This window comes from Glycine max, chromosome 5 (genome assembly GCF_000004515.6).
Source record: "Glycine max cultivar Williams 82 chromosome 5, Glycine_max_v4.0, whole genome shotgun sequence".
NCBI classification, from domain to species: Eukaryota; Viridiplantae; Streptophyta; class Magnoliopsida; order Fabales; family Fabaceae; genus Glycine; species Glycine max.
The window spans coordinates 41648433-41720521 of NC_038241.2; the positions used below are offsets into that span (position 1 = coordinate 41648433).

Below are 72089 nucleotides of genomic sequence, written 5' to 3' on the forward strand. Positions count from 1 at the left end.
AAAAATATTTTTATAAAAAATAGTAAAAATTAAAATTAATATTGTTAAAAATAAGAATTAATGTGAAAATAAAATTATTTTTGTAATTGCTAGTTAAAAAAATTCCTTTTCTCAAATCAAGAGTGTATTGATCATTTATTCAATTTAAAATATATTATGATGTTAATTTATTAAAGTTAAAAAATATCTACAAGTTTATCTATTCACTTTAAAAGAATTTTTAACTTGGTTTAAAAGCTGCATGTAAATACAATTTAAAATGCTTAGTTTGAAAGCGATCTAAATTGAGGTGCCCCGGCCCCCACCGACCTTTATCTTGTTTGCATGAATTGAGGACAACTAGATTTCGTACACAAAGCTGTTGCTTTCAAATATTGATTAATTTGAATGCTGCTTTAAATTGGGTGGATGGGAAAAAGGGAGAAAATGTTTGATGACAATGGGCTGTTTTCTGAAACATTCAGAAGCCCTGACATTCATTTTATTTCTGCTTTTGTTTTTGTTATGTTAGGTGTCACGCCTCTCTCTATTTCCAAATTTATGCTATTATTAACAAAGAAAATTAAAAAGCATGGTCTAAAAGACAAGTGGAAAACATCTAGAGCATGGTTTTTGTATTAAATTAATTTAATTAACAGTGTTGGTATGCAACTTTTTGCACGATCTGTGGGTCAAAGTGGTATGGCTTCAGTTTCCCAGTATGTCCAAGATGAATTGAAAGCTTTGTCGGAGAATACCATCCAGGGCCTGCTTCATTTTTAGTTTTTACCGAAAAGGTTTTTTAATATTTGTTTTTTCTATTACTAATTAAAATTTATTAAAAATATAAGATTATTTAAATCTCACTTCCTAATTAATAAGTTCCCACTTTATTATTTTGTTACTTCTATGATTGAAGTAGTTTTACTTGTGGTGCAAAGATTGAAGATTTCATTAAAAATGCATAGTGGTCAAAGTACAAATGTGAGGACATCCGCACTCTTAATTGTAGGAAAATTAGTGTTATAATAACTCAACTGTTGAAAGGGTTGAAAAGAAAGACTTTACGAAGAAATGACATTATTAGAGGAATTCCGATTTCACTATCTGTGGTTGATGTGATCATGATAAAGAAAAGAATACAAATATAATCAACATCAACATATCTTATAATAAGATAGACAATCAACTAAATCAACTCATGAGGCTTGATTCGACTACATATAATTCGACTCATGCATTAGCTTGATATTATTTTCATTTCATGTATTTGATTATTTAATTAATTTCATGTTATTTTTTATTTTATGAAATAAATAAATAAAAAATAATTATAATTTAAATCAAATCAAGCTATCAAATTGAATTGAGTTGCTTTGTAAGCTTAAATACAATCGAGTTTGAATTTAAAAAGAAAGTTCATCAAACTCCAATCAAGCCAGCGTCTTTTCTTTTTTGTCCTTATAAATTCATTTTTCTAAAAAAAAAAATCTTTCCAACAATATCATATATTATTCCTTAACAAATCTAAGGAGGTTAACTCAATTGGTAAAGTAGAATGCGTAAATTATTTTAAATTTCTATCACGATTTTTTATTTTTATGGATAAAAAAACATTATTGATCAATAAAGTATTCCAATATCACAAAACATTAAAGATGGAATAAAATTAACAATAATAACAAACTTATATTTTCCTTTTCGATCAATTGGTTTTGGTAGGCCAACAAATTTAAAAAAGATGGGGTGGGTGACCTTCTTTGGTCTGAGTTTGGATAGCTACGAGATACAATTGTTTAGCTCAACTGAGTTGGCAGATTGATCGTATAATTATTGTTATATTATATTATGTTATTGTTATTACTATTATTATTATTATTATTATTATTATTATTATTATTATTTTACTGGAAAAAAGTTACAATTTGGAAAACACAATGGGCTTTTGTATTCAGTTGATTAGCGCTTGCGTAAAAAATGGCGAGTCTCTAAAATAATTTCTCTAGCATAATACTCTTATTTTTGCGAGTAAATCTATCACTAAAGTATGCATTGAATTCAGCCAGAAAAATGACGGACCAAGTCATTCTTGCTGCGACGATTCCATCCCATGCATGCATGGGTCATTTAAACTTAAGTATAGGACAGGGATAGATACACGAGCACTAGAAACATTATGGAAATTGATCTCACAATATGGATTAAACTGATATCACTCTACATCCCCCTCAAGGGAAAACAGGGCAATAGATCCAAATAAATCGAGTTTTTTCTGCCCAAGTTCCAAATAAATTGATGACTATTGAAAATTCTGCAGCTACTTGTGGATTGTAAATAGTGTTTCCCGACACAAACGATATTTCCTCTTTTCTTTTTTGGAAAGAAAAATCTCCAACAAGGAAAAAGATGCAAGAAAGCTTGCTAAGCTGGGTACAGCAATGAAAACACAGCTCCAGTTCGGTTTATTCATTCTCCCACAGTCAAACCAAACCCAAATTTGTAGTCCTTTTTCCTGTGGTCAAGCTGCAATTAATACATACGAAAACCATGTCAGGGCAAAAATGCAAAAGCCGATCAAAACCTAACTCAACATCCCCCACCAAACTAGATTTTCATCCCTACTCAAATAAAAAGAGCAGTGGAAAAGCAAAAAGAAAAATGCCTGACCTCTGCAGAAAGAATAAAATTCAGACCCATATTTAACCGCTCCTCCAAAAAAGCAGCGACACAGCCATTGGAATCAATCTTTCCCCTAAGGCGGCACTACAGTAACCAAGATAAGATGTGCATCATTATTATCAAAGTTCAGAAGCAGGATTTTAAATGGCTATGCATTCGCTAATCCAAAATAACCACATAGTAATCCACATGACTTCTTGTAATGAACACATGTTTTACTTTGTGATCCTAATCGCCTTCAACGAGGGGAGAGCATCCACACTTTTTTTCTTTCAATTTCTTATCCCTTCCGATTGAAGGTAATCAGGGGTAGGTCAGTTAATTTTTCAGCATATTCTCAAAATTCAGCTCATCTTTTTCCTTTCCTTGTAACATAAAATAGTACTAAATCCCCATTACCATGAAAAAAATACGCAAAAAACTTTGGGCTCATTAAAATAGCCCAAGGATAAACACGCTGTTCCTCAGTTCTTCCAAAGAAAAAGCTATTTTGCATATCGTCAAAATATTTGTATCAATTGAAATTTGAAAAATTAGCTGTTCTAAACACCACACGTGTACTAGAAAACATTAATAGTTCAAGACTGTAGCTATTTCTCTAATTTTCACCCATAGCAGACACCCAAAAATGCAGGTCCATGTTACCAGATAAAAATTTATAATGCAAAATTGTTGATCAGTTCAAAACCAGTAAATTAATTCCGAAGACAAGATTTAAGGAATATTCAAACACTAAAGAAGGTATGGATTTGGCTCTATAGTACATATTTAAAGATGAGAAAAAGTAAGGACTAAAGATAGTATCAAAAGATGAGTAAAATTATGATGTGGCAAGTTACACATTTAGTGCACTACCTACTGCTACTGGCCACCTGTTCCAGTGGTATTTTTGTCTCCCGTCCATTGGTGAATGAAGTGAGCATACATTAAGTTTGGAAGTTTTGATGGTATTAATATGTCTGAAATTAAATAGAGGTGAACAACGAGAGATGTGAAACTTGAAAAGGTATCTAGATGTGATGCAGGGGTTGATAATTGTCATTTATTCCTCCCAATGCACTGATATAGATGAACAAGAAAGCATTATTATAACCAATGGACAAAAAGGACAGAAATATATGCCTAACTGGTCCACATTCCTGTCGTATTAGTTCCAAATTCCAATGCATGATTGAATTCCTGAAAGAAAGAGAAAACTACCTGTCTAAGGATGTAGTCATAACCAAAGCTAGCTGTGACATCTCTTGACAAGTAGTTGCACATAAACTCAGATGCTAGAGAAACCTGAAAGGAACATTTTGTATAAGAAATAAAAAGTTCAATTGAAAACAACATATATATCTATAATGTCATTATCAACTCACCTTCTCAGATACCTTCTGAACATAGCTTAGAAGAACCATTCCAGTGCTAGCAACTTGCCCTGTAGCAACCTGGATGTAGGTGAGCAAATTGAAAGACTTCAGTAGTAATCAAAAAGGGAAAAGGAATCACTGAAAAAAAGAATAAGATAAAACAGCGTAAGCAATGGTTGACAAGTGGACAAATTAAAAACATACTATATCCTCTTAATATTTTGTGCACATGTATATCCAGGTAGGTTAGGAAAAAAAAATTATTATAATTGGTGGGTAAAGCAGCAAAATAGTACCAGGCAGAACGGTCCCGCCAATATCAATACAGAAATCAATAGATAAATAAACAAATATGAAAGATTAATAGGAAATATAAGAGGGAGGGATCAAGGGTGGGCCATGCGATCAATAATGTATGAAGGGGTAAGTCTTAAGCCATCATACCGACTTATCAGTGTTGTAGCGAGCAGCATAACCAATACCAGACTTCCGATGCTGACCAGCCCAAAATACCTCCCCACCCAATGATAAATGCTGTGTCACACTCTGCAGAAAGACGATGTTTTCAGTAATAATTTAGATGAGCTCACATACATCCATCAATTCTACCACATCAAATAGCAGGCTATTAAGGGAAATCAAGAGTACTGCTCAGCATTTGTTTAGAAGAATAATAACAATCAGTCAATTAAACTAAAGAAACAAATAGATGGGCTAACTTCCACAACTGTCAAATATTAATAGTAATCAGTGTTTAAAATCCGGGATAGCGGCACAGAGTGGCCGACCCCAAAAACTCTACCAGGACAGCTGCTACTCTGAAATTTGTTACAACTATTTTAATTTACCATATCATGCTTTAAACAAAAAATCACAAACAAAAAGTGAAGTTAACCTGGACTCAAATAGATAAACAAGAAAAATACAAGAGAAAAAACACTTTGAAATTTTTTTGGGCCCATTGGCTCAATACCCCCAACCCTAACCATTTGTTTTGTTTACTATAAACCTAAGACCCCAGCAGCTAAGCACTGCCTCCCCCTTCCAAGAAGATTTGATTGCAAATGGAGAAGAGCAAAATGCAGACAGCTTCACACAAAGAGAAGACAGTAACCGCAGATGGAGAAGGGGCTGTGGCTACAAAATAGCAAAAGGGAAGAGGTGCAGCACTCATGCAGGCAGTGCTATCAAGTGCAATTCCTGCTATTCCAACTGCAAAAGCATCCGCAAAAATCAACTTCTCCACTACGGCTGCCCCTATAGCAGCCAGGGACTGGTCTGACACAATAGTGGTGCTATTTAAAACCCAGATATCTACAATTTAAAACTAATATGGCATTAAGAAGTCACTAAACATAAACCACCTCCCCCCATCTCCCAAAAAAAAATTTGATCAGCAAAACTATTTCCAAGCAAGCAAATAGTGTCCACAGGAACTGAATGAAATTAAATCTCTAAACCAGAAGCACCTAGTTAAGGAAATGCCGATGCACTTTATTAATAGAAAATGCTGATGACAGATTGCCTTTCACACACAGTAGTCAATAGCAGATAGTGGCGCAGAGCGCCCGCCCACTGCTCAAATCTGTGGCACTACAGGTCAAATCTGCTCTGCATTGGAAAGTAGAGCTACTATGTAACGGCGAGATAGTGGCATGATCATGCACACTTTAAAACTATGCTTTCACACAACCTCAAATAAGCCAAAACCAATCAATCAGCACAATAAATGAATATTTATTTACCTAAAAGGTAGCAACAGTAAGATATATTTCCCATCAGGCACATGTAGCCAAACTATTATTCATTTAAAAATATCATTAACGATCAATTATCTATCTTATTAGAGTAGAGTTTTACTATGTAATCTGGCTATGTGTAACCACTGTACTTTTAAAGTTGTTAGTTAGGCTGTCAGTTGTTTGACAGCTGTATACAACTGACAGAACCTAACTGACAACTGTAAAAGTACAGTGATTAAACATAATCATATTATAGAGTAAAACTCTACTCTAATATATCTCAAATATATCCTTTCTTTATGAAGGGATTCTACACAATATATATATATATATAGCACTTTTACTTGAATATATCTCAAAGATTACTTGAATTAATGAATAATGATAATGCTTCAATAAACGAATACACTTCAGAGCAACTTATCAAAATCTTGACTTGACGGCATAAGACAATACACTTCACAACAGATCATTCAAATGATAAACTACAGCATACGACAACACCACAATGTATCTGCCAGATAAAAAAAAAAGTACTGCAATATGCATGCAGATTCCATACCTGAATATAACTTGCTCCTAGCAAGGCTCCATTACCAAGTTGAAATTGTGTCCTATAGTCTTTTCCCTGAAAAATATAACATAATGAAATTATAAAACAGGAATAAGACTTGAAGATTGTTCATATGGATAGTAAGTGAAACTTCCATTAAGAAACTCCAATGCAATATACGTCTAACAAAATTCAAAATTTAATAGAAAGAACATGCAAAAACATGACTAGGAGATGGGTGAGGCATTGCATGGTGTAGTCGAGAAATAGTAAGGTAGCTGACCTTGTAATCAAAGTTGATCATCGCATGAGACATATGCGGCTCATTTGTGAGCTGTACATGCAGACAAGAAAACAGAACATTATGATGAGTAAAAGAGACAAGAAACAAAACAGAAATAAGCATGGCAATAGAGGCATAAGGGGACACCATAAACCAAATACTGCACAAATAAATAGAATGGACATTCCACGGCACTTCTACACTTACTTTTTCTGGTACCAATAAGTTGTAAGTGGTACCACTCGAAAGTAGAAACCACAAAACAGTACAAGTTTTTTTTTTTCGTAATAGAGTCCAAAATATATATACTAACTAATCAAAGAAGTAGCAGAAGAAGAAAGGGTGTGAAACATAAGAAAATGATAGGCACTCAGGCAACATTACTCATAATGGACACACATATACATACCTGAGCATTGGCTTTAAAAGTGAGATTTTCGGACAAATCACACTTGACTCTGGCATTGAGCCTCCCATCAGTCAAAATTCTGCCCCAGAGCAACAACTGCAGAAAAGCATCATCATCAATAAAAAAACACAAACTGAAAGGCCATTTGAATGAAGTCCAAGTTACCCTAGGGTGATCAATGAAGGTTGAGCCAAACTCATAGTGAGCAGTTGGAATCTTAATTGTCTCCGTGGACTGAGAAGGAACCTCAGTAGGTCCCATCAACACGCTGATCAGACAACAACAACAAGATCAGCAAATTAATAATAAATGAACTTTACACAATCGAATTTCATAAATTAAAAAATAGAAAGAAAACATAAAGGTACCTGTGATTGAGGGAGAACTTCTGATTGAGCATCTTGGTGAAATCAAAACGCATGCCCTCAAAAAGATCTGGCTTCAAAGACACTGTCCAAAAAGAAAGGAATTTAAACGTGAGATAGTCGTAGTGCAAGTTGGAAATGGAAGCGATTGAAGGAAGAGGTTACTGACTCATAGCTTCGCGATGGAGCTCTTCGAAGGGAATCGGACATGGAAGGTTCAAGTAATCGACCTTGGTGTCGGCGGCGGCGGCGGCGGCGGCGGCAGGAGGGGGAGGAATGGGGGTCGCCATTGATGATGAGAAGAGAGAAGAGGAACGCGAATCAAATCTGAAAAATGTGGACTTCTAAAACCCCTTCTCAACAACCCTTCCACCACTGCTAAAACCCTAGTTTACTTTCCTTCTATGCTTATACGCACCTTCCTTGCGCCTCAAACGTTGACCCGACCCGTTTTACAAACTTGCCAAACGGGTTTCACCGTTTACCCGAATAACTCCCCCATCCACTTTACCGAATACATATTTTAGAATTTAGATGTTGGTATTCGCTTTTGAAAATACCTAGTTTTCAATTAATTAATTAGTCGTATTTGATGAAAAATAATTTTTAAAATACACATTTACAAAAATTAAAAGGGTACTATAAGACATGTGACATACATGTACGTAGACAGAGTTACATTGGATTGAGGGGTGACTTTGAGAAAAAATATAAGTATGTATATAGTGTTGTTATCTTTTGTCCCTTCTTTTATAATTTAAACCTGTTGTTTTTATTTTTCAACTGTTGTCAATTTTTTTATTTTTTATTGGCTAATATTTTGTTCTCTTTTCTACTCACCTAGTTCTCTTACACTTTATTCAACTGCACATTTCGTTTCTCCCGTGTTTTATTTTCGCAGTATGATAATCATGATTTTAAATTATTGTACGTAATCGTAAAAAAAAATTTACAATTCATGATTTTAAATTACTTTTTATGAGTATGACGTTTTAGTCTCTCTTTTTTATTATCTCGAAACAATTTACTTTTCTAGAAATTTAAATTATATTAACAGTTTCTTCAATTTTACTTTTATTTAGTAACTCATTATTAGTAGTGCAAACATCAAATAAAAACGTTTTACTATAAATATAGTAATATGTTACATCTATTAAATATTTATTAATCATATACATTAACCTTAAACATCAATAATTATGAAAAGGAGATGGCGTACTGATATAATTAGTAATTTCAATATTAGAATCGTCACTTAATAACATATTAATCCATATACATTATTTACTTATTACCTGTTGTGTCCACTCAAGAGTTTTTTTTTTGTAAGTGTTATTTAAAGTGACCGACTTCAATTCCTGAAATGGGTCATGTAACTTAAAAATTGATTTTCTGAGTTGTGTTTGACTTATCAAATTTCTAAGAAAGACCATCAAAGTTTGAGACTGGGATTAGACAACTAAGAGAAGTAAAGAAAAATTACTAAGTGAAAAACGTTGAAAAAATCTGAGATCACATAATACAACAATTATTAGCAATGGTTGAAGTCACTTAAACAATTATGTACTATACTTACCAGTTACAATCAGAAATCTACAAAAATAAAGACTTATGTGGTCATTTTTTCTTGGCTGAAATACATTTGCACAAAATTGTTGTAAGACATACATTCCGAATATCAGTTACGGCTACTAGTTCAAAAAGTCAATTCACATTTCTACCATTATTCTTCAATTCGTCCTTTTACATTTCTTGCAATTTTATTACCGTATTTATTCTTCTCCTGTGTCTTTTATTTTATTTTAGTTCCTTTTCCTTTTTTGATTTAACATTTTAAAAATAGTCTTCAGATTTGAAGATAAATAATAGTCTATAAGATGTTCAACTTCTAAATTATAGTGCATCTTAATTCTAATATCGATTAATCTTGGAATTCGACTTACAATCAATTTATTTAATGCTCAGCAAGTTGAAAGCACAACGTTGTTGATTTATCGACAAGAAATGCGCTAGTTGATTTGAATTGAAACAGACCAACATACCAGCATGCTTAACAATAATGTTAAAAAATGCATTAGTTTGATACAAACCCTAAATCACTCATTACAACCTCCATAATATCGCAAAAGGCTTAAATAAAAACTGGCCCTTGATATTCTTTGGACACAAAAACGAAAAAGGAGAGAAGATTGATGTACTTAGTGAGCAAAGTTGCATTGGGATATTTGAGAAACTGGGGTAGGTTTCACAAGGAGATGTTGGCAAAGTAAAGACGATTCACAGACCAAGGTTGTTTGTTTATTCTTTTGCTCTTATTAGGTCAAAGAGGTGTTACGTATTGTTCATTCTTCTACTCCTAGTTAGGCATGCCCTTTGAAAATCTAACAGGAAAACAAATCCCTGACAACCATTGTTCTGAACATCCTCCTCGCACAAACAACATGACAATAATAAAAGCACCACCATTGCGATGTATAATTGATCCCAATTCAAATTATAAAATCCTATATAATCGCACAATCAAGCGCGATTATCGCAATAGAAGCAGCAATCCAAACACTAACAAGATAAAAGCAGCATTCAAGCAATTATATTTAATAACGACATAACTTAAACTTAACCATTATATAACTGTATTCAGAATTCGATTGATCTTAACTCAGCGCAGAACCAATAAAACAGAGAAAGTACTTTAACAACTTATGATGAATAGCTTAAAAAAAAAGGAGGAAATCAACGGTAGGACTTCTGAAACCTGGCGCGAGCACCGCGACCACCGAACTTCTTGGGCTCGCAGCGGCGGGGATCGGCGACGAGGAGGGTGCGGTCGTACCTGACGAGGATGTCCTTGATCTCCTTCTTGGACTGCTCGTCGACGTACTTCTGGTAGTAAGCGACGAGAGCCTTGGCTATGCTCTGCCTGATGGCGTATATCTGGGAGGTGTGACCGCCGCCCTTCACGCGGATGCGCATGTCCACGCCGGCGAAGCGGTGGCGACCGAGGAGGAGGATTGGCTCGAAGGCCTTGAAGCGGAGGATCTCCGGCTCCACCAGCTCGATCGGGCAGCCGTTGATCTTAATGAGGCCTCGGCCGCGCTTGCAGTAGGTCACTGCCACCGCCGTCTTCTTCCGCCCGAAGCACTGCACTTGCTCGATTGCTGCTGGTGCTGCCCCTCCTGGTATTGCACTTGAAAAAATCACCGCCATTTTCGCCACTCACTAAAACCTAGGGTTTCGTCTCTCACTGCCTGCCTATCCAATTCTCTCTTGTCTCGCGCTATATATATTCCACCCACCAATTAGGGTTTTTGAGATTGCTAAAATTCCCACATTGCCCCCTCCTAATTATAAATAAATAAAATAACCCTGTAGAGCACAGTATTAATCCTTTTACGGTCTGAAAAGGCAATAAATACTTTTAATGAACTTAATCATGTTTGTATGTTTGAAAGGAATAATGGATTAATACAAGATAAAATATATAAACAAAACAATTTGTACATTACATAGAAGCCTCTCACAAATAGAAAACAAACAATTTGCCTTTTAAATAAAATAAACATTGCAATCACCGTCCCATAGCACATGCTTGTTATGAGGACAAGGTTTAATGTTTGAAGGCCGAAAATCATAACAAATAGCTTGATAGAGGCAAACCTGAGTCTCTCTCTGATACTAAATGATAAATTTTGTACATTACAAAAAGCATGACAGTATATTTAATTTTATTATCTCGTCCCATAATTCAACAACATATGAATGAGAGCACTCATAGTTTCAATTGCAAACAATATTTCTAGCCTTTAATACACTCACTTTACATGAAATGAGTATTGTTTTGATGCTAGGGACTCTATGATTGTTTATATAAGATTTCATCCATCATAAAACTGATCCCACCATTTCAGAATGCAAAATAATTGTATAATTAAAACTAAAATATTGTTATTACCTGATTTAATTAAGTCAAGTGATTGAGAAAGCATAAAAAGTGGGTGAAAAAAATTAAAACCAATATTCAAAATCAAAACTAACAAGGGGAATCGTGTTTCTTATACCAAGAATCTATGTCTATGTTTTTCTACAATATGTTCAAACTCTATTACTATTGCCTCCTCTTCCTCTTCCATAGTTCTTAATACCTTCCCCTGCATTGATCGTGATCCCATAATCCTCTCCAGTAGGTGCTAAACTGTTTTGCCTCTCATTATAAAACCATCGAGAAAACTTAATTCATAGTAGGCATGGGATCCATCAAAAGGATCTGCGATTGAGTTGTGTAGGAAAACTCAAAATTGAAGTCTTTGGTACCATAACAGAAATTATGAAGAAGATAATAAAGATAAAAGGAATGTGAATATTCATGAGGTTTAGTATACATGTACTATTAGGGAGCTGAAAATAAAATGTGAGTGTGGCCTGGTCAAAAAACCAACTTTGCCACCACTAGTAGTTCCCAAGCAAATAGGAATTAGACATCTGATAATGCACAATGTTGGAAAGGAGCCTCTTTAGAGGAAACAAAATGACATGGTTAAGTATCATGATATCAATATTTATTCTCTTAAACTTTCACTCCATAATAAGTGGTAAAGTAATTACAAAGAATCTATTCTGCGCCATGGTACCTTGGTATGACACCAACAATAGGATTTAACTTTCTTGAATTTGGGCCATATAAGTCCATAACCCCATTATTCTTAAAACATTTACAGTTTTGCAGGCTTTCTGTCTCTTTCGAGAGCCGATTGTGTTCCCTCGTAATTATAGCCCCGACAGTACCAAAGACCAAAGCCGACACACATAGTGACAAGAAACACTTCTTGGGACTCCATTTTTAAGGCTATTCCCACCTTCTCATCTCATATACGTATATGTAAAAAACAAGAAAAAGATGCAGAGGAGGTTCCGGCGAGTTTGCACTTGTCTAAAAGAGCGCAGCTGCATGAGCTATGCAAAGATTGCTTCAGCGAGTGGCTTCTCTGACATCAACCTTATCATCATAAAAGCAACAGCCCCAGATGACTTGCCTCTGCATGAAAAATACATACAACACCTCTTGAAACTCTTCTCCATCTCTCCATCTACGTGCCACTCCTTTGCCATCAGCTTCACTCGCCGATTTGGGACCACGCGTTGCTGGCGTGTTGCACTCAAGTGTCTCATTCTTCTGCACCGCTTGCTTCGTTCTGTCCCTGGAAACAGCTCTCTCTGGACTGAACTCTTATGGACACGTTCCAATGCCTTGATTTCTCTCTACCCTTGCCATTTCAAGGATGACTCCTCCTCGTGTCCGGTTTCCTACACCAACTTTGTCATATCCTACGCACGCCTTCTGGATGAAGCCCTTAACTGTGTTGCTCTGGATTGCACCAATTTGGAAGACCAAGATTTGGAGCAAAATGAAGAAGCCATGGATGAAACTTTTCGAGAGAAAATGAAGGAAATGGGTCAAGTGCTTGAAATGTTACCGCAACTGCAGAGCCTTATAGATAGGGTGATGGAGTGTTACCCTGTGGGAGTGGCAGCGCGAAGTTTCATTGTGCAGGTTGCCATGAAACTCATAATTCGTGACAGCTTCGTTTGCTACACAAAGTTCAGAAGAGAAATAGTGACGGTTTTGGACAATCTACTTGAGATGCCGTACAGGAACTGCATAGCTGCTTTCAATATATACAAGAAAGCAGCAGCGCAAACAAATGAGCTTTATGAGTTCTATGAGTGGTGCAAGGCAAAGGGTCTGTGTGGTATGTACGAGTACCCTTTGGTGGAGCCAATTCCATACATACAAATCAAGGCTTTGGAAAGTTTTCTGAGTGGCATGTGGCAGTTAACGGAGTCTTCAACGTCGCCAACTACCAGTACCAGCCCTTCATCTTCTGGGGATTCTCCTTCAAATTTCTCTCAAGGACAAATAGTGATGAGAAGAGACGTTGTTAACATCAAGGGTGAAGAGGAGAAGCCTTTGATTGAACTAGAATTGGAAGAAGATAATGGGGATGTTAGTTGGGAAACACTGTTGGAAACCTCCATTAGTTTTAGTCATGCTTATCAGAGGGACTTGGGCAGCTTGTTCAATCATCGGGGATGGGAAGGTGGATTTCATATCGAACAACATGGCTTTGATGCGAACGAAGGGCACGATCACGAGCGTGCAGATGCCACATGGAACATGGCAGTCAACAAAAATACTACTGCTAATAACCCATTCTCCGAGCCTTATTAAAGTTCCCTTCCAATTTAATTACAGTTTCATTATCATTGAATTTCCCTTTTGTGTTGTTTTTTGTAAGTGAGGAGGTCGTCTTAATGATAGACTCATAAACTATTGCATTTGTTAACCTAGTTTGATAATTTCGTCTATTAACAAACGAATGCATAAATATAGATAACATATATTAGCATTACGAATTGAATGTGTTCACAAAATTTCAGAGGTTAAAATTCCGGAGCTTGGTTTTCATAACCAACCAGTACACGCGCTTGATCCAATCCGCAAGTATAACACCCAATATCCATAGAATAACATTCAGGAGCCGGACGGCATATACTTCGTTCAACAATTGAGAATGGACAGGATTCATCCCTAATGGCAAGGATGCAATCACGGGTGCCGCCAACTTCTCCATGAAAGACCACCAAAACATTTGCACGAATCTACAAAATTTATGTTTCCTAGGTATTGCTATTGATGTAAATGAAAGTTCAAACGAAATAATCGGATTTTTCAGAGTATATTTGATCATCAGCTATCCAGAATATACAACACTATATACAAGTGTATAAGAATTTTCATAACTTCTTCATGCTGACTTTAGAAAGAAGACTAATAATTTGAACTGCTGAAATTTGGCACAAGTTGCCAGAAAAATGAGGGGGCTGACAGTTAAAAGTGTTGTGAACCCACCACCTCAACTCACGCAAAAAGTTAGCATTATAGCACGTGCATGAAACGGACACAACCTTCAAAAAAGTTTACTGGTGAAATCCCCTTTTGATTTGTTACTTCCGGTGCCTTCGCTTCTGATCAGCTCTTTGTCTCTTCTCATCCTCCCATTCACGGTCATACAAGCTAATATTCAATTAAGGACACAGCATTGAACCAATGGAAACATCCATCCCAAAAAAAAATCATTTTAACTGAAGTAACGCAAAAATTCTAGGATTTTACATTAACTCACCTTTTCTGGTCATGAAAAAGTAAACGAACACCAGGCAATCCGTACAGGCATTAATATCATACAATATCGTGCATCTTTGAGCAACTCATCTATCAAGGGTTCTCTATATGCAGCTTCTTTCAAGGAATGATATTAATAGGTAGTAAACAAAAAAATATGCAGATGAGGCACAGAAATAAACAATCAAGTGGTGCTCCACCAGAAGATATATCGAAAGACAGGTAGTACAAATAAATATATATGCATTATGCAATTAAGGATACGGATCTGAATCACGGCGATTCAACTTGCTGGCCGCCTCTTTACCGTGAATCCTGAGACTTGATTCATCTATGTAACTTGGATGCTGCATGATGGGTCCCTTTCTGTCTCCTCTGTCCCTTCCATCATATGCCAGCGGCATGCCAGTACCAGCGGAAGAAGGTGGATGGGCCACTGCAGAGTACTCGCCAGGTTCATCAGTTGGTAAATGCTCCCTCTTGAGTTTACGTCTCTTGGATGCGGCATTTAAGTCCAACTCTTCCTTTAGAATGTTTGCTTTCTCTCTTTCCCGCTCCCTCTCTTCCACCTGCACAAAAGATTAGAAAGACCACGTAACATTATAGCTAAAGATAGCCATATCTTCTGTCATCTATCCAGTCTATTCAAAAACAAAGAGGCTAATATTTGTTGAGAAGCACAATGTATAAATTAAATAGACACAATAAAATATTCAGCCGAATGAGAAAAACCAAAACCTGAATCCTATACGCCATTGCAAGAAATTTAAGTACGTAATACTGCAATAGTATAAATTAGTAAGAAAATCAAACCACGGGATGCAATCTTACATTCTGATATTCTATACACTTACGGTCATTAAACTACTAAAACTGTAACAATAAAACCCTGATAATGTCTTTCATAATATGTTAATATTTTTCATTTATTGCACTTTCAGCTGAGTGATAGTTAACATATTACCCATCAAGGCATCAACGGAGACAGTTCTTCAGAGAAATCCATGATTGTTAAAAACAAGACAGCCTGTCAATTGGTACCAAATTGACTTAACAACTATTATAATGTCCACACTAGTCTATAGGGCTATGCAACATGCATAATACTATGTTTGGTCCTAACTACCACAAAGCACGCATCCTTAATTCCTTAGTAGCAGAGTGAAAAAATCGATACCCAATAATGATCCATACCTTAATTTCCTCACGTTTTCGATCTCGAAAATCGTCTTCTTTTCGGCGTTTGGCATCATCCTGAGAAACCACAGTCTCTTCAGACCATCTCCGTTCTTTTTCTTCATGCCTTGGAGAAAGTCTTTGAGAGTGCCTTGTAGCTCCATACCTTCTATCAACATCTTCATCACGCCTACCAGCTCCTACAGATTGAGGAACCACATTAGGAGGTAAAGGGGGAGGTGGAGGCAAGCTTTGCCCATGGAAGCGATCATCACCATGAGATTTTTCTGCTGATGCATCATTGTATCGTAATTTATTTCTATCATCCTTGTTTCTTTCATCCTTGGCTTTCTCAGGGAGTCTATTAAAACTCCTATCACTACCCCTCTCTTGCATTCTCTCAACAGATCGTTCTCTTCCATATCTTTCAATTGACCTATCCCTAGGTTTTTCTGCAACAAAGTCATCACCACGAGACTTATCCAGACGGTCCATTCTTTCCCTGTGATCCCTTTCATATCTTTCGTTGCCTTTGTCTTTTGTCCTTTCCAATGGCTTATCACTTGCCCTGTACAGACCATGTTCCTCTGGTCCCAATTTGTCATCAGCAAATCGAGGATCCATCATCTTCTCTCTTTCAGAGAATCTGAGTTCAGTTTCAAAATCTCTTAGCTCCACATCCCCTTTCCGTCGTTTACCTAGTCTGTCAGGTTCTTCAACAGAACTAGCTCTCTTCTGAACTCTATCATTAGACTTTGAAGTAACTACTGTGTTTTCATGCCTAGGGGAATGAACTATGCGAGAGGAGGATCCTCTTGGATTGTCAGTAATATCATTTCCATCATCCTTCACCATAGAAGCCCTAATATCAGAAGACTTGGCAACTCCAACCTCTGCCTTGGATTCATTACCAGGACCATCCAATGAAATCTTGACTGGTGGATTTGAACCTTTTGTAGAACCTGAAATGGTGTTACCATTTGAAGAAGGTACATTGGTAGTTCCAGTGTGTCTTCCCTCCAATGCATGGGTTTGTAGATCCTTGTCGCTGCTCAAGGAACCAGAAGTTCTAGCAACAGGTTTTCCAGATCTACCATCCTCTTTTACAGGATCTTGTTTTGAGGGCTTTGCAAGTGAACTAGCAGGAACTGAACGTTTTGCTGAAGTTCTTAACTGAAAACAGGAGAACCAAATTATGAATAAATTATAAAAATGAAAAGCAATAATAATATTGAAGATTAGAAGACAAAAGATTATAATTTTAGCAGGGGGGGAAACAACACTCTAATGCAACCATAAGAAAGATATGCTCTAAAGTAATTAACCCTTGTCAGGCAGGTGTCCCACCGAGCTGAATGCAAGACAACCTGCATAGGAGTACAGGCAGCCGTACCTAGAGAAGAGCAGAAGTTGGAATTTTGTGTTATTCCTTATAATTTAACAAACTAATTGATTTAAAACAATTAGGTTCAGCAGAAGATTATTTTATTTAACACTAAGCTTCCCATCCGAGAAATATAGTAGTAATTCTATATGATTATTAATTTCTGCAGCCCCAACCATGGATAGGCTGCATCAGGGCTTAAAATGTCTTTTCAGAATACAACTTGGGGCTACATCATTCAAGTGTTATTAAGTCTTCATAAATCAATCATAATGTCCAGCTTTTCTTTACAAGTTACATTTCCTATAGACTCTCATCTGTCTGGCCTGATATTCTTGCAAGATAATATTAAAAATTCTTGAGCTCAATCATCCTTATTGGCTCTTGCTTGGTTTTTCCCTAGAACCCACCAATCCTTACAATCAACTATGATTTTATTACTTAATCTTCAATGCAACAGTTTTATACACCCAAAATCCATCCAAGAAGTCTCAACACTAAACGAATAAAACTTATCTCTCCTGCTTTCTTGAATTACAATAATACAGCAGAGAAAAAAATCTGTAAGAATAATAACATACTCAGGATAAAACAAGGTCCCAAAAGAAGGATCATGTCCCAAGTTACTTTTTAAGGGAGGAAACTGAGAGGTTTTGCATCTTAATAGGGCACCAAAAGCAACATTCTTGTTTACCGCTAACAAAAGAAAATTGGCACCAAACGGTTTCTACATTTTGCTTAATCAAAGTCTAAGATTTTTTCAATGATCAGTACGAATTTTAAATTATAGAAAAAATTCTTCAACTCTTCTAGTATCAGTCATGGTAGAAGAAAAACTTCTTCTGTCCGATCACACTTCCCAATTCCTATCCTTTACTCAAGTGCTAAGCAGAGGCATCACCCAAGGTAGTCAACAGCCTTACACATGATGCAAATTGGATTATACACAAGCCATCATGCAAAATTACAAATGGAAAAGCTAACCACACAGCATAACTGAGATATTAAATGCTACCTCAGTACTTCTTGTCCCATGTTCATCTGATGCTCTATTTATGGATTCTTCCACTTGCTTTGGGTTTTCCATAGATTTTGGCATCCCAGATTGTACAGAAGACGGGGCCATGGATGATTGAGCATCCAATCCATTCACCATTGAACTACTCTTGAGTTTAATGTGGCCAGCATCAGATTTTGTCACTGTAATGCTTTCAATTCTCTCGGACTTGCCATCTACAGTTTTTGTTCTTATTGCCTGATCTTTGACTGTGTTTCCGGAGTCCACATGTTTTCCACTGACAGATTCAGTTTGTGAAACATTGAGATTTATCCCACTTTGTACAGTTGCGGAGTTTCCAGCTGAAGATTTAGTCATAGATGGTGAAGGTTTCAACTCAAGATAACCCATACCAAATTCTTCATCGGTAACCCAAGAAGGCTGCATAATGGATGAGAATTAGTACGTTGAAACAAAATACGGGTAGACTTGTAATAAGTGACGAGCATACCTTCCTAGCAGCCAATGCTGCTGCAACACCAGTTGCCAACACCTTAAGATCCTCCCTTTCATCACTTTTAATCTTAGCTACCTGCATGGAAGATAACATGACTTAAATGCTAATATTTTAAATTACTAGCACAATCAAAGTATACAATAAGGATAACTTACCCGCTTTTCAAGGTTGATCCCACTCTTCCGAGTAACAGGGAAAACACTAGAAATTTTTGTCAACATTATAAGAGCATTTCTAATTTCCATGTACTCGGTAGATTCAAGACACTGAATTAGTAAACGAGTGATTCTTTGACTCCACTTCCAGTGTACCTATAAGCCAAAAGGCAAATATGAAATGGGTCCTTACAGCATTATTTAATAATCTGTAGACTAACAACAGATCAGGATGAAATACAGTTAAGCCATTTAGAAAAAGGATATTATCTATGAAATTCATTGTTTGGCATTTTTGCCAAGTAAATTTTGACTGTGCCATTTGGTAAGAGCTTAAATACCTCTTAATTGTATCATTAATGCTTCTTAAATTCTCAAGACAAGTATAGTATCTACCATATTTATTACTTTTTATCTTTTTCTTAAATACTACTTAAATTTTTTCTTCTTTCTTTTAACAACATTATCCGTTACATTCATTTGTTTTATCCTTCCTATCTTTTTCATCTTACTCAAAATACACTTCAAACATTGTGGGGAAAAAAGGTTTTTCTAAAATTTATTCGTGACCACATTTAGTTTTAACAATCAATCATTGATAATTCACACCAGTTTAAACCAGCATACACTAGAACTTTACCTTAATGAACTGGCCATATGTAACTCGCTGGCTATTCGGATATCTATAGTAGACAGCAAAGCCAGGCATGTTTCCACACTCACGTTCATAAATAGATTCATCACTCTGAAAAAAAAATGACAGTTAACATTAAAAAAAATGAACAACCCCCAAGAATTATCTTTAAAAAATCAAATCAAAATTATAAAAGGGGAAAAAAACACAAGTACCTTCCAATAGTATGCAATCTTCAAAGTCTCATACAGAAACCTGCCAAGCCTGCCTGCCTCGTATTCAGTGCAGCAGCATATCATTGGCTGTAGGGTCTTACAAATAAGAACATCTATGTGATTGACTGTGTTAAAAAAGGGGGTTCCAAGGGAATGGAGTGTGTGTACGAACATAGCACAATAAACTGCATCTGGCATACTAAAAGTACAGCGTGGAAATATACAACGCTGAAGAAACTCCATGTTGATCTTTAAGGTGTCAGGACAGGAACTTAACCATTTGTCTTTTTCATGAGAAAGCCGTCTACGAACAGATGCAACATTCTCTTCATGTTTATGCAGTTCACTGATCAGACGATCAAGAGATTCTTGAATTCTTTCCTTTTCTTTCTTCCTCTTCGCGATTGCTGAGCTTGAATTGTCAGAAAGCTCCTCCAAAGATTTAAGATTAGCATGCAATTTGGCTATTTCTGACTCATAACGATTTTTTGGAACATACAGATCATATAATGTAAGACCCCAAAACGTAGCATAAAGATCAGGAGATAAGCTATTCCATGCTTTTGAAGGCAACATGGTTTTAACAGTATCAAGAAGATACGACCAACTGCATACAGTAATAAAATAGTAAATACCAATCCACAAAATGGCAGAAATAAACTTTGCATATCAGAAACAGATAATAATTACATTTTAAGATTTATCAACTGGAAAGGCATAGGATGGAAAGTTGTAAGGAAATGTAGTGAAAAAGGTTAGGCATTATAACCTTATAGGATTTTGATCAGAGCCAAGATTTAGAACCATACTAGCAGAATGATCCAAAGGATCAGACTCAAAGTTTGTAGATGCATCACTTGCAGCATCTTTATCACCCAAGGGCCAGCAAACATCAGGGTTCCTCGGAGACTTGAAAAGCCTCATTACAGGGCGATATATCAAGAAAGCAACCTACGTCCAGGGGAAAAAACAGCATTAAATGCAGGCTCAAGCAAAGTATGATGTACCAGAAATGCTGCAATTAAAGGGAGAGAAAAAATGATAAAACAATGCAGCAATAGTCATGATAAAATGTAGAAGTTCATAATAAAATAGAGGTAGAAAGCAAACAAAAACCTCAGGGTCTAGGTGGTAAAGGTGAACCAGGTCATTGAGGGAGGGAACAAGAATGGCATAATTTGATGCTGGAGTGACTGCACTGCAAAGAAACTCCACATATTGAAGGAGAGTTCCATGACATCTATCAAATTGCTCACTAACCATTTTAATGTAGGGTGCATCTGCATTGATGACAACCCTGCAAAAACATTAAATTTTGAGAATAGAACCTTGATCATTAGTTCTAACATATTTAAGTTTATGAGCTTACAAAGAACAATGTTGAGCAATAAGCTGTAACAGGGGGATCGCCAACTTCGGTTCATCATTTGGAAGTAATGCATCTCGAAGTCTGCTAGTTGACTTTATCAATGCCTGCAATTATTATTAAATACCATGTCAACCACCAAGTCACATTTTTAAATCTTAAACAAGGTATAATTCCGCAATAATTAGAATTAAAATTCAACACTAGAGACTTCAGAAGCCCATAGCACAACACATGTTTTATTAGAACCTATATAACATGAGTATGAAAATATCGACACAAAACACAATATTCAAGCAGGACCAGTTACAATAATTGCTTTCTTTACAGCAAAATCATGAAATCATCCAACAAATGACTATTCATTCAGGAAGTTCGTCTTTATGCTCAATAATGCCACAAATCAAAACCATTTTCATTCTATAAACATCTGACAAAATTTCCCAAAACCAAATGCAATCTGATGTGTTAATTAACCAGTCAGATCAGTACAGACCAAATAACAAGACCAGTGCTAATTAACACAGTGAATTTCCACACTTAAAAAAAATAGTCTCTCTTACACCTGGATAAGAATTCCAAACTGCAATGTCATTAATATCTTGCTTTCCTCTGTACCTTATTATTCCGAGTTACACCAAAAGATGTTGCTTGATATCTGAGAGTCTCACTCCCAGCCATTGCATCCAACTGTTCCTCAGTCAAGTTCTCCGTGTACTGGACATTAGCCATTTGTTGAATAAGCTCCTGGGAACCAGCAAAAATATTTATTTATAGCCAACATTTGGATTTTTCATTAGAGCCATATCTCACATAAGATTATTCTTTATTCGTGGGGGAAAAAAGACAAAGACAAAGAAAAACAAAAAAGAAAAACCTGCAGTAGAACAAGCTCAATTCCCTGCCCCTTCTTTAACTGATTCACAAGATACTGGAAAAGGCCCCGTAATTCCATTGATGGGTACTTCTTACACCTATAATGAACAAATGACTTGAGCTAACAAAAACATTAAAAGAACATTGTACTTCTTGAAGCAATCATCACATAGATCATACTCAATTTAGAATAAAAATAGGCAAAGATAAAACCAAGAGCAATCAAAGACAAACTATCAGTTACAAGTTAACACCAACATTGACAGAAAATAATTTAAAGCAAACCAGGAAGAAATTGAATGCAGAGTGTCATGATAATTGCCACACATATCCCAAGAACTACCAAATTATATGATGAAATTGTTGAACTATGTAGGGAGGAAATCAGGTTCTCATGTCACCCAAAGGTGAATGTACACAACAATGCAACCTATATCACATTCACTTGAGACATTATACACATTAGATCCTACATTTGTTCACATTATTTGACAGTCAACAATTTATTTTACTTCTTTTCTAGCTTACTAGCTATTTATATAAATTAATATAATTTTCTACTTTAATAATTTAATTAATATGTTTACTTGAAACATGTTTCTAAGTTATTACTTTGATCTCTTTCATTTTTTTAACGGAATCATGAAAGATTGTGACCTTTCCTCGAATTTCCTATTTTTATTTGGCATTAGTTCCACAACTTTATTAAGCAGGGGGGGAAATCCAAATAATCTACTTTCAGTATTATATGTGTTGTGCACGCAGTAGGCAACAACTACAGCTCAAGAGACAAACCATAATAAGATTAAGGGCCATTGAAGGAGTTACCCAATAAAATCATACACTTGAATTCATCAGAGGAATTCAGAAAACTAATACAGAATAAAATCAAACTCAATTTTTCATTACATTATTACATACTCAATATTATATATATACAACAAAAGGGAACACAAGAGAGAGAAGATAACCAAACCAAACTGCTTCAGGTATTTCAATCCCCATCCCTCCAAGGCAAAAAAAAAATCTTAGCGGAATATTGGCACCCAAAGTTGTTCAGGATTTAACAGGTATGCTCGGCAAAAATAGGCAGCTACTAGCATATCACTCTTCATTTTTGAGGTATATACCTCAGTAAGACCAGATATTACAGAAAGTTGTTATGATATCCGTTCATCAGAAGATGGGCATCTCAGTGCTATACCGGCAACACAATCATGAACCATCCTGTCATATACTATCTAACAATAATACTGTGCGGTCCATTTGTAGATAGTCACAGTGAACAGCTTCCTCGAAAGAATTAATAGTTTCCTTGATATCTTGCAGCTTCCATTAGCGTCACAAGAGGAAAAAAAACTAATGGAGTAGACCATTTATAAGAATGCTACTATCAATCGAAGTCTCGTCGGATGGATCCAAACCTACATGCTATCAGCCCAACACAAGGACCAAACATTCATGCCCAACATTCATCACATAGCAACCACCCAGTAAACAGTTCATGTTTCACCCTGTCTACAAGAGCAATAGCTTAGGAAGCTGTTCCCTTCTTTGAAAATAATCATGAATTAAGCATAGACAAAACAGTAACGTAAAATCATATGCATGTCTCCCTCCTGGACATAACACCCCATAAATGCCATTAAACTGATCATCCCATTATTGACATTAGAAATGATCACAAAATCATTGAGAATCACACACACCATGCATACAACATTGATCATCTTTCACATAATAAAAACTTTGAAGACTTCCAACTGATGTCATTGCAATTTGTATGTAGCCATTCTTTCATCTCCATTAACTAATCATATATGGCAACAGTACTGACCATTCCAAGCTACAATAGAAAGACCAAGGTCCAACTTAATTAATAACTTCTTTTTAAATCAGATAATTCTCCATCAATCAGGGTACGGTGATTGCAGCTGACAAGTCACTTCTTAAATGACTCTTCTCAACTTTTTGAATTTCCCTTATAAAATTATAAGGAAAATGGACCAATATAATCATGAACTTTGAAAGTATAACACAAATGTCCATCCCTTTCAACCAACAGATACCCATTCCAAAAACTCTGTCAGCAGATACCAAAAAGCACATCATACTGCTGTCTGTGCATGCCCACCAACTTGCAAGCCAAGTGGTTTGAATTGATCTGACATTATCACTCAGGGACATAAAATGCTGCTATGTCCAGTAATCCTGCATTTGCTAAGGTTGATCTGCAACCTGGAATTTGATACAAGGCATCCCACATATATCTAAATTCTATAGGAAGGCATAAATGTACAAATATGATTAATGAGTGTCATTATCAACTATCATTCCTTAATCATACAATAATTCCAATAAAATAAGAGCTAGCAAGAAATGGCTGTGGAAAGACACAGTAACCTAAACAACAAATGGTAGACAACCTATTGCTAAGCCAATTATGTTGCTATTAAATTTATGCTTTAATCAGTAAAATAAAACGTACAAACTAACAAGATTTAGTCACATATTCTGATAGCAAACTCTAAAAGGATCATAATTATTTCCTATAAACGGAAATCTGTCAAGAAAAGATAAACCAGATCTCATATTTCAATAATCTGAAATAATATAAGAGGAAAGGAAACAAATATGCTTACAGGTGGCCCCAAAATGAAGCAAGAGATTGAAGCCAATCAGACAAATTAAGGCCATCATCCTTTAACTTATCACGTCCGCCAAGCACCAAGCGCTCAATCACAACATATTCCAATATATCATACTCAAGCTATTGAAAGAAAAGAGTAAATAAGGTTCCGATTTAAAAACTATTTACGAATGTTAAAAACAACTTCAAAAGGCAGAAAATAATGAATACACAAAAATAAAAACCACCTTATCCGATCAAAGTGAGATCAGCTATATGGATCACATGTTACTATTGAGTTTGAAGTTCAATCAAAAACCAAATTCTTAAGAATACTTTTCACCACAATATCCTTTTCATATGGCTAAAAACCATTTGATCTACTCTCCTCACCGGTGTCTCCAGTGGAATTCTAACGAATGCAAAAAAAGTTTTTAAAAAAAAGCCAAAAAATGGAAACATCACGGTAAAAAGTAGTGTAACTAGCATTGTAAAAAACAATGATCATTCATTTACTGTATACAATTAATTGAACCATGATCAATTATTTCAAAGATTTAATTCATCAGTCAAGCACTACAACTTTCCAAATACTCACTAATGGAAAATAGATAATCACCACAAATACAAAGTAGGATTCGTGTCTTACTGCTTATTGTGAGGTCACAGATTATGACATGATTGATATCAATAATGGATGCAGCAAACACAGAAGGAAAGTAAAAACACAAAGACCTATACACACCTGAGTTAAGTACTTAAATGCATCCACTACAGGAGTAATCATGTCTCTATAAGCCTCAATCTGCACATCAAACAATTTTAAAAAAATAAAATGATAGAATGCACATCATCAAAAGCAGTCAGGAATCTTCAGTTTTCAATGTGCAAAAGCTGTACTCAATTAGCACCTGATGAACAATTGTTCGAAGGACAGTCATAGGGTTGGCATGAGCTAATTTTGCAACCATCCGGCCCAGCTGCTTCAAATTTTCCTTTGCCAGCCGTTTCAAAATACGTCTAGTGTCCAACTGTACAGACAGCGAAGAGAATGAGGGTGACAAAGAATCAAGCTTCAAACATTCAGTGCAGACGGTACCAAACATTCATATAGATCATCAGCACACCTTGGCAGTTTGTCTTGCAGCTAAAAGCATAGGAATGCGCTCATCATCTTTTTCCCATTCACCATACAAACGATATCGCACCTAGATAGATAACATTCATCAACTGAGCTTGTTGATAATAGCTAAAAATAATCATGTAAATGGATAAACAACTAATAAAAAGGAGAACCTCATAAGGAAGAAGGCTCATTAGTTCCCAAATTTCCTGGCCAACGGCTGGATTGGCAGGAATTAACTGCAGAGAAGGTAGTAGACATGCTCCTAAAGCATCCTCCACCCTTAGCCTTGCCTCCTTAAGATGTAGGTGAAGATTTCCAGGAACTTGTAATTGAGGATTCAAGACACCATTTCCATGACTTACAAGCTCAAGAGCAGAAAGGTAATAACCTCTCAACACCCTACAAACCTACTCATGTTTTTGAGGGAAAATGGGAGAGAAGAAGAAGCCATTATCAGCATAAAACATAGCAAGGAGAATGAAGTTAACAAACTATCAAAACAACTTAGTACACCTTCTGCAACAGTACAGTATCACGGTAGAGATAAGGTCCAGTACAAGCAAGCATCTGAAAAAGTTCCTTTGGAAGATCTATGAAAGAACTGAATCCTGAAGAGTTATCTACATCCATAACATCAGTGCTGCCTCCTGTGGACAATCCAGGATTTTGAAGATGTGTCTGACGAATAACATCATATGCTGAAGAAATTGACTTCTTGATAAGCCTGGATGAAAATCTCAACATTATATAAAGCTATAGCAAAAACAAGCATTCAGACATATTATATAAAGCTATAGCAAAAACAAGCATTCAGACATATTATATAAAGCTATAGCAAAAACAAGCATTCAGACAAACTGTTACTACTAGCATACCCCAGTGCCCAGCGGCTCCTCACTATGCAAAGGTATGGGGAAGGGTCATTATACGCAAACTTACCCTTTGCATATGCAAAGAGACTGTTTCCGGATTTGAACCAATGACCAACTAGTCACCAAGGCACAACTTCACCGCTGTGCCAGGGCTTGCCCTCTCAGACAAACTGTTAACCATAACAAAATTCACAAGCCAGATGTCCTAATAATAAAGGATGTTAAATGCATGCACATGCTATAAACATGCAGGCATCCCATGTTTGCTGGTCGCAAATTTGGAATATTTTCTGTGCGTTTGGTTTCACATTATTGGAGTATTGTAAAGGACATGCAGTTATTCTACTGCAGTCCTTGGTAGTTTATCACCTGAGCTAGGTTAGCTTAGTTAGTTAAATGTTGATTAAGAGTTAGTTACTGAGTCAGTTAGAGTTAGTTAGCTGTTCTAACTATTGATTCATTAGGTTAATAATGAAACTAATTCTTCTCCCCTTTCTTTTCTCTGTTATCTTTTCTATTACACATTCACTCAGCCTCAACATGGATCCATCTAAAAGCTACTCTCAGTAGCTTTCACATCCAACACTCATTGGCAAGGGTTTAAACACAATTCCAAAAAGGAAATACAAGTCCACAAATGTACCCAAATAAAAGTTCTCTGTGCTAGTGTCGAATGAGAGGGAGAGGAAGAGTATATACAAGCTTTACCTGAACAAACTGTCACATATTTGAATATGTTCCACTGCATTGAGTGGTGAAAGACGTTCAAAGAGTAGATGTGCATGATACCTGTGGGGAGAAAAAGCAAAAGATCCCATAAATATATATATATATATGTATATGTATATATTCATGTGAGAGAAATTCTATGAACACAAGTATATTGTATAAAAATAATGATCTAGTTGAGCTATATATCAATTAATTTGGACTGAAAGGAATCAAATCTTCAGCAAAAGTCCATGAAGTTTCAAAACCATCAGTCCATCATAGAACTCAATAACCACACATGATGCTGACTAAGTCACCATGTAAAAAGATATACTGATAAATTTGTGAATTTATTGAAGAATGACAAATATCTCCACACACAATAGAACCAATTTTCATTGTTAAGGAAGTAAAACCCATTATATATCCAAATAGCTTAGTATATTGGTTATTTTTGGCATAGTATCCAAAGATGTTTTATCATAAAGAATTTAAGATGAAAGGTGGAAGCCTATCCATTTTTGTGAAGACACCAATAAATAAAGCAAGCCAGAAGAGAAAAAACAACATAGCCTGCTTGTGATAATAACAGTTTTTACCATCACATGCTATAGTAGATTTATAAATCAAGCATACCAGTCATCCACTGAAAGAAAGCCAGTAAGCAAGCCCAAAGTCTGACTGCTCTGAAGCTCAGTTGTCCGCTCTTCAACCGCATCTGTTTCCATGTCTATAGCAGCAAAGAGATCTATAGTGACATCCCCCTGTTTCTCATCATCCATTAGATCTTTTCCAATTGCAGCAAGGTTTATTCTTCCAATTTTATTAGCCTGTAATTAAGATTGTCAACCTTTTAGAAATCAAACTACTCAAAATAAAATAAGAAAACAATAGGTGATAGGATTAAAAGAAAATGCCAAGTATAAGTTAATGTTATGCAAAATCAACACTAACACGGTCATGCTTCAAGCATAAAAAATCTGCCAATGCTAAGAAATTAAAACAATTGAAAAATAAGAGCTGAAAATTGAAACATGCTTGTGAAACTAAATTTTTCACAAGCCAACCCAGTTAGTTTAATTAAGATGAAGCAAGACAGAAAGAAGTCTTCTGAATCTGAAGCACAGAAAAAGACTAGATAGCTCTGTTGTTATCTAGAGACATTTTGGCTCATTTCCTTTCCATTTTTCTTTATACAAGAATTTCTTATTCTCTGGCAGATTTACTTTCTCTCCTTTCTTTCTAATAAGAAACTTCACTCATCCCAAAAAAAAAATTAATAATAATATAATATAGTAATAACTCAAGTATAAAAAAGTTAATCACGTATTCAATAAAAGCAAGAATACCTCATCAAGGCGCTTGGAAGAGAAAGTATTGTAATGCTCAAATGCCTCATCATCCCTGGGAAGTAGATGAGCATATCTGTAATCAAAATTATAGTTAGTAAAATTCTCAAACATTACATGATATAACTCTGGCCCTGATGCCAGTTGCATTATCACAGCAAATTAGCAGTACATACGAACAACAAATTAACACATGACTTAGTAACCCAAAAAAGAAGAAGCTTAATTCAAGTATGAGTTAGTTCCCAAATAAATAAGCTCAATTTTCCCATGCCTAGTATCCAAATACTATCATTCTCAGTTCTAAAAATAATGGTGTACCAATGTGGAGAATAAACGGTAACAATATAAGTGAACAAAAAAGTATCTATAATTTAAAACATTCAAATTGATTTAAGACAAGATGCATATGGAAAAAGGAATAAAAATACCAGAGATAGCAAAGAACACGATGACAACAGCTAAGTAAGCAAATTCATTCTTTACTTTTGAGATAGAGAAAATAATCTAATAAACTTGAAAACTTAATGCTCTTAAAAAAACTTAATGCTCCAAAAGATACAAACCAACCAATATTAGCAGTTTGAGAGGTAGCCTTGACCTTCCTTATTTTATAGCCAATCTACAATTTACTACTCAGATTCTGGTATGATTATATGGTGCATCCCTTCTATACATCAAACACTTTCCCTAAAAATTTAAATAGCACAACTCACACAATAAGTGGTGCTAAAGACAGTTAATCAATTACAAGAGATTACAAGAATGGAACTTGTAAATCCCTTCAATGCCAACACCACCTCTTACAATCATTGAGCCAAAATTGATTCAGTATTGAATTACTGCGACTGCTTACTTCTACATAAGAATGCTATATGTGATTTTTAAGCAGCACAGTAACACATCTTACATGCTATCAAGATCAATAAAATCTTGCTTCACCAGCAAGGCTGTCAGTCTATAGAGCCCAAATGGAACAGGACCGTTGACTTCCATCCGTTGATAATATTGAAACTTAAATCCAAGAATCTGTGAAGCATGAGACTGCATAAAAGAGATAAAATCATAAGATGAAAAATTGTCCCTTAAATGTCGAAAAGTAAATATAGGAATGGCCTAGGCTTTTATTTTATCCACCTTTGGAAAAATAGGAATCAATTCTATAAACACATCATCATCAGGCTGCAGTTCAAAACACTCAAGAACCTGATAAAACATACATCAGTAGTTAAATAAAACATGAAACAAAAACTTTATATAGAAATGTGAATTAATAATAAAAATCAATCAAAAAGATCCAACTTACAATATCAAAAACACGATTTGGATCCAAATCAAAATGGCCAATTAATGACTGCAGAAGTAATCTTAATCAGCACTGTTTCAAAATGGAAAAAAAATGAAACTGGGGTAGTCATAGTACTTAAAATCATTAGAACCTTAATAATGCCAATTGTTGCTGCAGATGATTTTTGAGTAGGTGCTTCAGAGTCCCGACAAAGAAGAGTAACCTACACAATTAACTAAATTCAATTCAACATACAAAAACATCTAATTGGATCCATGCAATAACAAAACAATTGTTAAAGATGAGATTTTCAGCCAAAATCACTATGGTTGTAATAAGTAAAAAATAATCCATAGAAAACATTCTAAAAAGTCCAGAGAAAGGTAATTATGATTATACCAGCTTTGCATAGCCCTCACTCTCTTCCCTGAGAAGGTTGAATTTGGTTTGCTGATAGAGAAGTCGGGTATTAACTCTGACCTGAAATCAACGGCACAAATGAATCAAATACATACAAGAATTGAATTTAAATTTTCTGCCATGATTGTTCAAGAGTGCATGACTTTAAATATAGCTGTCATCGGCGTGCAGAGAGATTGGGCAGCCTTGATGGCTGCATTCTTAGCTTCTCTGTTGTTTTTTCTGATATCATCATTTTCTTTTGTTTAGAAGGATTATTTCATTAATTATAACACTTTCTGTCGCATGCATACATATTAGATTGCTAACCTCCTCCCCTTTTGGTGGATATTAACAACCTCCACATTTTCCTTTGGACAAAAATATAAAGTTATTTACCCTTTTAAAACTCAATTTGAACTGGTGTCTTAGAATAACAAGAAAACGGAAGAAATAGGAATAACCAAAGCAAAGAGAGAAAAACAAAAGCCCCTGGCATTATAGCATAAATATACAGAAGTTAATAACTCACCTCTTTAACCTTCAACTCCTGAGCCTTAATTTTGATCAACTCAACCTCCCCCAAAAATTCTTCCTACAAATGCATAACATATAAATAACATTTTGTAAATGCAAGAAACATACTAATGCACTAAATATTATGCCGTAGCTAAGTTTCTCAAAAAAATAGCCAGAAGCCATAAAATGAAATATAGGAAAAAGGGGAGGGAGGGGAGCAAACCTCACAACGTTCTTGAAGTAGCCTAACTGGAACCATTTCAGATTCCACAAGCCATCTTGCCTAGAAAAATGAAAATTTTAAAATCAATAATAAATTGTGAAATTTTCCAAGCGAATGAGAACCATAATGGTTACTCCAATAAGATAAAGATTTGCATCAAATAAAGTATGCAAGCTCCAATACTAACCAGTTTGATGAGACGAGAACGGAACTCTCCTGACATTGTATGCTGTAATCAAGGAGACAGGAGCACATAATTACATTAAGTGGGCTTACAACAAGCATAGTTATAAATCATTGGATACTTAAAATTGAAACAGTATTCAAAATCTCGCTCATAATTACATATGGCATACCAATATACCATTTCATGAATGCTCGCATTCATTGTTTAGTCCATTGAGTATCATAGTTATCAATCCAAAATAGCAGTTAGTGGCAACCATGAGATAATGTATAGCGGGAATATGTACAGCCAGATGGCCACCACAGTGAAATTAAAGGTATGAGATAAAAAAGTTATACAATATATATAATAAAGCTCAAATGTGTTTACAAACATCCACAATTAAAGACATAATCAGTAATCAAAATTCAGAAGTCATTATCACAACTAAACATTCAAAATTTCAAACAAAAAATCAAAAAATTCAAAAAAAGTAATTCCTGAATTCAGGATTAGTATCTTCAAGATATAATCCTTTTCATTGTCAGTTTGTTACTCTCCTCAATACTAGATTTGTGGATGTGCTCTTCCATTGTTTCCTTTCATCTACTCCTTTCCACGAGCGGGCCGTATTATAATCATAGTTGTAAAGATTTATTAAAAAAAGAAAGAATTAACCTTCAGGGAAAGTATTGGAAAGTAAATATATTTAGCAACTTATCTTTACTAGTAACAACCTTTGATTAAGACAATTCAAAATGATAGACGATGACAATAAAAGGAAGGATTAAATAACTTTAGGAGGCACAATCTACACAGCACATAGAAGAAAAATGACTTGTGTGTAACATTTTCATTAATTTGTTTGTCATTTTGTAATAATAATCCCAAATACTTAAACTTGAAATCCTATTGTAGGAAAGCCGCCCAAATTATTGTCATTCCTAGCCCACCTTAAGTGCAACACTAATTGTTAAATATGCCTCACAAATAATCAATAATGTCATGAGGTTATTGAAATATCTAGGAGTGATTAATTGTGCCACGTGGACACTAGGTGGAGAATCCCAACCAGACATTTATAACTTTTCTAGTTAGTATGGCATTAATCTTTTCTTGTAGACATGAAGTTTAAAAAATATAAAAATGCAACGAAAATTATTTGAAGTCAGTGCAGATTTCGTGTAACCCATGACACAGCTACTATTTAGAAGTTTCCATGTTTCATAGTCGATATATAACATATTCTTAGAGGATTTATACTGAAAAGGGGACGGGGAGAGAGAGAACTCGAAGCTATAACAACAAAATTCGAACGAACGAGAAGGAAAATAATTAAAAGGATTAACAAGTTCACAAAGAAAAGCATCAGCAACTCACATCTTGAGCCATCTGGGTCACTATATCAGAAAAATTTGAAGCTATTTTCTCATTGGAAGCTTTATCTGAAAATATAACAGAATCTAATGCTACTTTACACTTCTGAAAGGGCAATTCTCCCCGAACCTGACAGCAAGCAAAAACCAAAAATCAGTCTATTATCCCCAAAATGAAGCAATCGGAGCATTGAACTCGTCACCGAAATTTAAAAAATTTCAATTTAAACAATAATAAATAAATGAATAAAGCAGAAATATGATTTAATTTAACAGTGTGAAAAGGAACGCACCATGGTCCAGCAGAGCTCGTAGAGAAAGCGAAGCATTGGAACAGGTTGGGAAACCTTGAGGGCAGGGTTGCCACTCCTCCATTCCCGAATACACTCTTCCGTTACGTATGCACACTCTATGGGTGGAAGAGACATTTCGATTATGGTGGAAGCGTCAGATTCGAGGGGCGGAGATGAATCGCGAGGGAGGGTTTAAGAAGAGAATCGCACTCCCATGGACCAAACGCAAATTGAGAATTTTTTTTTAGGGTTTTCAGGGCTGGAAGGGGTTAGAGTTTGGGGACATTGCGGAATGGGTTTGGGGACATTTCTTCAAGGGGAAAAAGCTAAACTAAAGTCCCTTTATACCATTACATTCAATTAAACTTTGGCTGGAATTCATTAATAATTAACTATAGGGTTTTTTTCGGTTACATAATTAATTATTAATTATATGGTTAAATATGTTTTTCTCCACCAAAAAATATACCACTTTTGATTTTAATTCTTAAAATTAACATTTGATCCAGAATTTTAGAAATACTAGATTTTAGTTCTTTTTGTTAACTCTTAAAGAGATAAAAGACACGATAATGAGTAAATTTGTAATGTTATTTTTTACAATAACAACTCATGATAAAATATAGGCAAAATTATAAATTTGATCTATCTATTTGTGATAAAATTATAAATTTGATCTTCTTATAATTTAATTTACAAATTTAGTCCCTAATTTTTTTAATCTCATTGTTTCAATCATCAATCCCGAAATGGACATTAATGATTAATTCTTTTACCTTGAATGTCATGTGTCACCCTTTTATTAGATGTTGATCGTCACATGTCACGATTGCATTGGACATTAATTAGAGTTAAGTAATTAGCACTCAATGTCCAATTTCGAAATTGGAAACTAAAATAACAAAATTGCAAAAAATTAGGAGATTAAATTCATGAATTAAATTATAACAGAACTAAAATTGAATTTTGAGACAAATGGGGACCAAATTTTCAATTTTACCTAAAATATACCCAATAAGAATATGAAATCCCAAAATTATAATAGTTTGAAAATACCTCTTATAGAATAAATAAAGTCAAATAAATAAGTATTTCCATAAGTAAAAGTATTATCATCAAAATATGGACATTTAAACAAAATGAATATTAAAATAATATTTATAATGAGATGATAATCTTAATGAATAAAACAACTAAAAGGAGTTCACAACTAATATTATTCTCAGTAGCAATCTGAAAAATCAACCATATATTCACAATAAATTTAATATAAGACTTATATATGTATATATTTACGTACCAATAAAAATCATATTAAAGAATCACAATTCATGAAATTTTGAATAAATAAAATATTTAAATAAACACTTATAAATAAATATAACAGACATAACTTAGTGATTCCCAAAATCACAATACTCAATTCTTCAATTCCTGATATCAGTGTAAATTTCATATTTTTCAAAGGGTCTATGAATTCATATTTCATGCAATGACGTTTCAACATGTTTTTTCCATTATAGATGGAAGTATCCATCTATTATCCATCTCAAATGAACTTATTTATAATAATTTCATCCATATTTTAGATAGAGATATCGATTCTATAATCTTATATAAATAATTAAATATTCTTATCTAAATAATTATTAGATTATTTTTTGGATGTAACACAATTCAGTATGGATGATAAGATGGATCTTTTGCATTGGCTCCAGGCAGAAAACAATGTTTTCTCCAACTTTCTATCTTTATTTTTTTTTTTTACTTCCAATGAACTTGTACCAATTCTCTTGGCTCTAAAATATAATGTTCATTTGTCGAGAATGATGTTGCTTTGGCCAGAACCGGTGAGCTTGTGGATGGATCCTCCATATCATACCTCGACTTAGCCACAACACAGCTAGATTTAAGAGAATAATTGCCATGGGTGGTATGCTTCCAAATCAGGGAATCATATTGTGATAAATATTTAATCTTCCGCAACAAACTAATATCATAACATATTTAACATAATTAAGGTTAAACAAGAGGCTTAAAAGGGAATTTTATAAAGAAAAAACTCTTACTATGATAAATACTTATTTTTTCTCAGTGAATTAATATTCTCAATTATTAATTATTCTTATGTTTAAATAAGGCACATCAATAAATATAACATGTATTTGTATATGATAATTTCTTTATTAATTCAAAATTCTTTAATGCATCGATTCACTTCTCCGACTTCCTACACAACTACTCTTCGATATGAGCTGCTACCTGAGATGATTTATAATTATTTTTTCAGTCTTTTCCACTTCTTCCCCTTTTTCCTCTCTATTTTCCCAACAACAATTAAGATGAATGAGTGATGTTAACTCATTGGCAAATGCACCAAAATGTCACAAGTAGTAAAGTTAAAATGGGAAATTCGAGTGTCGAATCCACAAGAACTTTGTTTGTACTTGGATTAGTATAAATCCAATTTTTAACCAATTGACAAAATAGAAAAGATAAGGAATTGTAAGTGAAATAAAGAAAAAAAGTAAAAGATAAAAAACAAGAAAAATAAGCAGTTTTTGAATGCGAAAGATGAATTCATAATGCAAATATGTTGGGGCCTAGCATACCAAACTACTTGAGGTGTAATGTTAATAATTTTTCTCTATTTAATGTTATCTTACTTTTTATCCACATCCATTTTGATACTTTAACCCTAATTCTCAAGTAAAAGAGTCTGATTTATTTATTTTCTCTCCAAAATTCATTTGCAAAGATAAAACAATAAATTGCATTAAGAACAAAGATGCATGAATAGGGTAAACAAACTCATTCTATTCCTATATATGATTTCATTTAGATGTCTTTTCCAGTTCTTTGGAAAATAAACACTTTCTAATGCCTACATCCTACACAGATGCATGAATATGGGTAATCAGACCACAATCAATAACAATAAGCACGTAAAAGAACCATAAAAATTGGAATTGCATTAAATATATAGTAGGAAAGAATTACATTACAAGAGTTTGGCAGCTGAGCTCCCAATAATTGAGGGTTTAGTCTCTCATTGTCATAAGAGACTTTACACTATAGGATTTGATGAGGATTGAAGAAGAAGGGGAATGGATAAGAAGGGAAGAAATGGTTATAGAAAGGGTTTTTCCTATTTGAGATGCTCAGGTTTTTGGTGTATTTAATGTGTCTTTCTCCTTTGCTTCCTAGGCCTTAGTTAGCTTAAAATCCATGCGATCAAAAAGTAAAGTAGAAGAATACAAGAAAAGTCCTTTGCCAGTATGGTGGTGATCACGCCCTTAGCGCGTGATTCTTGTTAAGCACAACTTCAGGTTTTTTGTGGGTCTTATTTGCGCTAAGTTTGGGTTGGCCACTAAGCGAGGTGTCGCGCTGAGTCTGTCTTGCGCGCTAAGCGAGATGTTCCAACTTCAACTTCTTCTTCAATGTTTTTTCTTCAAGTTTCTACATCAATTTACCTCCAAAGTACTTGTAGTTTCCCTTCTTTTGAATCATGCTTATCAAAAACTAAAATGATATTAAAATTCTCTTTATTCTCTTAAAAACAAATAGTAAAGTAGAAGAATTCTAACTATTATTGTTTAATTTGACTATCAAATAAAACTAAATTTCACAGTTATCAAGTGATCAACAACATGTAGTTACAACTGTCTATATTTCAATCAAGATTTATGACAAGTCAAAGAACAAAGAAAAAGGTTACTTGTTAGAAATAAAAAAAAATCCTAGGAAGGATAGAGAAAGAAAAAAAAAACTGATGCAATATGCCTACCAAATTTTTGTGTACATGGGATAAATATAACAAAGTAAACACATAGTTCACAATAAACCATACTTACCCTTATATAATGTACCATTCATCTATATTTAAAGTTATAAATTTCATATAAATAAAGTCAAATAAATAATTAAATTTGTTGAAAATTAAATTTACCTTTTATTTAAACATCTTATCATAAAATATATTTTTAAATAACTTATCATGAATGTTATATCAAACTTTTAAAATATGTTTATGTTAAATAAATAAGTTAAAATTGATTTTTTATAAAGTTTGACATACATATTTTTATCTTTATCTTGATGTTAAATTATTACAAATTAGACTTTTATTATCACAATTTGGGCTCTTAAACAGGTTTATAGGCCAAGTCAATTTTTTTGTAAGTTAGACTCAGACCCTTAAAGAAGACCTTTGACGGGTAAACATGTTAGACTTAGACCATGTACACTCTTAACCAAGGTCAATGTAGACCTACAAAGTCTAACTCGACTCATCTTATTTCCATCCCTATCGAAAACACAAATAATCTCAAAAGATGTAAATGTTCAAAAAATTTAATGTGATGAAGAGACTCGTATCCAAATCAAGACTAACACCAAGCTTCATTACAAATATTTAGGCAAACCATTTTTTATCCCTACACACCAAAAAAGGATATTTTGACCCGTAAAGAAAAAAAAGAATGTTAACTCATTGTTTTGTTTTATTCTAATCCAAATGTCAACTCATCGTAGTTCTTTTTTACTTAACTTTTTTAGCAAAATGATAATGATTTAATTAATAATTGATTTTTCATGTGATTTTTTTAGGTCAACATGACATTAATGCAAAGTATCTTTCAACTTTGGTGATGACTAATTTCTATTTGGAAACATTACTAATCCATTTCTAACCACACTTTCTATTTATAGAACTTGAACTCAACCTAATCCAATTTTACTTGGACCAACAACTTATTGGTGATTTTTTATGCGATTGATGTTGTCTTTCTCTCTCTTTTTTAATTGCCTAATACAAACATAATTTTAAATGATAAAATCAAATATTAAAGAATACATACATCTTGTTTTCTAAATCATATAAGTATTAAAATTATACTAATTGAATAAGAAACAAAAGAGAATATTTTTTGGTCCTAATTATAATTATAAGAAACATAAAATCACTTTTAAGTGTATCAATTAATTGTTAAATTTATTTTTTATATTTAATTATTTGTGAGGTCTAGTAATGATATACATTTATTTTCTATGGAGGATGGTGTATTTATTGAATCATTAACAAAACAATATATATTCATTAGTAATCACCACTTAAATCATTTTTATGTTATGGGTAATTTTGGGATAAAATTAAAATTTATCATACTACTAATTCAAAATAACCAATTTAAACCATTTTATATGCGTGTACTAATATGTGTATTTAGATATTATATGTTTAAATATCTTTCACTAACAAAAATCTAACACACTAACAATTAATATTTGTGTTTAAAAAATGTACATATAAAAGTAGGTAGGTAGATGTTGGTCAATAATCCTAAAAAAATATTGAAACACAAATGAGTTTTATTATTTTTAATGCATTAAAATGTATGATTATATTAAAAGATTAATGATGATGTATTGATAATATAAAATAATTGTATATTGTCATAAATTACAAATCACCGTTTAAAATGACTTTTAAGATAATTTTGTATAAATCAACAAATTTAAAATATCATATGATAAATTAGAAAATTTCACAAGAATATACATCAACCATCACTATAACACAAGAAATTAAGATATATATGAATCTATAACTCTTTGTTTACCTTCTTTGTGATTTTTTCATTCTATTTTTGTTTTAAATGTTTATATATATATATATTTGAATTTTTAAATGTTTGTACATAGTATTACAATGTTTACAATTAAAAATAATATGAAAAATATGTGGCTTTTTTATTTTTGTCAAAAACATGTTCATCTCATTTCTTTCATACCAACTAGGAACAAAATCAAAACAATGAGGACTAATAAGAATCTATATCCCTCTGATAAACAATGGACAACTGATTTGTCGACGTACAAATTGTATAGAATAACAATCACGTTTAACAACCATCACAAGATTTCAAAATTACACCAAATTATGTTAATTTGAGACTTCTAGTTTCCATGCAATTCACCAAATGTTTGCAATTTCTCTCAAAACAACTTTTTGCAGCCTTAACGCCCATACCCATTTAATAGCAATAAAGAGAGCTTGAGCCAGAGCTTATTGTGACAGTGGAGTCCCTTGAAACCAAGAGGTAGAGGCCCTAACGAAACAACCATTGTGATCCCAAATGCATGCAACAACACCATAAAGACAAACTTCATTAAAAATTGATGCGTCTACAATGTACTTCAAAAAAAGTCAGGTTGAGACTTCAAAAAATTAGTTACGTGTTAACAATTAGTTAAAACAAGGCCATAATAAATAGTTTGCTTATTGCAAAACCATATTAAATGGTCTCGGGTTCAAAACCCAAAATTAGTTACAATAAAAATATACGACCAAGAAAAAGATTATGTATGATGTGAAGTATTTAAATTTCAAATATGATATCAATGGAGAGTTGGTTATGTAAAAGGAGCTAGAGTTCGAATCTTTGGGAAAAGATATCTGTATTTAATATTTGAATGTTTCTCAAATAATAAATTAGTTAAAAAAAAGTTGAATGCGATGAGATTGGTATTTTAATTTTTTGTTTACCTAGTTATCATCTAGTTAAAATTAATTAATTGGGTGTTTTAGAATAAAAAAATAGGAAAAGGGGAATTGATATTTTTTTAAACTTAAATATAATTATGATTTTTTTTTGATCTATAATTTTAGTTCATTTATTTTAAAATTAAGAAATTCGATTGTCTACGTTTAAAAATACACAATTTTAGTTTTCTAATTTTAAAACAAAGACATTTAGTTCTTTTATTTTAAAAAATATATAATTTTAATCAAAATTTTAATTTTGTTTATGTTTTTTTATTCAATAGAATCATAAATGTAACATAGTCATTTAAAATATGGTTTATTTAATTACAAATTAAGAAATAAAACATAACAAAATAAAATATTAAAATAAAATTATGAATTTTCTATAATACGAAACATTGTAGATTTTAAAAAATATAATAATTAAATATTTATATTTTAAAATATGAAGACTAAAATTATAAATTTTTTAAAATAAAAAATTAAATATGTTAATTTTAAAATAAAAATTGAAATTATGGATCAAATAAAATAAAAAGAGCAAAATTATATTTAAGGTTTTTTTTTTTATAAAAATTGACGAATTGATCCATTTCGTGTTGAATAAGAATTGAAGATGCTCCTATATACAAAAACAAAGTGACATTTCAATTTCACTCACAAACCCAAAACCAACTCCTTCCTCCTTGCCCCTTCTCAGATCGCCGGTTCCGTTAAGTCCCAAAACTCGAACCCTAGCCCTAACCCTAACCATAACCCTAACCCCAGCTATTCGAATTCCCCTCCTCTTCGCGCAATCATGGCGACGTCTTTGGTGAGCTCCGCGGGTGGGATGCTGGCGATGCTGAATGAGCCACATCTCTCGCTGAAGCTTCACGCTCTCTCCAACCTCAACAACTTGGTCGACACCTTCTGGCCAGAGATCTCCACTAGTCTCCCAAAGATGTGCGCATTCTCCTTATCCCTTTCGATCTCTGTGTTTTTGCCTCTTTGGATTTGGGTTTTGCGTGTGGTTTTATATTTCTTTGTTCAGATGAAAGTAACATGGTTTCAATTGCTGTGCCCTTTTAGTTTATCTGAGTATGTTAGCTAAGAATGATGAAAAAAGAACTATTTAATTGCAGTTATTGGGTTGTATTTTTTTTTTTAATTACGGTTTAGTAGTTAAATTTTATTTGCTGGGGGTCCGTTGAGTTCGTGTAGTAACCCACTTTCCGCATATACATTTAGTGATAAAAATTTCACGATTCAATGTGATGTGGTCTTGAAAGCATGACTTCTCAATTAAGGGAAATAGTTTTAAATGAATATTCTTTGTACAACATATCACTTCCCAAATCACTCAGACTTTGTTATTGACGCTTGTGATCCTTATTTTGCTTCATGCTCTGATTTTGCCCCTCGTTTATTTGCTTAACTTAATCTTTGATGGGAATGTCGAGGATTGAACCTGTGTGTTTTGATTTATGTGTTAAACAGAGAGTTTGCACGAGGTTTCAACCTTTGTTTTGAAAGCATGGCTTCTCAATCTAGGGAATTAGTTTTAGCTAAATCTTCTTTGTGCTGCAATTTGTAGACTTTGTTATTGACGCTTTTGGTCTTATAGTTGGCTTGATGATCTTATGTTTGGCTGGGGTGGTTGTTTGGTGAATTAAATCTTTGGTGTGTGCTGAGGATTGAACCTGTGTGTTTTGATATATGTGTTGAACAGAGAGAGTTTGCATGAAGATGAGGAGTTTGATCAACATCAAAGGCAACTTGCTGCACTTCTTGTATCAAAGGTATTTTTGTTCTACTTATTATTTGAACTTGTGTCTTCCTTTGAAAATTTATGAGATGGCATTTTTGCTTGTGAAACCATTTTCTTTGAGATGGATTGTTTTTCATAATATTTGAGATATAAGAAATAAGTATTGTCTTTCATCTCCTTTTGATCTTATTCAACTTTTAAAGCTGTCACCCAAGGCAATATGTTTTTTCTCATTTCTGTAAAGTTTTATTCCCAGATACTGATGTTGGTTTCATAACTTTTCTTGTATGATCTAATTTTGCTTCACTCATGAATCTTCAGGTCTTTTATTACCTGGGTGAACTTAATGACTCGTTGTCTTATGCCCTTGGAGCTGGTCCTCTGTTTGATGTTTCAGAGGATTCTGACTATGTGCACACTCTTCTTGGTGAGAGTTTTTATTTGGGTTTTGTTTTTCTTTTTTTGATAAGTCATTGTGTATGGACCTTGCAAGGGGCATCCTTTTGTCTATGCAAGTGAGATTGAATCGGTAATATTGGTTCAGTTGCTGTTACTTGTTAGTGGTTTGATTTTTTTTCATTTTAGTATTCTTAAATATTTGTTATTAACTAATATAAGTGAATTTGAGCTCCAATGGAAATTATATTTATCTTATTTTATTTTCAGCTAAAGCCATTGATGAATATGCCAGCCTTAAGTCTAAGGCAGCAGAGTCAAGTGATGAATCTATCAAAGTGGACCCAAGGTTGGAAGCAATTGTGGAGAGGCTGTTGGATAAGTATGTGAGCCACAATCATTCTTCTGATTTCTGTATCCAAATGTATCTTAACTCGAATTTCCCTTACTTTTTGTTGCTTTTCCCTGATTTAGGTGTATCGTGGATGGAAAATACCAACAAGCTATGGGAACTGCTACCGAATGCAGGAGATTAGATAAACTAGAGGAGGCAATTACAAGGAGTGACAATGTTCAAGGAACTTTATCATATTGCATTTACATCTCTCATTCCTTTGTAAACCTTAGGGAGTACAGACAGGAGGTAAGGGAAATAAATATTTTCTAGTTGTTTAGAGTCCTATACACAGTATGCATCTGGTGATTTTTTTCATTTGCTTTTTCCTCCTTTCAACTTTACTTGTAGAGTTGTATTCTATTGATATGGGTTATAGTTTTAATTATCTTTGAAATATCTCTCTGGGCTTTGGTTCTTAATTGGAATGTTGCATCTTTATCTATTGTGTACTCAATTGAGATGGATATTTGGCTGTTGGACGGGTTTATATGGTTGAGGAAGTGGAAGATCTGATGAACACAATCTGAAATGGAACTGAAAATAACAGCAGGAGGAATGGATAAAATATTTTCTTTGACAACTTGGTGACCTGTGGTGTGACTTGCAACTTACAAAATGTGAAAAATACTTTTTAACCATAGTGTTTCTGATAGAAGGTTGACATTGATCCTTGTTCTTTCTGTCTAGGTTCTCCGTCTCCTTGTTAAAGTATTTCAAAAGCTTCCTTCACCAGATTATCTGAGCATTTGCCAATGTCTTATGTTCTTGGATGAGTCAGAGGGTGTTGCAAGCATACTAGAGAAGCTTTTACATTCTGAAAACAAAGATGATGCACTTTTGGCATTTCAAATAGCTTTTGATCTGGTAGAGAATGAGCACCAAGCTTTTCTTCTAAATGTTAGAGATCGCCTTGCACCACCTAAGTCTCAGCCTTTGGAAACTGCACAGCCAAAACCCAGTGAGACAGCTTCTACTCAAAATGCTAGTGCGAATGGACAGGATGATGTTCAGATGACCGATGATGATTCTGTTCCTATGGTCAATGTGCCAGAGGATCCGATTGAAACCATGTATGCTGAGAGGTTGAACAAAATAAAGGGAATTTTGTCTGGGGAAACCTCAATACAGTTGACTCTGCAGTTCCTTTACAGTCATAACAAGTGAGGCAATTTCTATGATCATATTATAGTATATCCTCTTTTTCATTGTTGGTTTTAATCTCACTGTAGTATTGTTTTCATTCTTACACTTCCACTGCTTTGTTGCAATTTGCATTTAGGTCTGACCTCCTTATTCTAAAGACAATAAAGCAGTCTGTGGAGATGAGGAATAGTGTCTGTCATAGTGCTACAATATATGCCAATGCAATAATGCATGCTGGAACAACTGTGGATACTTTCCTCAGGGAAAATTTGGTCAGTTACTATAGCTTATTTTGTATTTATCCCCTCTCCCCATGATTTCCCATGCATTTTGATTGCTTTCCATCCTTAAGAATTTCATCCCTTGAAAATTTTAGGATTGGTTGAGCAGAGCTACTAATTGGGCCAAATTTAGTGCAACGGCTGGTCTTGGTGTTATCCATAGAGGCCATTTGCAGCAGGGGAGGTCACTGATGGCACCATACTTACCTCAGGGTGGGACTGGAGCTGGTGGTAGTCCATACTCAGAAGGTGGTGCTCTCTATGCCCTTGGTCTTATTCATGCTAACCATGGAGAGGGCATCAAACAATTTCTTCGTGATAGCCTGCGCAGTACAACTGTTGAGGTGCTTATAAATAATGCTCATGTTCTTTTTTGCAGAACCAGAAATAACCTATGGTTATATATTTAACGTGAGTTTTATGGGCAGGTTATTCAACATGGTGCATGTTTAGGTCTTGGTTTGGCATCCTTAGGAACTGCTGATGAAGATATTTATGAAGAAATAAAAAATGTTCTCTACACTGATAGTGCTGTTGCTGGCGAGGCTGCTGGTATTAGTATGGGCTTACTCATGGTTGGAACTGGCAGTGATAAGGCAAATGAGATGCTCACTTATGCCCATGAGACTCAACATGAAAAGATTATTAGGTAAAGATGTTTCACTTGACAAGGTGTGAAACTGTGGCTTCTCTTGCTTTGATATTTATGATTGTTCAATATTTCAGGGGGTTAGCATTGGGAATAGCTCTTACAGTTTATGGAAGAGAAGAAGAAGCTGACACTTTGATTGAGCAGATGACTAGGGATCAAGATCCAATATTGCGTTACGGTGGCATGTATGCTTTGGCCTTGGCGTATAGGGGAACAGCAAACAATAAGGCCATACGCCAGTTACTGCACTTTGCTGTGTCTGATGTGAGTGATGATGTCAGGAGGACTGCAGTTCTAGCATTAGGGTTTGTGTTGTACTCTGATCCAGAGCAGGTTAGCTCTCCTTTTCTTTTTATTTTCCCTTGTTCTGGATTGCCTTTCTGTGGTTGTATTGGTTTTTTGGGTTATCTTGTTGATATTTTCAATGTTGTATTTATTGCAGACTCCACGAATTGTTTCCCTCCTGTCAGAGTCTTACAATCCACATGTTCGATATGGAGCAGCTCTTGCTGTGGGTATTTCCTGTGCGGGTACAGGTCTCAGTGAGGCTATTTCTTTATTGGAGCCTTTGACATCGGATGTTGTTGATTTTGTTCGTCAAGGTGCCCTTATAGCAATGGCTATGGTCATGGTTCAGATCAGTGAAGCTAGTGACTCACGTGTGGGAACATTTAGGTAAGTCTGTCCTATTTATTTTGGACAGTGAGGCTATATATTTGTTGTTTTCTTACAATAATTGTGTTCTAGGCGACAATTGGAGAAAATTATTCTGGACAAGCATGAGGATACCATGAGCAAGATGGGAGCAATTTTGGCATCAGGAATCCTTGATGCTGGTGGCAGAAATGTGACCATAAGGTTACTTTCTAAGACAAAACATGATAAAATTACTGCAGTGGTTGGTCTTGCAGTTTTTAGCCAGTTTTGGTATTGGTACCCTCTAATTTATTTTATAAGCTTGGCCTTTTCACCCACGGCTTTTATTGGGTTGAACTATGATCTGAAATCCCCGAAGTTTGAGTTCTTGTCACATGCAAAGCCTTCACTTTTTGAATATCCCAAGCCTACTACTGTTCCCACAACTACTTCAACTGTGAAACTTCCCACTGCTGTTCTGTCAACCTCAGCTAAGGCTAAAGCTAGGGCTAAGAAAGCTGAAGAACAGAAGGCTAATGCTGAAATTTCATCTGCTCCTGACTCTGCATCAGTTGCACCAAGTGGTGGAAAAGCAAAGTTATCCGGTGAGAAGGATGGAGACTCAATGCAGGTAATGCATTTTTTTTAATTAATTAATGAAGGCCTTCCTTTGATATTTCTGAATTCAAGGAACTATTTAGAAGCCTTAGAAAATAGAAAAGAAAGGATAAGGTTGAAAATTTTCTCGAGGTTGCTTGCTAGTTGCTAGTATGCATTATGTGTATTTGTATTGAGCATTGGCTGTTAAGTCTGAACAGTATTTTTTTTGTTTTCTTCCTCATCATTTAGTCTGGATGGGTGGGTACTGATTACTCCCTGTCCAAATTATTTGTTGCTAATTTTTTGTTTTGTGTGGGAGGTTGATAAGTTTAAGTGACTACTATTAAGTTAATATTAGGGATTGTGGATTGCAGTTCTGTTGCTGATTAATTTCTTCGGTGGTGTTACTAAGTAGGTCCAAGACTTGGTATGTAAAGAGGGGGAGGAGGGTAGCTATGGTTCTTGTAAAATGGCTGTGGTTTGATCCTGGAGATCAAACAGTCCCTGATAGATCTTGGCTGGATATTTTTTGCATGTGGGCAGAGTGATGGTAGAGATTTTTTCTTAAATGCAAAATTGATTTTATAAACAAAGTATTGTTGATTACAAACTGTTAGATCCATGACTTATCACATGTATTCGTTTGCTTGATGACCTTTTTAAATTTTAAACTTTTGAAGGTTGATAGCCCAACAACAGAGAAGACATCAGAGCCTGAACCATCTTTTGAGATTCTGACTAATCCTGCAAGGGTGGTTCCTGCACAGGAGAAGTGTATTAAATTTTTGCAGGATAGCAGATATGTTCCGGTTAAGTTGGCACCATCAGGATTTGTGCTTCTCAGAGACTTGCATCCTACTGAGCCAGAAGTGCTTGCTCTAACTGACACGCCCTCATCTACCAGTTCTGCTGCTGGTGGGTCAGCAACAGGATTGCAGAGTTCTTCATCAGCCATGGCTGTGGATGAGGAACCTCAACCTCCTCAACCATTTGAATACACCTCATGAGTTTGAACCTGATTCCACTAAGTTCAAATATTCGATATTCGTCATGGTGCTTATGAAAATTGGTTCTTCTGAGGAGAGTAGCTACCTACGTGTGAATGGATCAACTCTACTGCTCTGTTACCCACTTGAAATCGAGTTCTGGGGCTTGGTTTTTCATTTTTCCTGAACGCACTGTACTGTGGTATTTGCTCCAATATGTAGTTAATATGTGTACTGGTTCATACTATATATTTTCAAAGTGGGGTGCCGAAGCAGCGTGCGGCCAATCTGCTGTGTCAATGTGTTTTTCTTTTTTATCGTTTCCAATTTGTTTTTGAAGTACTTCTCCAATTTCTGGTCACCAAATGGGGGGCCAAGGATTCTTCTATTTGTAGGGTAGTGGCACTTTCAAAGAAGGCCAAGGATTCTATTTGTAGGGTAGTGGCACTTTCAAAGAGTTTCTTTCTCTTTTAAAAACTCGTTAATCTTTTATGTTTACTGTTAACAGCTCGAGATTACGAATTTCTGATTTCTGAAAGTGAATTTAAGCTCTCTTATCTCTTATTGATTGTAGTTGGTAGTTGTGAAATGATAAAAGGAATTAGGATCGAGTTAGATTTATGATTTTCCTTGTCAATTTAAAATGAAACACAGTGGTGGACTGTATGAAAGGGGGGTAATGAATATGCGATTTGTTGCCCGGGATTGGCATTTGGCAGTTCCTTTGGGTTACGTACGATATTCTGCCTTATGCAAACATCATATGATATGATCTTTGCTAGCCTAGCTCTGACTCGTTATATTAGCCTAGCTATATAACCGTTGAATTGATAGATCTTGTTAAGTGGATCAATAGCAATGTTTATGCAAAGATTACTCATTTCTAAGGAGTCAATAAATTGAAAATACAACTTTTAGCATATTGAGAACTTCAATTCTATTTAATTGATTTTTTTTTGTCCTAGATAAAATGTCAACGTTTTCCAAAAGAAAAATAGTGCTTTCATGTTGTGCTTACATAGTCAACTCTCATATTCGAAACTCAATATTCTGTCTTCGAAACCCTTATAAGTCTGTAGTTCTTTCTATGATCAATAGACAACTTATGTCAGGAAAGACTAATTTATTAAGTGCGAATATAGTTCATCTTATTTTAAAGAAAGGATGATTTATTTTTTATAGTTTTTGAGAGAGATTTTGAAGAATGAGTAATTATTTCTTCAATGATAAGCTCTCCAAGCATACATTGAGTTGATTTATTTTAAAAATATAATCTATAACATTATTTTTAAAAACTTGAAATAACACAGTTATATTAAAAAAACTTTCCGAAAGTTGAAGGTCAATGAAACTATATGACGTTAACATATTTCCTTTCTTAAAACAACATTTTACATCACATTTTTTTATTATTCATATATACGAAATAGAATTTAATTCAAGAGAAGTTGCAAAAGTCTAAAGGATATTTGAGCCTTAAACGAAAATTACCTTGAAAATAATGTAGAATATATATTCTTAAATTCATTTATTTTTTTTCTTTTTATGTTATAAAGTCAGCCATATATTAAACCAAATATTTTTAAATTATAAAATAGACAAATTGTTCAATTTTTAAAATATATTTAAGTGATATTTAATAATATTCTATAATTTTCCACACATTTTTAAAAGAATATGTATGTTTTTACTAAACTAAATATTTTTTTTTATTTTGAACATACATTCTTAAATTATTTCTTTCGTATATATATGATTAAAAACAATCTAGGGAAAAGTGGGACCCTAAGCGTTGGTGATTAAAAATTAGAAAGGGTTCATTTATTAGTTTATAATGCTTTTTTTTAATTTAAAAAAAAAAAGAACTAAGTTTTAGACAATAACGAGCCATATATATTTGAAAGAGTTTAATAAAGATTAACTAAGCGGAACATATATAGAAAAGAGTTATAATTCAGTAATTGACACAGATAGACATATACTAGTAATATTTAGTGGCAACATTTATCAAACTCGTTAGAATTTTATAGATTTCAGTACGTCCGTAGCGCTTCTTGTGGCATCCAACCAAGTGTTTGACCTGGGAAGGGGAGAATTCCCACTATTATTCCTTTCTTGCTGGTGTGTTGTGTGCTGATATACTATTATTGCTATCAACGTGGCCATATCATATTCTAATTAATCATGAAGTATTACCAAGCCGTATAAGAGATGGATAATTTAAGTGAGTTTTCTAAACGGTATGACCCCAATTCAACTCCTCAAGTATGAAATAGAATAGAATATGGCAGCCAATGCGATCTAGGCATTATTAGCACCAACCAACCCTTTTCTTCTGAATATAGTGACTACCAAAATCCTATACGAGAAAATTTTACAGAGAAAAAAAAAATAATAATAGTGAAACCCTAATCATAGGGAAGTATCGGGAGATGCAAAAGAAAGGAAAAAAAAATATATTGAATTTACATGATTTTCCTCATCCCGTGGGGAGAATCTGTACACAAGTTGAGGGTAGTGGTATACATTTACTCAGATTGAAATCATGTTCAGCTGGTGGTTAGAAATGATCACTGCATATGCCTGTTGTATGCATATCCTCAGATATCTTCAAAAACCAACTGATTAAAGCACATTCAAATTACCAGCAAACTACGAAAAAATGCCAGTAGTGAAAGTAAGTGTCTTTCATTAAACATTAAGTTGCTTTTCAAGTTCTGCCATTTTCTATTAGGCTGTTGTCTGTGGTAGGCTTGGGGTTGAAAAACTTTGCAACTGCTTGATACAGATTTTCTTCCTCAAAAGGCTTTGAGACGTATCCATCCATCCCATATTTCACGCACTCATCATATGTGGCGTGAATTACATCAGCTGTCATGGCCAATATAGGTATATGGTACTTGTCTTTCCACCCATTTCCTTCACCATTCATCTGCTGCTCATTTGCCTTTGTCTCCATCATCCGAATTCGCTGAGTTGCTTGAAACCTACAAATATTATGATGATATTTTATCAAATCCATCTCAATATCAAGAACTGGTGATGGCAGGGTCAACAACACGGTTGATGATCATAGAGAACACTCAAGTTAACGTAGAAAATTATAATATACAAAAATTCTAGAAATTATTTTCTTTATAAAGTTGAATTAAAAGATACACCTATTACCTAACATATTTCAAATCTTCTTTCAAATTTTAAATGTAGATGCCATCTTGCACAATAAATTGTCCATGGAGTAATTAATGTGCCATTTCAAATCCTCATAGTAGAAACCATCTATTGCGAGGGATTAAAAACATATTTTACCCTTATAACAAAGCAGCCATCCATGGAGTAATAAATGTGCTATTTCAAATTATCTAGACAATTCTTGCTCATGTTATGCAACTTTTGTTATAAGTTATAGGCAACCCTGAATATAAATCGTGTTTGCTTGAATACTGGACCAGCTACGTGTACACAAGACACACGATTACTCCCAAATACTCTTTCATGCTCCTAATATATATCATGCTTCCATGCGATAGTCAACAAACCTCAACTAGTAAAGATGAATGCATATAAATTGCAAAAAGATTTTATATTAACACAGCAGTTATCAATGTTAACACTTTTAATTGTCTAGCCTTTGATAAAAGAAATTGTTTACAATCCAATCTAGGTTATCTGTAAATAATACAGCAAAAAATATCAAAATAGTAGCATATAATGGTTTTAAGAGAAATCACATTTGTATATAAACTTTATAAAAATAAAAATGTACAACAAACTGAGAAAAAGGAAGAAAAGAGAGAAGTGTGACTAAAGATTGATTGATGGATAGAGATAAAGAGAAAATAGAATAGTAAAAAACGCATGAATAATATAACTATTAAATAGGGAAATAATCAATAGTCAATGCAAACAAGCGTACCCGTCCATTTCTGGCATTTGAATATCCATGAAGCAAGCATCAAAATTGTGAGGCAACTGCAGCATTTCAAGAGCAGTTTTGCCACTTTCTGCACACGTCACATCAGCTCCAAAATTTTTTAATGCACCTGCAGCGACCCTCCGGTTTACCACATTGTCATCAACCACTAAGATTTTTTTCCCACAAAGAAGGCTTCGTACCAAAGTGGAACCATTAGGCTTCATGTCTTTCCCATGCTGCCTCTTCTTCCCTGTTCCAAGAACTTGCTGAAGACAAGCAGCCACCATGCTAGCTCTTAGAGGCTTCATGATCACAGTATCACTGAAACCTGCAGCTTTAGCTTTATCAAATTCAGCATTACCGATGTTGGTCGCAAGAAGGATCATTTGAGGTATCTTAAACATATGCCCATTTTGTTTCCAGTCCAGTTGCCACACATTGAAGATCTCGTCCTCTCCACAAACCCATGAATCTTTCTCAACAAAAATAATATCGGGCTGAAATAATCTGCCACAACCAACCAGTTTAACTCAGTGAATGAACTGAGCCACACGTACATAAACAAAACTCAGAAAAAAAGAGTTTAAAATTTCAAAATTTGTCAAGCTTTGTGAAGACACATTCTATAACATATTGAAAAAAGTAGCCTAGTTTGTTATCAAGTTGAAGATAGCTCTCCCCAAAACACCACATAAAACTCCAATAGGGGAAAAACTTCATTATGAAAACTTAGCATTTTAGTTATAGACAAGACTATGCTACATATGCCAGCCTATACATGGAAGACCATAATCTGCTGAGATACTAGCTTGGTATACTCCCAGATTTAACTGTAGAAAATGCATTTTAATGAAGATTGCAAACTCAGTTTAAAGAGATTAAGAATTATAATATAATTCATAAGCATGTTTAACAATAATTACTAAAATGTTGATGCTGTTGTCGTTTATTATCACATTCAGTATCTTCATATTTGACACCAAAATAAGGGAAATTAAAATCTTACACCGAGGTCAAAGAACCATTTTTCCCACATAAAGAAACAGCCTTATTGATGCTATTTGCAACTTTAGCTTGTATCCCTAGTCTCTTCAGATGGTATCTAGTCACTGCTGCTCTAACAGGTTTTCCATCAACCACTATGGCTTTAAGCCCTCTAAAATTGGAAGGCAGATCTTCCAAATTATGTTTCTTCATGTCAGTTATTGCATTTTTCTCAATCGTTCCAAAACCTGCAGTAAATGAAAATGTGCTGCCAACCTGCAGTTGGCTTATGAAACTTATCTCACCACCCATTAGTTCAACCAGGCATTTACTGATACTCAAGCCAATGCCAGTACCACCATAATGTCGAGAGGTTGAGCTGTCTGCCTGCACAAAAGGCATGAAAATCCTATCTTGGGCTGAGAAAGGAATTCCAATTCCAGTGTCCTCCACACTGACCATCAAGGTGACTTGCTCATAAGATTCACTGGCTGCCTTTTTAACAGAAGCATCAAAGAAAAATTCTTCATCAGCAATTAGATGCTTAAAATTGTCCCAGCTGTTCCGCTCATCAGCTGCTTCATATCCACTTAAAGTTTTGGAATTATAAGCACCAGACATATGCACAGGTTCGCCTGATCCTCTGTTTATAAATTTCTCAGTTTTTCCATTCATTGTGGACATACTATTTTCAGATAGATGGACTTTCACAAATATATGTCCTCGCTCAGTGAACTGCAAGATATTAATCAGTAATGTTATCATGGAGTACCTTGCTAACAAATTACTGCATAAAATTGAGAAAACGAACTCAAAGGATTCAAACACACTCTCCCAGGTAAAAAATTGTATCCAGTTAGATTAGAAGGACATTTCCAACACAACATGAATATTAGTAATGCAAATGCACATTACATAAGACAAATTAACTTTGAAAATTCCACTTACTTTAACAGAGTTGCCAACAAGATTTGTTACTATTTGTCTGAATCTCCCAGGATCTCCCATAACAATATCTGGAACTTTATCAGAAACAAACACCGCCAGCTATACTTCCCAAAACCATATTAAGTCCAAGTCAGAAGAATTGTGAATTGGAATCGCAGTAGCAACATCATCACCCGATGATATAGGAACCCGGAAAGGTGAAACAGAGAGGAAAATGAAATAAAGTCCTCAATTAAAGAAACAAGAAATATGAAATTCTACAACTTGGATAAACCAAAATGACCTCTAGGCCTTCACAATCGGTTTAGCAACAGTTACACATACCTCTAAACCTTTGTTCCTGGACTTCTCAGAAAAAAGAGAAAGGACATCATCAAGTATGGAACGAATGTCAAATGGAACTGCTTCCAGCTCTAACTTGCCAGCTTCAATTTTAGCCCGGTCAAGTACCTCATTTATTAAGGCTATCAGAGCCTTCCCACATGCTTGAGCAGTCTGGGCATAATCTCGTTGAGTTGAACTCAATTCTGTCTTTAGAAGCAGACCAAGCATTCCTACAGCAAAATGGATTTTAATGATAGCATCACTAATGAGAAAGTAGAAGGTATGCAAGAATGTGTTACTTTTTAGAGGAGAGAGAGAGAGAGAGAGAGAATCTTGAAGTTACCTAGAATGCCATTCATGGGTGTTCTGATTTCATGAGAGACAGTAGCTAGAAACTGACATTAAAAGAAAAACCAGTTTTAGTGATCGGTGAGTAATCAAAGGAACTAATGAACCGTGCTAACAGTATGCCAGGAAAAGCACCTGTGACTTGGCAACATCAGCTGCTTCTGCTCGGACTTTTAATTCCTCCATTTGATGAAAATCATCCTCTACTTTGACAATGTGATTTCCAGCACCATATAAAATATAACCCACTAATAAAAGAATCACAAAGAATAAGAATGCCGTGGTAAGTGCTATCCAATTTGTTGGTGCCTTCTGGTGATACCTGTTCAAAAACCTGATGATAAGCATCTTCTGAACAAAAATTGAAACTTCCTGCAGAAAATATATAACAGCCAGAAGCACCTACCTACATATCATTGTATGGTTCCTGTATGGATCTCCAAAATCAAGCTTACTTTCATGGACAAGAGACATATCACCTTCTTCGTTTTGGTTGCCATACATGATTAAGGGGTTAGTAGAATTTGTGATATCATATACGTTCACCAAAATTGCTTGGTGACCAGCAAGTTGACCAAGTAAATTCTCCACGAGGGACTCAACATCAAAGGATCCTCCAACATATCTGTTTCCAATTAAAATGTTTATTGAACACATGATGGCATAAAGAATTTTCCGGGAAACATAAAGCCATTAGATTGAACCAAAGTCACAGACTCATCCTCCAGGTTTTCCATAGAAAGCAATTTCGGAATTCAAACTACAAATCAGAAAAGTCAAGAACAAAAGACTGGTAGCACAAAAATAACTACTACAATGGAAATGAAACAGAAGTGGTTGTCACATCTTTTATCTTAAGTGCAGGCAATGAAGAAGTAATGGACATAATAGCCTGACTGCCAGAGTGGAGTCTGTCTTTTATCATTTATTGACTTGTCATGCTGGAGCAACTATCGGGGTTATCCATTGAGACTTGGAACTCGAGAACAGGTCAAGTCTTCCTTAGACTTATTATTACCCTTATTTTAGATAAAATAAAAAAGACATGCAATTACCCAATGGTGCTTTTTGAAATGCATCATTAATGCACCTAGGATTTTAACCACCACTCATATGAGCCACGAGACAAAAGCCACAAAAATATTTGTGAAAACAAACTTGGCAAGCCAAAAGGAATTCATGAGGACATACCCTGCAGTTGCTTTAATGCGCTCTTCCATTGTCGGCTTTGGAGGGAGCTTAGATTTATAAACAGGAAATGTTAAAACCACACCAAGATGATGAGAACCCAACAGATTGAAAGGACTAGTGAGAACAGCTTTCCCAGTGGCCCTAGCCCTCAAAATATTCTCTCGGTCCTCCTGCATCATGCAAATGAGAAATTACAGTTAAAAAGTTATGGACTGATAACAGAAGCAGAAACAATGTTGACAGGGTTTGAAATTTACCTCCCCGGACATCATATCAAGAGATTCGAGGTAAGAGAGTGTTTCTTGCGCAAATATCACCGGTGCATACTCATCTCTAACCAGTGAAGGCTCTCTTTCCATTGTCTTTATAACCCATCCATGTTGCTTCTCAAATGTTCCCCTCTCTGAGTTAACTACTCTTTGTGCATAGGCCACCCCACTGAGTAATGGTCGTTCAAATGCTGTCCGGGCTGTATACTCTGCAAAGGTTTCCTGATGAGCAATGAACAATAGTCAAGATATACAAAAATCTGAGTAGAAAAACAGCACAATTAGATTAGAAGCATATGATGCTGATACCAGAAATATAAAAAATTATACCCAACATTCCCTAACTAGTTCCAAATCCAAAGCAGAATGGGAAGATCAAGTACAAACCTGGTCAATGGCAGAAGGGGTTCTGTAGTAATGGAAGGTTGAAACAAGGATGGCAAGGGCATGGACATGGTTGACACTGACACTGAATTGATCTTGCAGCATTCTTGCCCTTTGATCACAGAGGCTACCCAGCACCTCTTTCCTTCTAACCTTAGTGTCAGCATCCATTTTACTATAGATGAAACAGCCAATTAGAGCCATGAGAAGGATCCACAGCATCAAAAACTTGGGCAGCCATGCCCTATGTGCCTGAATGAAAGTGTACTTTCTTATGCTCCCCGCTTGCTCATGTAACTTCAAGGCCATGGGGTGGTGCCTCAGGCTCTTCATCTTCAAACCAAGACCCATCACCAACAATTTCTCTCTGCCCCTCCCTATCTTTCTGCCCTATTCATCATCTATAAAAGTCGGAAAAGAAGCCCCAAAAGTAATTGTGGTTAGAGTTTATGTAGGAGGACCTCACTATGCTTAAAGCTGAAAGTAGTACTAGCAAAAACACAGACACTTTTCTCTGATGGTTGGAAGAAAAAGGTCACAGAAACAAAACTCCATGTACGGCATCATTGCAGCATTGTTTTGCGCGATTCAAAACTCAGAAAGAAGAACCAAAAGCAAACTAGCACAATGAATGATTGACCAGTTGGACAAATTCTTTTCTTTATTTTATCTCTTATTAAAGAAAGAAGCTAAGCCTATTGCAAAAAATCACCACCCAAAAAAGAAAAAGAAAAGGAAATGGAAAAAATTCAAACCAAAAGACCCAGGATTTAAAAGAAGAATAATTGAGAGACAAGCATGAGTCTCAAAAGATGTATAAAAAAAAAAAAAAAGAAGCTCAAATTCCAAAGAACCACCTTCCCCTTCCCCAACAGCCAATATTTGTGTGTTTCAACAGAGTTTTGGGACTTAAGGATCAGAATAAAAAAATGGAAGAGAACTCTAATCAATAATCATGCTGAGTAGGCGTGAAACTAGTGCTTGCTTAAGGACAAAGAAGAGCACGTTCACCCTCTTTCCTCCATATAATAATCAAAGCCAGAGATTGACCCCCAAAAAACCATACACACACAGCGAAGCACACAACCCAATGAGAAAGAGATAGAGATGGAAAAAGGGGGTTGTTGAGACTCTTGAGAGAGAGAGAGAGAGAGAGAAAACCATGTTTACCTGTCTGTACATGAAAGAGACGAAGGTGGCTATTGGAACCAGTTTGGTTTGTTTGGTCTTGATCTGTGTGTGTGCCCTCTCTCTCTCTCACACACACACAGACTATGTACTTGTTTATTTTTTTTATGCCCTTTATTACTATATGTGTGGCTGCTTTACTTAATTTAAATACATCACAAAACTAAATCGAATTTTCATGATTTTCCCAGATACGGTGTTGTCCTCCTTCCACTTCACAGTTCACACACACAACACAAAATATAGTACATCGGTCAAGTCAAGCCCTTTCTCTCTCTCTCTCTCTCGTTGCAACAATGCTAATGAATTTCTTTTCACACCAACTGTGCCTAACTCACTGTCTTCTCCCCAAATTAGTAATCTTTTTTTTTTTTCTTTTCAAGTTGATGATAGCTTTAGAAGAAACCCAATAATATTATGAAGAATGAAGTGTTTGGTGTAGAGCACAGTGGTGAGTGGAGTCTGAAAAACTATTTACCTTTTTAGTGTTTGTTTCCACTTTGGAACTTGCATGTCTGAAAAATTGTAAGTTTCCACACACTCTTCTTCACTCGAACCACGACACTTTCATGCAACCCAAATGATTTTAATTTATTTTTGTGACCTGGGCATTTCTTAGTTCATCGTTTCCTTGCAACGTTAAGAATTGGAACAGGGGAGAGAGAAAACCAGAAACTGGAAATCGCAATCACAAATCTGAGCGATAATGACATGGCGACAAGGCGCGGATCTTATTCCCGTGTGAATTACCATAAACACCCTCCACATTAAACTACTTAATTAATTAATTAGTTGGCTCTCTGGACCGAACTGAACCAATGTTTATGTTACCTTCAACTAACCCCCTAATCCATTCTAGTAATGTTCTATTACATTCACAGTACAAGCGGTTAATTTAGTTATTTTTTTAATCTCTCTTGGTCAAACTAACACAACATTAATTATTTGTATAAAATAACCTATTAGGGAACCAGTTTTGGCCATACATATCTCCTTGTATATTTGTTGCTAAAAATGTCTTTGCCTAGGATGATTTCAATACATTTTTTGTTAAAATGCACACATTATACATGTTAGTAAAGTAAATTCTAAACTGCGGTAGTATTTACTTTTTTTTTACATTAAAATCATATTTGTCCAAAATTTATTTTAATTATAAAATACTTTTATTTTTAAAACTAATCAAATTTAAAAGAATCTTTACCCGTGAATATCGGTTTAATTGGTTGGTACAAATGTACTTTTTCCACCACTGTGTTCCACAGTCAACCTTCCTTAAAGCCAACTATCATTATTGTTGTTGTAGTGAGGGGACTATAATATAAACTCTGCATTTTATCTAAATTCTTCCATTTTAAAATTCTTAAAATTACTCTGATTCTTTAATAAAATTATGAACCATAATATTCCTATTTTTACACAGTTCAACTCCTTAACACATATCAAATTCTTTCGCATTATTGCAAAATCTCCATCAAAATAAAAGCGTGGATTTTAATACAGGGATGCAGCTATTTGTACCATCAATTATCTGGGTTCAGTACTCTCAATAATGGAGTATTAGTTTACATTACTACATACTGTAAATATTATTTTAAACAATATATGATCTTATTTAAAATTCATTTTACCACCTCACATGCAGCATAATCAAATTTAATATGGTTAAATGCACAATTATTTATTCATATAACTCAATATTAGTAAATACAGTATTAACCAAACTGTCTGTTTCTCTATTTGCACTTTTCATTAATATCTTATTACAATTAGAATTTCCATTATTATCTGCACCTAAAGAACCATTATATTAAATTTCAATAGTTTGTTTTAATATATTATTAATATAAATATTTTTATTATATATCAATTAATTAGGGATTATCATAAAGATATTTTTAAAGTAATTATTATAAAAGTTAACAATTTTTAATTATATAACAATCTATAATTAAATAACAAAACTTTTACTTTGTAAAAAATAACACAAAACTTTTACAGTGTAAATGCCTTTTAATTTAAATTCAGGTTGCAATCGAGTATATATTCACTAGTAAGTTTATTCGAGGTTCAACTTATGTATACATACTCTGACACTCCTTAACTAATAATAAGTTAGTGTCATAATTTCGTAAACTAGACTCATTTAAGTAAATTCTTTTTTTATCAAACAAATATACTTGACTTTGGCAGTGTTTTGATTTTAAATGACGATCTCTAGTGCTGATTCTAATATTAACTTTGTAATTTTAACATCATACAATTAATTAAGTGTAACGAAAGAAAGTACAGTGGCTAGGACAAAATCAGATTTGGTATCCTTATCAATAAGTTTAATCAAATGATTACATATGCAGTGTTTTTTTAAAAAAAAAATCTGCAAGAAATACTTGATATTAAATTCTGCAACACATATTTTTGCTTTTAGTTCATGATTATTTTTTTGGACTAGTTCATGGTAACATTAGTAGCATTTTATTAGTTTTTTTTCCCCTACTGCATCTCTCTGTTTTTTTATTATCCCACATCTAGCTTCTCTTACAACTCGTATCTCTCAATTTCTCACTTTTATTTTTCTATTTATCTTTCTCTTTTTTTTCATCCATATATCAAAAAATGAGATATACGGTAATAATTTTTATTTTTTTTATTAAGAGGGGTCATGGTGTAAATAAATTTTAAAAAGTCATAAATAGTAAAAAAAATATAGAATTTTTATTTGTTCTTAATAAGACTGCTAGCTTTGATCGAACTCTAAAATGGCATTAACCATAGACATTACAACAAGGTGTGGTAGGCAAGGATTTAAGAGAGACGGGGATAAAAATTTAAAGTCTGACACAATCTCCATTTGGTTACAAGGAATTCACCTTACATTTACTAAAAATATTTTACTTATAAATTTTAGATAAATTCTATATCAAACAATTAATTATGTTTTAATTCAAACAATATATAAAATCAATTAATAACAAATATCTTAAAAATGGAAAGAATTAAATGTAATTTCTAATTAAATGTGCAATTTTACATTATAATTTTATATTATTATAACTTCAATATTAAAATAACTAATTTATAGTTTTAATAATTATAAAATATAAAAGTGTGAAAATAAAATCCTTTCTAATATATATCTTATTAATTTTGTTATATATATATATATATATATATTATAAATATATATATATATATATATATATATAATATTATAAATATAAATATATCATAGTATAATATATAATTTAACAAATTTAATGAAGATAATACATAATTATAATCTAATAGTTAAATCAATAAAAAAAATTATATGAAGTTATTAATTGTGTAATAGTAACTTACATTAGTGTAATTTGATTCATATTTTTTATTTCTTATACAATTAATATTTTACTATGTACATTGAGCAGAATAAATATTTATTTTTTATAACTAAAATTTATAATAATCAAATTTGATTATGTACATTGTGCAAGATAAATATTTACTTTTAAATCTATACATTTTATTTTAACTAAAAATTAGTGATAAATAAATATTTTTAAACATATATATTTATTATATTTTAGAATTATGATAAATAATTTATATTATGATACAACTTTATTTTTAATTACTGATTATTTTTTATTAAAAACATTAAATTCATGTTAGAACTAAAAAAAATATTGAAAATAATAGATTGAAAGAGTTAAATAGTTAAAAAAATAAATTAAAAACGTTCCTAATAAAGAAAAGCTCATAGAAACGCTCCTTGTTGGAGATTGATAGCTGCAAACACTCTTCTTCAATATATGAAGATTTAGTTCCCCTTCAACTTTGTAGCGCGCGGTAAAAAAATTGTCACTGAATGTTAAGTTTAACCTTGACAAATGATTAAATTTACATATTTTTAGAACTTGGATGAATAAATTTATCGATTTAAAGGTATAAAGAAAAAACTAAGTTTGACAAAAAAAATATAGAGATTAAAAATACATTTTTCCTAAAATTAAAATACCTCTTAACAAGCTTTTTCCTGAAGTGAACCCTTGAGTATTAAAATACATAGGTGAATTAACCCTGTTTATCCTAATATTCGTTGTTATTTTTATATATCGCATTTTCTTTGTAGACGCGGATCTACTTTTTAAGTAATAAATGGTCACTTTTGAATTAAAAAAAATAACCGCGTCTAGTTTCCTTGAAAAATATATTACTATTTAAGAAGGAGTAAATGCTCACTATTCTTTTAAAAAAAAGTGCTCACTGCGAAAATAAAAAAAAAACATTGTTAGCTTAATTTTGATATATAGTTAATTTATATTGTGTGAATTGTTATGGATTAAATTGAAAGCTTAACAAATCAGTTGAGACCTGAGACGAAATGAAGGTTTCATTGCATTTTTTTATTTTATTAAGTGAAAACAAGCAATTTCTTGATTGTAAATATTCTCATCCCCGCTAAGCATTTGCTGCCAATTTAAATTTAAAAACCAGAGTCCTATATCATATAAAACAAAACAAGCTAATGCTATATATTGATCACAAATTATTGAAAATGAGTTGTAAACTTTCGTGTCCAAAGTCCAAACACATGCGGAACAATCTGTGACATAGCACCAAAACTGAAAGAAAAGACTGCGACCAAGCGTATATATAATAAAACCCTGCCTCACCAAAGCAAAAGCCCCAACATGTTTAATAATGATAAATTATAATTGTTCTTTCGTTTTTTATTTTTTTTTTATTTTCTCCTTTCCTTAATAAAAGCTTGGTACATGTTACTTTACAGAAGTTTGTAGTTTTTTATAATCCAAAACTTCTCTTGCATGTGGAACTTCTAAATATAAATACTAGCATGCCTAAGAAGCTGCGTTGAAATAATAATAATAATAATATTTAATTGTAAAGGTAATAATAATAATATACTACCACAAAATATAATTAGTGTCGATTTAATTAGCATTAATAACTACTTTAGAGTCAACAAAGCAATAATCTTTATACTTATGTGTTTGTGTCAACCAAAAGTGATAGATATTAAATAATATCAATTAAGCCGACTCTAACATGTGAGGACATAACAAAAAAGAAAAATATTGACAAAAGAGCAAAGACATGTTTTTTCAAATTGTGGGAGCCTATGACAACCATGATGAAAATTTCAAAATGAGGTTAATACAACTGGTAGAATGAAGAATTCTCCGCTGCAAGAAATACACTATTGTTATTTATCTATTGACACATGAATAACTTGTTGATAGAGTGGATGACTCAATCTGAATTGGCATACACTATAATCGAATGTTTTGAGATATTCATCAGGGGTGTAGATGAGACACTTAGGATTAAGTACTTTAAGAAGGCTTAACAATAATGTCATTGAACACCTACTACAAATGGGAGACACACATGATTTAATTTCCTGTTATGTTTTCATGCAGTACTTCTTAATAATGTCATTTCGGACAGAAAAGGAAAATAAGCATGCACTTTTCCCGTTAAGACAAAATTGTCCTACCCTAACAGAGACCTGCACTTTTGCAATATAACTTTTGAGTTTCTAGTAGTAAAGCCACGAATGCTTTCAATAAAATCAAATTGTGCAAAACTACTTGCACTTGAGTGATCACTATGAGAAAAATCTAGAGACCAAACAACGCTTGTATCATTATTCATTATATATCAATTAACATATTAATTATAATACATCATTTTTTGGTTTTGAGAGTATAAGTATTTATGTCACTTGCATGTGTTTTTTTTTAAAAAAAACTTTCTATACAATCAAATATGAGAAAAAAACTTAAAACATTTTTTTCATTTTGTCTCTTATTAAACAACTTAAAAAATACTTCAATATCTATTATTTTTATTTTCTTTGACTTTTTTTCTCTCATTTTTTCCTTTCTCTCTTATTTTTTGGTATGTTCTGTTCTGTTCTCTTTTCTTCCTATACGAATCAGAACCCAAAGCCAAGTAGGACACTGCTAAATGTAATATTACATAATAAAACTTAAAAAAATGAATTAAAATCAAGAAATGGTTGTTAAAACAAGTCAGGATAAGTACAGCAGAAGTAGTTTTTGACTAAGAAAAGTGCGTCAATAGCAAATATTTGACATGAAACGGATCCTGCTTATTTATTATAAATATACGCTTTAATATCTTGATTTTCTTCTGCGTACTTTCTCTGTCACATTTCCTTGTTCAAACAGCAGGCAGCATTTATTGCATCGCATGGAAATTAATTGGATTTTCTGTTACGCATGTCATGGCCGTGAGTAAGGAAAAAAAAATATAGAGTAATTTAATATTATCTTGCAACATTTTAATTATTAAATAAAAATATTAATCAACTCCTATATTTTTAAGATATTAAATATACCATTATTATTACAACTCGTCTAAAAAGATATAATAGTATTCTTGTTATTTTAATTTGAATATATTCATGGTTATAATAAAGTGATGTTCTTGCATATAAATTTTAGTAGATATTATTTGAGAGAGAGGCGATGGCCCATCTATTTTCCCCTCTTGCATCCTTCCCTGATTAGGAGAAGCTCCGCTGAGAGTTGTGACGCCCAATTATAGTTGAAGAATTATTCTATTTGCTGTCAAGTACAAAAAAATACTATGAGAAAGAAAAAATTCTAATAAATGTTAATTTTTCACATGTAAAGTTAATCCAGTTGTGCAAATAGAGCTTAATAAGAATTTTTATTTTTTCCATAAAAAAAGTTTTTGTTTTAAGACCGAAAAGCTTGATTTATTTAAAACACTTTATAATCAAAGCCAAACTAATGTCAGAATAAGAGTAAGTCTCCAAAATAGATTTAACTCGTGTAAAATGATGTGATGTATTTTAGAAAATAAAATATAATCATAGTTTTTTTTAAATGAATTATAGTTATTAATTAGTTAGAAAGTTAAGAGTTAAGAATTATGATAAAAAAAATTCTAAAAGTTAGAATTATGATAAAATTATATATGTAACAAAATTTAAAATTAATTATAATCTCAACAATTCGATCATTTTCCAAGTAATAGATTATTTCTCGTACTTTAAAAGAAGTTTATTTTTTTAGGAACACTTTAAAAAAGTTAAATCCCTCCAAAACAAAAGTGTTTGATGATAAAATTTCCATAAATTTCTCTTTACTCTGTTTTACCCCAGAATTCAAACAGATAAATATACTCCTGCAAATTTGGAGGGCAAAGAACATCTGCCATTAGTGTCGATAAATGCCATAGAAGTCAAAATCTTGTGGGCAAACAGGATAGATACCCAGAACCAGATTCGTATATATAAATTTGAGTGGATCATTGGAATAAAATTTTTCCTTCGTTTTAAGAAAAGGAAAAATATAATTAAAATTGGAAAATTAAAAGACTGTATTTATTTAGATTACATTGAAGATATGATTAGGACTGAATTAGTTGAAACTTCTAGAGGAAACCTAACAAATCGTTCTTCTCTACTATGAAATCCGTAACTATCGTCACGGATTTTATTAAAAACCCCTTGTTGATTACATGATTAGACTTGTGAACCATGCATGCCAACTCTTGTTGGTTTTTTTTTTTTTTTGCGCTGGTGCCTACCTTCTCTTTCAAACGTTGCCATCTAATGAAAATAATAACAAATAGTTTATAACTAAAAATTCTGCATGTCTCTATAATTATTTATACCTATTCAAAGTGATATATATCCACTTGAGTTATGATACCATGGTTTAATCTCTGGCAAATGATTTGATTCCCCATAAGAATATTTTGCCCCATACGATATTGTCCTTAATATTTATATTTTATTTTTCTAAACAATGGCGTCAACTTAACATATTTGGGCTTCAACAAAAATAAATGTTAGCATGCTAAACGGAGTTTTTACTTTTTAGTTTACATTAATTTTTGTTCTCTATATTTTAATTTTTATATATTTTTAATCATCCTATTTTAATCATCAGCATTGCATTTGGTTCACATAAGTTTTCAATTGTTAAAATTAAGTTTTTTATCTCATATTTTAATAATTAACGAAAATATAACAAAGGTGTGATATGACGTTGATTAAATTATATAGATTGATAAAGGAGAAGACGTATAATGTTACAATGAGTAGTTGGAATATTTTTTAAGTCAATCAATTAGAAATAATTCTACGTGGGATTTATAATTTAGTTATTATAAAAGTTAACAAATGTTATCAAATAAAGTTCTAAGGTATTTCATAAGTTTCATTTTAAACTTGAGTATAATATTAATCTTCAATTTCAATTTAAAACTTTAGTTATACTTGATTTGATTCCTCTTCAAAGATGTATTGTTAGAGTATCAAACTCAATTTCTCTTCATAAGTTCAATATATATTACTATCTGATTTATACTAATCGGTTGTCAATATACTTATTATACATAACATTGATTGTTAATATATTTTATAATATTATTTTATGTAAATATTGTACATTTTCTCTTTATTATTTTATACAAATTAATATCATTTTACACATGTATTAATTATTTCATAAAATACAAGATATAATACCTAATCTTAAATTTAGAAATTTAAGATAAATAAATACAAAACTAAACAAAGTTGTGCGTAAGTTAAAAAGATGAGAAATCAAGTTGCGATAATTAAGAATTATTTCTTATACAATTGCCGTTTATTTTCTTTAAATGTAATGATTAAGATTAATGTGGCAAGAGATGCAAATAAATATGATGGCACGTATAAGGCAATATGGTCATTGTATCGATCCTTAGTGAGCTGAAAGGGACACGAAGCTTAGGGGACCACAACAGAGGCAACCCATTAGGAGGGCATAATGCATGGAAATGCAAGGGCAATGCCCTTTTCACGGAGGGAAGAAACTCACAGGCACCTGCCCCATGCCATTGGTGGATGATGCAGCATAGGTATGGGCACCAGGGCATGATCATCATCATTTTTATTTATTAACACCCATCAAATAAAGACTTTCTGTTTCGGAAAGTGCTCAACATTGCCCTATTTTATTAGCATACCACATGGCCGACAACACCACAATTTACACACTTTGAGTGGCACCAAAACTAGATATTATAGATAGATAGGCCAATTTTACTAGAGGACAACAAACCAAAGCAAGGGTACCATCTTCACTGTTGAGTTGAGTCCTTGTTGTGCCTTTCATGTTAAAATAAAATTCATTAATTTACTTTTTAAGGGGGGAGAACGTATATATCAACTTCAGAGAAGGGTAAAAAAAAATAAAAATGGTCCCCATGCAATCTTGACCGTATTTCCTCACAAGATATTCATTCCTTTTCTATGGGTACCAATCCAAGCTCTACTATTTCAAATCTAATTGCATTGATATAGCCACTAAATCAACCAACCAAACCAACTCATCAAATTTAAAAAGGAGGAGTGGGTTATGTTCTGGTACTTGTGGTTCGTCCTTTTTTGCAGGTTAGGGCGAATTTGAGGTAAAGCATCAATCTTCAACTCTTACCTTTTATATAGTATGTTTTTATCTTCTATCTCCTTCCCTTTCTTTCTGCTATTCAAATATTTTTTATATAATAACTTAACTAAGATTTTTGTTGTGTACATGTATTGATTGATATATAGCATTGCTTGATTAAGTTCTTGATTATTATTAGCATTAATATCGGTATTGTTATTATGAAATTATTATTATTATTATTGACCCCTTCTTTTACCCCTTTTCACGTCGCTGCCTGGAGTGGATGTGAAGCAATCGTGAACATGTCCATACACTCAACAAAGAAAATAGAAAAGACAATGCTCAGTACGTGAAGAAGTCAGCTTCCTTTCAATCAATCAAACATCAATAACTTTTCTTTCTTTCTTTCTTAGACAGAATTTTTTTGAAGGCTGAGTGAATGTCACCACCACTATTCTATTTGTCCTTTTTACAAATTAATCACACAGTAATTTACATGATATTAGCAGTTATTATTCCCAAGTTCTCTGTCATCTTAATTCTTATCCGATATCAGATTCAATTCATAAAATGTAAGAAACTTATTTTTCCTCGGTTGGGATAAAGGCGAACTTTAATTTTTATTAAAAAGGTTTAATTTTTTATTTTATCTCCTAATTATCACTATTTGGTGAACTTTATCAGTTAAGTTTTCTTCTCACATTTTACCAACATCTATTTTAATTTTTGCACATTATATCAGTTTCTTAAATGTGTAAGGAATTCCAGACATATCTCCAATGAAATATGGTTTTATTGTCATATGTTTATGTGAACAACTTCGTTTTGTTATCAAAATGACGATAAAATATACAAAGTACAAAAATTGAAAAACATGACCGTGAGATGTGTGGAGAAACTTGAGTCATAAAATGTGAAAAAAATTAAAAGTATAATGGTAAAATGTAAAAAAAAATCCAATAATAAAATTCATAAAATAATGATAATTGAGTGATAAAATATGTAATTAAGAATTATTAAGAATATGTAATTTTTAATTTAATTATATATTTTATATGTTAAATTTGATTTTTTTATTTTCCTACATCAAAACTTTTATGAATAAATTCACTTTTTTTATCAATAAATATTATTTATTATTTTGCTAGTAAAAAATTTGAACCCATAATTTTTTTTTTCATTTTTCCTTTACTATTAAGTTAATCTTATATCTTCAAATTCACCTTTTTAATATATCATGTGAATTATATAATTATATTAAATATCATATATTATACATAGTTATTACAAATCTCTCACACTCTTCTATTTCCATAGATAAAAAAAAAATCAAACATCTTACATATATCAGTTTTTTTCTTAAAATATTACTAGTATTGCTTAACCATTGTTTTAAGAGAAATCTCTGAGCATTGTTTTATACTTTTGCATGTGCATAATAAGGAATGGGCCCCAAACATTCAAAATTTTCAACTATGGGCAGAGCACAAAATATTCTCTGAAATTGTAAGGGCGAATTGGAACAAAGCAGTGAATAGCAGATGGAGATTAGCGGGGATCAATGAGAAACTGAAGGCAGTGAAAGGCGCACTCAAAGACGAACTCAGATCAACAGATAATCAGCTTTTGGAAGGGGTTCGACAAATGTTTGAATTGAAGAAGGAAATTCCCAAGCCAGGGATCAGAGAAGTCACGATGCAAGCTGGGGATTACAACACCCGTTTTTTCCACTCGTGTTGATCAGAAATGAGATCAAAGTGCATTTCTCATTAGCCTTTAAAGCACCTCAACCTGTGATGGTTTTAACATTAATTTCTACAAAAAAAGATGGAATATAATAGGAGAAGAGGTCATCCCAGCCGTACAGGAATTTTACAGCAACACCAAGCTACCAAGGGCCTTCTCATCTTCATTTATTGTGCACAAAACTTTACTGAATTTCGTCCTATCGCTCTAATCGAAAGTATTATCAAAATTGGAACTACCTTGATTACATGTTAAACAGATTGGGGTTCAATATGCAATGGAGATTGTGGATCAAGGAAATTGTCTCGAATAGCAATATTTCAATTTTGGTCTCAAGAGGATTGAAACAGATAGATCCTCTCGCCCCCTTTCTCTTCTTAATTGTCGCACAAGGGCTAGCCGGTCTAGTGCATAATGCTGTGGAAAAAGGTATTTTTAAGGGCGTCAACTTAGATTCAGATTGCAACTTCCCCATAATTCAGTATGCAGATGATTCGGTGCTCATGGGGGAAGCTTCTTTTCATAACTTTTGGGCAATAAAGACAATTTTCAGGGGGTTTGAATTGTGCCATTATCAGTCAACTTCCACAAGCGTGTCTTCTACGGAATCAACACAGATCATGCTTTTAATGAGGCAGAAGCTGACTTTTTGCATTGTAAAGTTCAATCACCACCTTTCAACTTCCTTGGCCTACCGGTTGGAAAAAGCCCGCTCTTATCCTCGACATGGGAACCGGTCCTAAACAAATTTCACAAAAGATTAGCAACTTGGATGTCAAAGTTAACTCTAATCAACTCGGTCTTACCAAGCCTCTCAGTGAACTACCTATCAATGTCCAAGGCTCCGAAGAAGATTCTCAATGAACATGCAGTAATACAGAGGAGATTTTTATGGCATGGAGTCAGTGAAAATAGGAAAATTAATTGGTTGAAATGGGAATCAATTTGCAAACCAGAGGGACATAGTGGCTTATGTAACATCCCTGATTTTCAATATCTCGATATGTTATGACAGATACTACACGATGATATTGAAAAGAAAGGAACACCTAGGTTGATCAAGAGTCTTTAGAAAAGATGAGAGAATTAATGGGAGAGAAGTTGTTCGTGTGTATTCTATTAATGATGTTAGTTAAAAGCCTACACTTCCACTAATCACATACGAAATTCTGTCATGAGAAATAACGGAATTACCTAACTCCTAACAGCCTCTTCCTTCCCAACAATACAAGAGAAAACAAAAACAATAATTTGAGGTAAAACTAATTCTAACACATCAGTTTTCACACTACGACACTTGACATTTCTCTCAACATCCTTATTGGTTTGAACCCTCTATTAGTCAGAATCCTCTGTAAGTAGTCCTTTTTGAAACCTCGAAAATCAGTTCTGTCTGTTTTCAGGATCAATGACTGGCCCCACAAATTAACACAAGATTTTTCAGCGTATTTTATCCTCATTCACACGTTTTTCGAGAAATTTTCCAATGGGTCATTCATCTCATAACTATTCCAAGTCAAACACGCTTAACTATGAAGTTCTTAAGTGATGGGCTACCAAAAAGTAGAGACATCTTGTTAGTATAAGTAGTATCAATTAATTGCTTTAAGTCATCTTTAGTTATACAGTCTTATACCTACACAACCTCTAAATCTCTCTCATTCTTGTGTGATTTGATCGGGGTGTTATATGCCTATCAGCTTCCGCCTGGTTCATCCTCGAATCACACTGTATTAGGAGAGAGGTCTACTCTGATACCATTTGTAACTCGAGACCTCGACAATCTGCTTCAACAACTTTCAGGATCAATGATTGTACCCACAAACCAACACAAGATTTTTCAACGTGCTTTGTCCTTACCTACATGCTTTTCGAAAATTTTTCCAGAAAGTCACCCATCCCATGATTATTCTAAATCAAACACACTTAATTGTGGAGTTCTTAAGTGATGAACTATCGAAAAGTAGATGTATCTTATTAGTGTAGATAATACTAATTAATTCATTTATGTCATCATCAGCTATATAGTCTTGTACATGCACAACCACTAAATCCCTCTCATTCTGGTGTGATTCAATCGGGGTGTTATAACTTAGGTGTAAAAAATTGTTGGGTAATCAATGCTCCCACAAACAAAATTACCTACACCCACAAAGGATCGTGAGAATACAACAAAGATTACACTATATGAAAAATAATAACAAATACAAGAATATTTAACGTAGTTTGACACCTCTTGCCTAGGTCCATGAAATCGTCTCAAAATTATTTTCCTATCACAAAAATGATTACAAGATTGTAATCTACCCTATATAGTGTATCACTATATAAATCTGAGTATCTCACTCAATGGTTATAAGAAATGATAACACTCTCACACAAAGACACTTTTCTCTTAACAAGGGAGTCATTATGAAAAATGGTAGGTGTATTTTTTGGGGGGATGATAGAGAGGAGTCGTAGCACCTATTCTTGGGGTGCACTTTCTCGTTTCGGATTTGGTGTAAGGTCTACCATTGGTAGGGTATTTCTTTAGTGCATCATTTGGAGGTTCTGCTTCATTTCATGAAACATTGTCTTTTATAGAGGAGTAAGAGGATGCATAGAATTCGCTATCTCATCTGGTGTGCGGTTTGCTGGAGTCTTTGGTTTCACAGGAATCATATTATTTTCCATAGAGAGATAGTAGATGCACAAGTGGTAGATCCAAACCTTGTCTTGGTCGTGGCTTTTATATATGGGTCATGTGATGTGGTTTGTTTCTTTGTCAACTGGTATTTGCAAACTAACGGGTCAATAGTTGAACCACACAAATTGATGCAAGTAATATAAAATATAAGTATATGTATTAATTCTGTCATGAGTATAATAATTAATACTAGTTCAATCGATCCAACAAAACCGATTAATTGGTTCATCCATATAACCAATCGAATTGAGTTGGGTCAATTTGTGTCGATGACATGACTGATCTATAAGTGAATATGATATTATACCTTAACCCAAAACCTCAAGGTTCAGGTTTGTGGATCTTCTTCTTATTTATATGGTGTTCAACCTTCTCATTCTCACGCGATGTGAGACTTCATCTTACACGTATACTTCAACGGTACTAAACAACATATAAGCATGCCAACTTTCATGTCATCTTCAAGTATCATTTTTACAAAATCTGATAAATTTTTAATGAACACAAAGTAATCAAAATTTTTCATGTCATCTTCAAGTATCATTTTTACAAAATCTGATAAATTTTTAATGAACACAAAGTAATCAAAATTGTGCCATTGTGATATCTTGAGCGACCAATTCTATAATTAAGTCAATTAAAAAAAACTAAGAAAATAAAGAACTTTAATCATGTTACATTTAAGAAAAAACACCATTTGTGGTATAAAAATTGCTATTAAAAATTAGTAATCGCCCGCAAATATGTTGGATTATAGCGATGTAGACTACAACCTTATATATTAGTGGCATTTGTTAGAAAGTATAACGTAACCCGTGACAGAAAAAGAAAAGGTATATGTGTGTGGGCAGTGTGGCTTTATTGATTAGGCCATATAATGTTGAAATAAAATTATTGGAGTCCTAATGATTACAGTAAATAGAAAATGTGACCTTCCAGTTCCAATAGGGTCATATTCTGTAATGCCGAAGTCAAGATTCATTCTAAGTCCAGCCCTTGCAACATATCTTCTTAGACCCGGCAAAAAGCAAAGATAGACTTACATTTAATATGTTAGTTGGGAAATAAATCTTGGATGCTTTTCACTTTTTCCCAATTATTTTATGTTTTTAATAGAGAATAATTTAGTTGAGTTAATTATGGAAAGTCACTAGTAGAACTTAGAAGGACATGTCTGAAAGTTCAAAATGCTATAGTAAAATGTTATTTTATTAGTTTAATGAATATGTATACATTATTGATGTAAAAGTTACCAATTAATTAGAATATGATAGATATAATCTTATCATACGCATAACCAAAGACATCTAATTATTATTTATGATAATTTGAAACTGAATTGCTATATGGAAATATTTTACACTAATTGTATTTTTTTTCTTATTTTATCAGTAAAGTCTTACATTAATAATGAGATCAGAGATTTGAAGGTATGTTCTTATAAAAAGATACGATTTTGATCTTTACAAATTGAATTAACTTCCGTTGACTTATTTTTAACATGATCCAGAGTGAAAAAGTTTTTTTTTTTTTTAAATATGAAACAGTTGAAAAATCTCAGAACAGTCAGTCTTAAAAAATAATGGGTTTTAGGTAGACTAGTTTATAGTGGATTGAATCAACCACTAAAGACTGATTATAAAAGTAAAGTTCTTTGCAATATATTATCATACAAAGAAGCAAAAGTCTATGTCGAGTACCATGCCCCCAGTGACTTTACTTATTAACTACAGGACAAATATTTATTTTATATAATTTAAATTTATAATAAATGAATATTTATAAATATTTAAAATTTATTATAATTAAAATATACAATGAATACATAACTTTTACATATAAATTATATTTTAAATTTATGATAAAAGGTTTATAATATTATATATTATTAATAATAATTTCTTTTGATATTATTAAAATTTAAGTTAGAACTAAAATATTAAAATAATAGATTAAAAAAGACAAAATGTTAAGTTACCTGGTTAATATTAAAAGCATAAGAGAATATATCACATATATATTAGGAATATATTTGAATTTTGAAGATACAATATAAATGAATATGAATGTGAAGGAGAGGACAAAAAAACTTATAAGCTTTTATACATAAAGGGGATTGTTGGTTAAATTTCAATTTTGGTTTTATTTAGTTATTGATTTGAAAAATTTCAGTTCTCTTAACTTTTTTGTGATTTTAGTTTATGTCATTTTAGAAAATTTTTAATTTTGTCTAATTTTAATTTTTCATATTTTATTTGTTTTATTTTGGTATGATTAAATTTTAAATATAATATATTTTTTAAAAATACTATTAAAAATAATTTAACCAATTACTTCCTTCGTCTTAAAATATTAGTCCTCCTACGTTGTTTTAAAAAAATAAAAATAAAAATAAATAAATGAAAGAGAATAAAAATTTAAAAAATAATCTTATTTCACCATTAATTTATTTATA

At 33.3% G+C, this 72089-nt stretch overlaps 6 protein-coding genes across 10 annotated transcripts; 2 read left to right on the forward strand and 4 right to left on the reverse strand.

The window, feature by feature from the left end:
- Positions 1-2156: 2156 nt before the first annotated feature.
- On the reverse strand, positions 2157-7744 carry RSDV1-LIKE (mitochondrial import receptor subunit TOM40 homolog 1-like). The gene is given in 11 exon segments (NM_001255676.2): positions 2157-2502; positions 2647-2742; positions 3859-3942; positions 4023-4091; positions 4458-4559; positions 6318-6383; positions 6592-6642; positions 7001-7096; positions 7166-7268; positions 7369-7450; positions 7535-7744. Coding segments are annotated over 11 exon segments (927 nt in total). The 5' UTR covers positions 7656-7744; the 3' UTR covers positions 2157-2445.
- A 2189-nt stretch (positions 7745-9933) lies between these two features.
- On the reverse strand, positions 9934-10619 carry LOC100527911 (40S ribosomal protein S16). The gene has a single exon (NM_001248604.3). The coding sequence runs from the start codon at positions 10570-10572 to the stop codon at positions 10099-10101; it is 474 nt and encodes a 157-aa protein (NP_001235533.1). The 5' UTR covers positions 10573-10619; the 3' UTR covers positions 9934-10098.
- A 1640-nt stretch (positions 10620-12259) lies between these two features.
- On the forward strand, positions 12260-13591 carry LOC100809332 (putative clathrin assembly protein At2g25430). The gene has a single exon (XM_003524308.4). It carries the CDS (start codon positions 12260-12262, stop codon positions 13589-13591), a length of 1332 nt encoding a protein of 443 aa, XP_003524356.1.
- A 478-nt stretch (positions 13592-14069) lies between these two features.
- LOC100790946 (THO complex subunit 2) lies at positions 14070-33147 on the reverse strand. 3 transcript variants are annotated; one of them, XM_006580358.4, is made up of 32 exons: positions 32817-33147; positions 32528-32653; positions 31169-31210; positions 30982-31041; positions 30772-30834; positions 30240-30320; positions 29992-30063; positions 29859-29906; positions 29690-29758; positions 29463-29596; positions 28553-28628; positions 27840-28033; positions 27201-27281; positions 26134-26344; positions 25791-26027; positions 25622-25702; positions 25406-25525; positions 25240-25299; positions 24508-24635; positions 21867-21963; positions 21608-21736; positions 20993-21096; positions 20740-20920; positions 20393-20574; positions 19624-20230; positions 19415-19519; positions 18775-18930; positions 18614-18694; positions 18121-18543; positions 15740-16894; positions 14810-15114; positions 14070-14437 (listed from the first exon to the last, which is right to left on the reverse strand). In XM_006580358.4, exons 1-32 carry the CDS (start codon positions 32949-32951, stop codon positions 14368-14370), a joined length of 5613 nt encoding a protein of 1870 aa, XP_006580421.1. In that variant the 5' UTR covers positions 32952-33147; the 3' UTR covers positions 14070-14367. The 3 variants fall into 3 exon arrangements, with proteins under 3 accessions (XP_006580421.1, XP_040871685.1, XP_040871684.1); XM_041015751.1 differs by lacking the exon at positions 14070-14437 and adding an exon at positions 14519-14659; XM_041015750.1 differs by lacking the exon at positions 14070-14437 and adding an exon at positions 14519-14662.
- Positions 33148-39991: 6844 nt separating this feature from the next.
- LOC100790425 (26S proteasome non-ATPase regulatory subunit 1 homolog A) lies at positions 39992-46681 on the forward strand. 2 transcript variants are annotated; one of them, XM_003525166.5, is made up of 13 exons: positions 39992-40308; positions 41075-41144; positions 41435-41540; positions 41780-41891; positions 41984-42152; positions 42594-43066; positions 43186-43321; positions 43426-43674; positions 43759-43979; positions 44057-44315; positions 44425-44657; positions 44730-45249; positions 45899-46681. In XM_003525166.5, the coding sequence occupies exons 1-13, from the start codon at positions 40163-40165 to the stop codon at positions 46223-46225; spliced, it is 3021 nt and encodes a 1006-aa protein (XP_003525214.1). In that variant the 5' UTR covers positions 39992-40162; the 3' UTR covers positions 46226-46681. The 2 variants fall into 2 exon arrangements, with proteins under 2 accessions (XP_003525214.1, XP_040871686.1); XM_041015752.1 differs by lacking the exon at positions 45899-46681 and adding an exon at positions 45634-45765.
- Positions 46682-48644: 1963 nt separating this feature from the next.
- LOC100789894 (histidine kinase 4) lies at positions 48645-56458 on the reverse strand. 2 transcript variants are annotated; one of them, XM_006580357.4, is made up of 12 exons: positions 56235-56458; positions 54572-54969; positions 54173-54406; positions 53916-54085; positions 53131-53349; positions 52860-53046; positions 52720-52771; positions 52377-52606; positions 52053-52151; positions 51127-51839; positions 50121-50627; positions 48645-49191 (listed from the first exon to the last, which is right to left on the reverse strand). In XM_006580357.4, the coding sequence occupies exons 2-12, from the start codon at positions 54917-54919 to the stop codon at positions 48915-48917; spliced, it is 3036 nt and encodes a 1011-aa protein (XP_006580420.1). In that variant the 5' UTR covers positions 54920-54969; positions 56235-56458; the 3' UTR covers positions 48645-48914. The 2 variants fall into 2 exon arrangements, with proteins under 2 accessions (XP_006580420.1, XP_003525213.1); XM_003525165.4 differs by lacking the exon at positions 56235-56458 and adding an exon at positions 55739-56204.
- Between the last annotated feature and the right edge of the window lie 15631 nt (positions 56459-72089).

Excerpts from the sequence above, each read along its gene's own strand:
- LOC100809332 (XM_003524308.4), top strand. The coding sequence starts at position 12,260 with ATGCAGAGGAGGTTCCGGCGAGTTTGCACTTGTCTAAAAGAGCGCAGC.
- LOC100789894 (XM_006580357.4), bottom strand. The coding sequence starts at position 54,919 with ATGGGTCTTGGTTTGAAGATGAAGAGCCTGAGGCACCACCCCATGGCC. Across the intron at positions 54,086-54,172 it reads TTGATATGATGTCCGGGGAG|GAGGACCGAGAGAATATTTT; the intron begins GTAAATTTCAAA and ends TGCATGATGCAG. Across the intron at positions 49,192-50,120 it reads CAAATGCCAGAAATGGACGG|GTTTCAAGCAACTCAGCGAA; the intron begins GTACGCTTGTTT and ends TAATATTTGTAG.
- LOC100527911 (NM_001248604.3), bottom strand. The coding sequence starts at position 10,572 with ATGGCGGTGATTTTTTCAAGTGCAATACCAGGAGGGGCAGCACCAGCA.
- LOC100790946 (XM_006580358.4), bottom strand. The coding sequence starts at position 32,951 with ATGTCTCTTCCACCCATAGAGTGTGCATACGTAACGGAAGAGTGTATT. Across the intron at positions 29,907-29,991 it reads CAACAATTGGCATTATTAAG|TCATTAATTGGCCATTTTGA; the intron begins GTTCTAATGATT and ends TTACTTCTGCAG. Across the intron at positions 26,028-26,133 it reads ATACTGTACTGTTGCAGAAG|GTTTGTAGGGTGTTGAGAGG; the intron begins GTGTACTAAGTT and ends AAACATGAGTAG.
- LOC100790425 (XM_003525166.5), top strand. The coding sequence starts at position 40,163 with ATGGCGACGTCTTTGGTGAGCTCCGCGGGTGGGATGCTGGCGATGCTG. Across the intron at positions 40,309-41,074 it reads TCCACTAGTCTCCCAAAGAT|AGAGAGTTTGCATGAAGATG; the intron begins GTGCGCATTCTC and ends TGTGTTGAACAG. Across the intron at positions 45,250-45,898 it reads AGGATGGAGACTCAATGCAG|GTTGATAGCCCAACAACAGA; the intron begins GTAATGCATTTT and ends AAACTTTTGAAG.